Genomic DNA, 72,089 nt, shown 5'->3' on the forward strand with positions numbered 1-72,089 from the left:
CCCCACACAGGAAGTGGACATGATATTCTGTTAATCACCTCAGCTGTGTCTGAAATGAGTCAGAGTGAACAGGTGGAGTCAGTCAGGTGTCAGGATTTCCCATTAGATTCCTATATGGGTGTTTCTCTAGCTTCACTGGGTTCTGTCAACTGGGGGATTCTTGCCTACTATATTTTAGAATACTTGCTTAAGCTGTGTTCTCAAAAGCAATTAAACAAAAACCAGAAACTGGGAGCAGAGGAAAATCATATTGATTAGATTTAAAATCCTTTCTCAATAATGATCAGATATTTATATTTTGATATATTGATAAGAATTCATATTCATAGGATGCTGGAGTAGAAAGGTGACCAAACTCATTAGATACTTAGGCCAATTTTTTTAAATGAGATTTATCCATTTATCAGATTGTTTGGGATCCTAGGAAACAATCCAATGGAATAGTCTCAAGGCCTTACATAAAAATATTAAAGTAATAGAAAAATGATCTCTCATGGAAGAAAATTCTGACAAATAAAAGAAGCAGTAGTTTTAGTCTAAGCCTGAAAAAGGTAATACCAGAATGGCGGTAGTCTTATTTACTATGATTTAGTAGCTAGAATCCAATTCTCTGAAGCCAAATTCCTGATTGCAAGCCAGACCTATGTGTGATATTGGAGGAATCACTTAATCTTTATCTTTCTCAGTTTTCCAATTTTAAAATGTTAATTTTAATATACTATGAGCACAATAAAATATGTTACTATTAAAATGTTATTAAAGTAGTATCTGACACAGGTCAAGATCTATTCCTCACTGAAGTTCCAAAAGATGTTTTTAAAGGTACAGAATATAAATCTTTGAAATATTGTACAAGTTAGCTATTGCTGCTTAACAAACATCCCAAAACTTTAGTAGCTCAATACAACTATTTGTTGTTTCTTACATGTCTATAGATAGGCTAGAAATTCTGTTCATCTCTGCTGATATCTGCGGGGCTCTGCTGGAGTTCTTATTGGTCTGTGTTCAGCTGTTTAGTAGTCTAAGGACTGCTTGATCTTGGAGAGGCTATCAACATTAATAACTAAACTCTACCCTACTGGGTCTCTCATCCTTCTTTACATCTCCTGATATGGCAGTCTTCCAAGGGAGTAAGAAGAAACACATGAGTAGTTTTGGAGACTGTTGCTTATATGAAGCCTGCTGACATCATTTTGACTAAAGCAAATCATCCATTTATGCCCAGATTCAAGGAATGGGCAAGTAGACCTCAACTCTTTTCAGAGAAAAGACACAGGGTGTGGATATGAGAATGGTTCAAATACTCAGAGCAGCGGTGCTATCCATTTTCCACAGCCACGTATGTCTGATACCTGGGGTCATGTTAAGGAGTACAATTCATTGCAATGATTTAATACTGTATTTTAATATCTCTCAAATTTAATTGTACTTCTCAGCCATGAGCATTCATTTATCAACTCTCTTAAGTTTAGCACTTTAAGAAAATAGGAATGTAGAAAGCAAAGAAAAATGTGTGAAGGATTGGTAAGAGTTGTAAAACAAAGTAGTGTTTCACATTTTGCTCAGAAGTAAAAGGGTGAAATTACCTTAGGAGAAAGTAATTCCTTTCATATCACTTTTACACACCACTATAATAATATACATACCAGAATCACTAAACCCAATAAAAACATAACAGTCACTTAATCATTTACGAAGACGGGCTCTTTGCATTATCCCATCTCATTACATTTTTCAATATTGCTTTTAATAGTACCTTTGTGATTTAGAAAAATCTGACTTCTGGTGTCTCAGATGGTCAGAGAGCCACAATACTGTATTTGGTTTACCAATTACACCGATAAGTGGATAAATGGAAGTGTGGATGGATTTTTTGTGGGATTCTGAAATTGTTATTGAAGTCATTTATATTTGGGTTTACTCTGCTATAATATTTCTGATGTAAAATTCCAGGAGGTTGTGGTTTTGCTGGGTATTATTAAGATGTCTTTTATTTAGTTTCAATCTTTTCCCAGAAACTTTATGCACCGTTTTCTGCTTTACTTTTATTATTTTACATTTCATATTTTTTCAGTTATTCTGATTCCACTGTCTAATTATACCTTTCCCATTGTGCTCAAACTCACATTGCAGCATCCCCTCTCTATGGAATGTGTCAGACTTCACCATATTGACTGTGAAGCATTACGATTTGCACAAAAACCAGGAGGAATCCCTTGGATTCCTTTAAGCTGCACCTACAAACATATTGAGCAGAGTTATTTAGCAGCAGGTTTCAGCCTTTAACTCTCATTCAGAAGCAATAACACCACATTTAAAAGATAAAGGATGTAATTTCCAAAGACTTGCATGACTCCCAGTTCTATTGGCTTAGGATTCTCCTGAAGCTCTCCTGCGACTTTGAAATCAACTTTCCATAGAACTGAAGTAAGAATATAGACAAATGTGTATGTGCATGTATATATGTATTCACATGTATGACTTTGAGATAAGAGAGGAAATGTTAAGATAAAATTGAAGTCTATTAAAATCTTCTTTTTGAATTAACCCAAACTCCTTGGTTGAATGTAGAGCAATCTGGAAAAAGTCAGGGTTCAGTAACTAAATTAGATTTTTGCCCCTTTGGCGTCTTAGTATTTAAACTTAAGAAAGAAGAGTCTAGTTTCAAAACTAATGTTCCAAATGAAATCCTTTCTGTTCTCAATAAGTGTGCATTTTTACAAAACCACTGTTTTTAGTGTAATGTGCTCGGGTTTTGTACTCTATAACTTATTATTATGCCCATTGAAAAATACAGAAGATATTCTCATTTCTAAGCTCAGCTAGAATGTGTTTGAGATTATATTCAAACCTGGCACACACTTAGCTCGAACAGTTTCCTTTTTTCAACTGAATTCTCCTGGGAGAACTGGAAATGGCAATGGCTGCAGCAGCAGTTGGAGCTAATGTACTGATGGTTGCGGGAACTGTTACAACAGTGGGCCTCTCAGCTAGAACATTCAATTCAAAGACAATTCCTGAAGAAAAATGGGCACTGTAGGCAAGACAACTAAGGCAGGAGCTGGATTTTGTCCATTGTAAAACAAAGAAGGAAATATGCTAGTTAAATAGTGGTATGTCTTTCCTTCAGAAAACTTGACACAACTGTGTTAATGTGTAGGTGTATGTTTATACTTACAAAGAACACAAAAGAGCACTTATAAACATATGTCGAGAGTGAACACAAATTTATCTGTATAACTTTCTCTCTGAATCTTCTTGAGACTCTCCTCAACTTAAAAAAAAAGGGGGGCGGAGAGGGGGGATTTGAAGTGCTTTTCCCGTACAGTGATTGTGTGGATTCAGTGGATTTAACACCTAAATTTGAGAGACTCTCAAGTTTAACAATGTCTACCAGTGTCTGGTATAAAGTAAGTGCTTGGTAAATATTTTCTATTATAATTTTTATTATTAACATCACTATATGTACTAGAGAAGGAAATGGCAGCCCACTCCAGTATTCTTGCCTGGGAAATCCCAGAGACAGAAGAGCCTGGTGGGGTCTCAAGAGTCAGACAAAACTTAGTGACTAAACCAACACCACCACACACACATATATGTATATATTTGTGTGTGTGTGTGTCTGAATCATAAAATAAGATTTGATTCATAATTTTGTAAATAATCCAATTGTCCAGTTCCTTAAGTAGTAATATCAATTGAATATTTTTCAAAACAAAATTTTGTCTGACAAAACATCCCATGAAATACTTTCGTGTCTTGAAAAGCATGTAAATAAAGGAAAAATCTTTCCCATTCAGCCATAACAATAATACCTAATTCATTGGATTATGAGTGTTTGTTTTGCTTTTTAATCAGTCTTTATACTTCAAAGAAACAGAAAGCAATGTATTTTGACTCATTTTAAGTATGTTTCCATACTTGATATTGTTAGGCACCCTCATTCTCCTAAGTCCATTAATAAAATTAATTACAAAATTGGCTATTTCATGATTGATGAAGTTACTCTATTTTGAAAGTAGTGTTTCAACTCTAATTCAATAAATGATACAAACGTTTTGTAAGACAGTGAAAGAGAAAAAAGCTCAGTAATTGTTAGAAATGATGAGAGGATAACTGACTGGTCCACTACTACAGTGACAAAAACCACTGTTACTGAATCAAGCTTGAGTTTTTTGCCCGAAGCACAGCAAAGTCAATCCACTGACACCAGGTTGTGATAAAGGAAAGTACAGCTTTTATTTGCAGGGAGAACTGTCAGTTAATACACAAAAGACCCTATCCTGACATGAATCTTGATGCTTAGATAGGATCAAAGGGGCAGAGAGGAAAAAAACTTTTGCAAAAGAAAAGTGCTTGAGGAAAGACAGAAAAGCAAAATAAACAAACAAAAAAGGTATCCTTAAGGAACACTTGCAGTTCTGATATTATAAGTGGAGAAGAAATACTGAAAAGAGAATTAGAAGATTTGGACTACCAGATCATGGAGGTCTTAATAGTCAAGGAACAAGGGAGCAACTAGTTTAGTTTGGAGAAGGAAATGAGATAGTTGAAATTAGACAAAAGAGAGGCAGGAAATGACAGTGAGGCAGTTGGTGAAATATCATTAAATTTGAGGGAAGCAACAGTGACAGTCTGGCTTAGAATAAATAGATCCTGACCGGATCCCTGAAACAGAGGGTCAGTATAAGAAGACTTTCTGAGGTAGAAATGACTAGACAGGATGTATAAGTAAATTTATGAGTGTATGCTTGTGTATTGGCTATAAGGAAGAGACAACTGCCTATTTGAAAACCTGGGACAGCTGGAAGCTGGTAAGGGCAGTACTAGTTAAAGGAACAGGAAGCATGAAGGGACTTGGAGAAATGAGGTCATTTTTAGGTATGTGGGTCTTACAGTAAGTTTCAAGTATCAATGTGCAATTGTCAGAATATAGGTGGAAATATGGAGCTTAGAAAAGTCTGAATTAGAAGAAAAGCAGTAGTAGGAAGCTATAGTCCTGGATGAAATTACCTAGTAGACGAAAAAAGAAGCAGAAAATAGGGGTCTAGAGTTGAACACTATTGGACTCGTTATGTGACTTGAAAGAAGACGAAGAGAGGTCAGTAAACAGAGGCCAAGAAGAGGCACAGCAACCACAAAGAAGATAAGAGGAAAAGTCTTTTCAACCCCGAGTCAGCAAAGCCAACCTGGCAGAGGTTATTCCATGAAAGGATGGAGAAGGGCTCCACAGGTTTTACAAGGTTGCAAACCCCATTTTCCTTCCTCTAGAGCAGTGGTTCTCTGCCAGGAATGATTTTGCCCCTCCCTTTCCAGAACATTGAATACATTTTGGAAACATTTTGGATTGTCATAACTGATGGGTGCTAGTGGCACCTAGTACGGAGAGGCAAGGGAGACTGGTGAGTACCGTGAAGCACAGACTACAGCCACAAGAACAAAATGCTCTGCTCCCAGACATTAGAAGTGCCAATATTGAGACACCTTGCTCTAGGTTCTGTTGAGCACACTTGACCGTAAAAGTGAGTTTTCTAAACCTTTCCAAATTAGAAAGGGAGCATCCTTAGAATGCCAAAAAATGTATGGTACTTCATAATTTGAAAAGTGGACCCAAGACACATCTTTTTCTTTCTAGACTAAGTAGTAGCAACAGATCCTATATGTTTCCAACACTAAATGTCAGGTCTGCTTAAGTATCATGAATTGGGTTATATCTACCTTGTCTAATCCAATATGAATTTTCCAATGCACAGCTAGAAACCTGGACTGCTGTAGGTTTGTATGTCACAGGTTAACATTCACTTTAAATGCATTAAAAAGTTACTTTTAAGTACACCTTTAAACCTGTTCACTAAGGTTCGTGAATGAAATATCTAGTACTTAGGAAAATGCAAGTTGTTGTTTTTTTTCAATTTTTCCTCTCTAAGGCAGTTATATTTTTAGAGTAATTTTAAAAAAAAGTGGAAAAAAATAATCCATTGTGGGAGAACCTGACATTCTGATAAGGGTGATTTTTTTTCTCCAAAACACATATCTTAAAAATAATTTCTGACATGTGTGGTTTTTCTCTCAACAGTGACCAATTTTTTAAAGGACACAATATCACTCATTTCATCTTCACATGAAGCAAACTTCTTAAATTTACTACCTACACAGTCAAATATCTTTCAGAGAACGTTGATTTATTTATGTAAAAAGCAAGATAATACATCGTGGCACTGGGGAATTATTTCCCTTCTGCCCTGGGCCTTTGAATCATAGGCTACATCATGCTGCTCAGCTGTTGACTCTGGACACAGTCCAGAATAGCACAGTACTGTGGAAGATGCCAGAAAGATACACCGCCCCATAGCAAATGAAGTAAGAGTTATCTTCTCTGCAAACTCAAGAGGATAACAGAGTGATTTGTACTGCAGTTGATACGCAGAACATTCATCTTTAATTTTCAGTGCCGGTCAGGGGCGTTTCTAGTTCACAAGATGGCATACTGCTCTCCTAGGAAGTGAAAGGAAGAAAGACTCTTAGGGAACACTTGGGCCCATCTTCGCTGACTGAATTCTCACACTCTCTAAGCACACACTCGTGATTTCTTCAATTAGTGTGGCTTAGTCAGGCTTGCTGAGAGGGTCAAGGATTATAGCAAAGGAAAACAAAAACCAATTGCTTCTACCAAGGCACGTGGCTCTCATGTAATAAACGACTGTTCTGATTGCCCTTTAAGTGGCATGCCGATCGTGGAGACTACGCAGGTAATAAAATCGATGTATCAATGTGCTCTTCCCATTCTGGGCTGAGAGCTGTGTTGCACCGCCATTTCCAGAACTTGTTCATGGTTTCCACAGCCAGGATAGTTGTTGTTTGCTTTCTGAGCGTCCCAGGGCTAGGGAAGTTGCCAGGTACTGCAGCTGTGCCGAAGTATGGAGTCTCATTTTACAGGAGAGACTTTCCATGGAATTTTGTGGAAATTTCATAATGGAGAAATATTTGGCACTCTGGGAAGAAAGAATTTTGTTTTTAATTTTCTGAGCAGAGCACCCGCTTGACAACACAGTGTGCAGAGGAGTGCCACGGGGGAGTTCAAGGGTTCTAAGGCTCAGTCCTGTGAAGGGTCACTGTAGGCATTTTACTAAGACCTATCCTTCCCAGGTGGGGCTTTCCAGGTAGCGCAGCGGTAAAGAAACTGCCTGCCAGTGCAGGAGACACCGGAGTCAGGAGTTCAGTCCCTGGGTGGGGAAGATCTGCTGGAGGAGGAAATAGCAACCCACTCCAGTATTCATGCCTGGGAAACCCCATGGACAGAGGAGCCTGGCAGGCTGCAGTCCATAGGGTTGCAAAAATTTGGACAGGCTGAGCAAGTAAGCACATGCATCCGTCCCAGATGAAGTGATCTGAACAGGAATAGTGAATAAATTATTGAGTTCACTCTTCCTTAAGTCAAGTGAAAAGTGAAAAACTCAGTTACTGGATTACCAAATAAATCCAAGGAACAAACCAACCATGGGTGAGCCATACTGGTTTCATATCTGAAGGATGAATTCTAGCATTTATTTTGGACTTGGAAAACAAATAATTTAACATAAATTCAAACAAAAAATGAGGGAATTTTTGGAGGCATTTGTCAAGAATTAGTTGTATAAATACTCAGCTCAGAATACAATACTGTTGTGGGAAACTGCTACTTCGGTAGTGATTATCAAGTCTTATGAAGATTTTAAATGCTTACAGTTTCGTGATGTAAGAAAAGTTAACAGTTTTGAAGAGATTGCTCCTGAATTTTTGGAACCTGGTTTACTTTGTGGGACTCACCACCCCTTTTGATCTTTATTAGCTATGACATTAAACAGAAAAAATGCTTCTGTATCAGAAATATCTTCACATTTTCCCTGGATTTCATGCTCACAACATATAAAGCAATAAGTTTTTTCAGGCATTTGGTGCATAGCATATATTCAATAAATGGTTGTATTTATTATTTTTCCTTGTAAAACATTGAGAACAACAGTATAAACAAGCTAGTACTGAATAAAAGTTTTACTATGTTCATTACTAAATTCAATCCTACTATGACTCCCATACACACATACCTCTTCATTCCCCACTCTGAAGTAAATTTTAAAAATGACTTACTTTTGAAGGATAAAATTGATTACTCTTCAACTGACTGCTAAAGTTTGCATTCATCTGAAAATACACATAGGTATAATCTTATTTTTCTCATCTGTGAGGCAGCTGTCAGTGACAGACACTTGTTGTGACACTGCAATTTATAACAAGTATATAGATTTGGACTTCCCAGGTGGTGCTGGTGGTAAAGAATTCTCCTGCCAATGCAGGAGATGCAAGAGACTTGGGTTTGATCCCTAGGTTGGGAAGAGCCCATGGAGAAGGAAATGGCAACTCATGAACAGAGGAGCCTGGTGGGCTACAGTCCATAGGGTCACAAAGAGTTGGACACAACTGAGTGTCTGTACATGTGCATGCAAGTGCACATGCACAAACACACACACAATTTAGTTTTGCCCATGTTTCTGCAAAACCACCTAAAACTCTGGGAATATTCTCCATGTTAAGAGCTACAAATAAGTCTTTTTTTGTGCTAATCAGGTTGCTTTTGCATCTAAGGATGAGATTGGTTGGTAGGAAAACCATCCATGTGATTGGTAGATTGGACATTTTAGTCCCAGGAGTTCAGAGGAGTGGAGGTTAAATCAGTGATAAATAATTTAATCAATCATGCCTATGTAAGGAAGTCTCCATGAAAACCTAAAAGGATGGGGTTCTGAAAGTTTCCTGGTTGGAGAACCAGAATGCTTCCATGGCTACCAACCAGGCCCCAAAATCCATGAGGACAGAAGCTCCTATGTTCAGGACTTTGCCCTGTATATCTCTTCATCTGGCTATTGATGTGCACCCTTTAATATGCTTTGTAATACACTGATAATCCAGTGAATAAATGGGTTTTCTGAGTTCTGTGAGCCACTCTTCAAACTGATAAACACAAAGAGGAAGTCATGGGAACCTCTGATTTAGAGCCAGTCAGTCAAAAACACAAGTGAAAACCAGGGCTTTCAATTGGCATGTGAAGTGGAGGACAATCTTGTGGGACCGAGCTTTAAACTGTGTAATCTGATGCTGTCTCAGGGTAGATAGTGTTAGAACTGAATTGAATTGTAAGACACCCAATTGATGTAGGACAATTGCTTGGTGGTATGGGAAAACCACATACATATACATATAAGAGATTGATATCAGAATATCGGACTTGTGTGTGTGTGTGTACAGTCATTAAGTCACGTCTGACTCATGTGACTAAATGGACTGTAGCACCCCATGCTCCTCTGTCCATGGAATATTGGAGTGAGTTGCCATTTTCTCCTCCAGGGGATCTTCCTAAGCTCAATAAAGAACACTTTAAATGGGGATGGGAAAGTTATCAAGGAAGACTTCAGGGAGGAGGTGATGCCTGTGATGAGTGTTAAAGCTAAGCAGGAGTTTTAAACGGCAGATTAGGCATTCTAAGCAGAGAGGTAGTTAAGCGGGAAGGAAATAGCCTATGAGGACTGGGTAGGGATGATTTGTTTCCAGAAGGGAGAGTTGTGGAGACAGAAGCCAAATCATAAGAAGCTTTATATACATTGTTAAGGAGCTTAAATTTTAGGGAATTTTATTTTTCAGGCTATCAGTTCAGTTCAGTTCAGTCGCTCAGTCGTCTGACTCTTTGCGACCCCATGAATTGCAGCATGCCAGGCCTCCCTGTCCATCACAAACTCCCAGAGTTTACTCAAACTCATGCCCATCGAGTCGGTGATGCCATCCAGCCATCTCATCCTCTGTCATCCCCTTCTCCTCCTGCCCTCAATCCCTCCCAGCATCAGGGTCTTTTCCAATGAGTCAACTCTTTGCATGAGGTGGCCAAAGTATTGGAGTTTCAGCTTCAACAAAACCCCAATACTTTCAGGCTATAGAAGACATCAAAAACTTTTAAACAAGGGATTGATTTGTTTTTAATAGCAGGGATAAGCTTGCAGTTCAGCCCAGAAAGCTTGTGTAAGCCATAGTATGCCTGAAGCCTAGGACTGGTGATGGTACATCAATCAAGGCTAGCCAACAGACATCATGATTTCAACAAATCTCATCATCCCCCAAAGGCCTTAATAAGTTTCTGTCATCAGAGCCATCCCAGCAGCTGTGTTGTGTAAACATTGTGTCTATGGCAAAATGTTTTGGAGTTAAACCTCAATCCCTCCTACTCTCCAATAGGATGGAGGTATTTGAATGACCCTTCTTCAGTAGGATGGAGGTATTTAAACGACCCTTCTCCTCTTCCCCAGCTCATTTTTGATAGTAGAAGTGGGAGTAGTTCCAGCAGCTTAAGACAGGGCTACAGTCAATCAGGGGCTAGTATATTTGGATGGTTCCAAATAAGTGTGTTGGAAATGAGTCTTGAGAAGGAGGCTTTTCATCAGTGGCTTCCTTGTGCTTTCAAAAATTAAGAAAAAATGTTATGTGTCAACTCTCTTATGTACCAGTACTGCCTGAAGCACCCTCAAAGGGTTTTTTCTAAGATGACATATGCCTGTGTATGTACATGCATATTTCTACTTTTCCTAGTAATACTGGGGAGTTGAAAAGAAAGTAAAGGCACATTGTTTTCCTTTTTTTGCCCCTTTTCTATTTTCTGTCTTTTAACCTTCCCTTAACCTTATAGTATTATATTCCAAGAGCTAATAATATGTGTATGTGTGAGAGAGAGACAGAGACACAGAAACAGAGACAGAGAGAGACCGAGAGACAGAGAAGTTTCAGTTTTCTGGTGGATGGTAGGGTCCATGGAAAGAAATGGGCCTGAGCAGAGGGAGTTGCTAAAAAGATACCTGAAGACTGGGTGATGTGGATGTGTAGAGATGATGGGGGAGTAGTGGATGTGTTGGTGTGGTCCAATTCAAATTCCTTTTTAAGCCCTTTGTCATGACAATTAACCCCAAATTAAGAACTGTATGTTTTGTTTTTTTAAAAATTTCCAGTTCTAGCACAGAGCTTATCGCATAGTTGCACTCAGTAAATAAAAAATGAATGAATAGGCTTACTTTGCACTATGACTTGAATGTTTGTTTGCCCCAAAATTAATATGCTGAAACGCTAATCTCAAAAGATGATGGTATACTGATATGACATCTTTAATTAATGCTTAGATCTTGGGGATGGAGCCCTCATGAATGGGATTAATGTCCTTATAAAAAAGACTTCAGAGATCCCTCATCCCTTTCCTCATGTGAGAGTGCCAGCAATGAACCAGGAAGAGAGCTCTTACCAGAACACAACCATGCATGCACTAAGTCACTTCAGTCATGTCCAACTCTTTGTGACCCCATGCATTTTAGCCCACCAGGCTCCTCTGTCCATGGTATTCTCCAGGCAAGAATACTGAGTGGGTTGTCAAGCCCTCCTTCAGGGGAACTTTCTGATGCAGGGACTGAACATGTGTCTCTTATGTCTCCTGCGTTGACAGGTGGGTTCTTTACCACTAGGGCCACCTGGGAAGCCTGAACAAAACCATGCTGGTAGCTTAATCATGAACTTCCCCAACCTTCAGAATTGTGAGAAATAAATTTCTGTGTTTATGGCTACCCAGTTGGTGGTATATTTTTATTTCAGCCCAAACAGGCTACGACACCTTGTTTTGAAATGAGAAGCCAATGGGAAGACGAGAGGGCCAGATGAAGGGAATTCATAGTCAATAGTTGCTTTAAAAGGGATGAGAGAGCAGATGAACTGGTGATTCCCCAGGGTACCCCCCCCCACCCCCAGATTCCTTCCTGCCTTTCTTCACCCTGCTCTGTAACCTTGGAAACTAGCTTCTGTGGACTCCATTGCCAGGTTTGTTGTTATTGTTGTATTGGGCTTCCGGTTGAGCTCAATCAACTGGGGATGAATGGTGGATGTATAGGCAGGATATGAGGGACTAGAAGAGAAATGTTGGTTATTTATTTTCCCACTGGATATCTGGGGTGGGTCATTTTCAATGGCTCCATCTCTCCTTGAACCCCAGTAACAATGTCCCTTCTTTTCATTCCTTCATGCCAAAGAATAGCAAGTCTTCCCAATGTTCAAGTGTATTACAGTGCCTCAAACATCTCTGGCAGGTTCTCTTAATCCTGGTCTTTTTATTAAACTGTTCTCACTTAAAGCACTTTGAATATACTGTATGTTTCATGATGGAGACCCAACTGATGGGACAGAAAAGTCTAAGTCATGAAGAAAATGAGAGGCCAACATGTGACAGATCTTCAGAAAAAAACTTCAAACTCAGGTGGAAAATACTTCAATATGCCTACAGTTTAAAAAAGAAAAAGAAAGAAAAATCAACATAATTGAACAGGATGAACTGCTTTCCTAAGGAATAGGAGCAAGCCTGTCCATTTACATGAGTAGAAATATTTTCCCAGCTGTCTGGCATTATGCTCCTATTTTTAATTTCATGAGCCTAAAGACAAGCAAAAGGAGTATACAGTCAGGGAAACAGGGTGAGCGGGCAGTTGGAATCAGTATTGCAACAACTCTTTACTGCAGCCACCCCCAGCTCTCATTCTGAAAGCTTTGTGTGAAGTACAGGACCAGAGGAAATACAATCAATGCAAACAAATCCCAGAAGAAAATGAATGCTTCCTGATGATTAGCAAACTTGAAAAAAAAATGAACAGAGAAACTTTAATAGCTGAAAATTGGCTTAATGCAAAATATTAACAGACCGCAAAATACATATTCTGATAGAATTAAAGCACTCTTCAAAAACTTTCTGTACTTGGCTTCCAGTCAGTGCTCAGTTCTCCCTGAGTGAGATATTTGGTGAAATCATTAACATCAGAAGCAACTTTAAGAGTTGAAGTTCTCTTACCACGGAGACATAGCTACTGAGCTCAAAACTTGGAGATGAGGAAAATTTTCTCTTTGCTTTGGATATAAAGAGTAGTGAAATTTGGTGAATGAAATATATCCCTAATTCAATATTTCAAGAGATTGTTATTATTAATATCTGTAAAAAACAAAGTGAAGGGCTATCTCCTCCCATTATTCAAAACACACACACTACACATGCACCTGCAACCTCATTTCTCAAATATGCAAAATGAGGTCATATTTAATGTAAATTTTGGTCGTGGCAATTTAAAATAGTGTGATATAAAATATGAATGGGTTTTCAAATTTGATGCAAAATTTGAAACCATGAAAGTTTCATTTTATGTTTATTCCTATGGGAAAAATAATTTTGAAGTGTGTGAGTTTCAAATTATGTAAAGCTTCAAGAAAACATTCTTCCCATAAAATATGGCTGCATCTGTCTTCCTTGGAAGGACTAACTTATATGATCTTTTATTAGAGATAGTGATAGGCAAGTTGTATAAAGTTTAAAATATTTATCAGCAGGTTCCAAAGTACAAAGAACTACAAGAATTGCAGGAGCTGTCTGCATTCAGTTTCATAGATTGCAAGGGTTGAAATTCACTCAGTCAGTTAAACTAAACTAAACAAAGTCATGTTGAATGGTTGAAATAAATTAGATAGATATGTTTCAGCACACAAAAGGTAAAGATTTTGTTCTGGATTTGTAAGGATTTTTTTCCTGGATGAATGCTAACATTTGGCTCAGTTTTTTGGAGTATAAGGCTACTAACATAAAACTTAAAATTGAAAGCAGTTGGGTGGGACTGTCAGCTTTCTCAATTCAAGGACAACAGTTGTTTTCAGATCACAACATGAACCATGGCTCTAGCCAGGTATTTTCAAAGTATGTGCCACTAAGTCAAGGTCATTCTTTGAAGGTTTGAATAGCAGGTCAATAACCAATTTGAGCAAGTTCTGAATGTACAAATCAGTTTATTCCAAAATCATATTTGCCAATTTTTGTCTTTAGAAGTTAATTCTCATTTTCCTGAAGAAGTACTGCTTTTATTTTATGAAACCCTCCCAGTGGTGCAGAAAGGATTGTTTAACCCATAACAGGCCCAATATTAATTGAACTATGACTCATTTCTAAGGTTTCATGCTGGCCTGCAAATAGTAATATGAGTCCATTAAGGAAACTACCTCATTATTCTCACTTGTAGTACATGTAACAGGATGTTAAATTGGAAGTTTCTGCTGAGGAACCAAGACCCCATAAGAGTCTATATTACAAAGGAGATGCTGGGCCATAGGCGGAATTTAAAAATACAAAACCTTGAGCTGCCTCAGGAAGTGTCTCATGTCTACTGAGGGATAAAAATGATCAGGAAAGTAGATATTAGAGAGAGTGCATGTAGAGCGTTACTTTAGAGAATAGTTAATGTGATGTGAGCTGCATTCTATTTCTTTGCTCTTTGTGCTTTGGTGAGCCAATTTCTGATTCTTTCTGCATGCCCAATGAGAAGGCCATAGAGAAGAAAAGACTATGTTTCTTCAGTTAAGGCTTGGGAAGATGAGTTCTGGATTTATGACCAGGAAAATAAAGCATCTTGTGGTATAGAGAAGAGTCTGTGAAGGAACTGTACCCCCATCCAAGGAACAGATGGGGATTCCCAAAGGGAATGTTGACTTAGTTCAGTTCAGTTCAGTTGCTCAGTTGTGTCTGACTCTTTGTGACCCCATCGACTCCAGCGCACCAGGCTTCCTGGTCCATCGCCAACTCCCAGAGCCTACTCGAACTCATGTCCATCCTATTGGTGATATTGGTGATGCCATCCAACAATCTCATCCTCTGTCATCCCCTTCTTCTCCTGCCTTCAATCTTTCCCAGCATCAGGGTCTTTTCCAATGAGTCAGTTCTTCACATCAGGTGGCCAACATATTGGAGTTTCAGCTTCAGCATCTGTCCTTCCAGTGAATATTCAGGACTGATTTCCTTTAGGATGGACTGGTGGGATCTCCTTGCGGTACAAGTGACTCTCAAGAGTCTTCTCGAACACCACAGATCAAAAGCATCAATTCTTCGGCACTCAGCTTTCTTTATAGTTCAACTCTCACATCCAAACATGACTACTGGAAAACCCATAGCTTTAACTAGATGGACCTTTGTTGACAAAGTAATGTCTCTGCTTTTTAATATGCTGTCTAGGTTGGTCATAGCTTTTCTTCCAAGGAGTGTCTTTTAATTTCATGACTGCAGTCACCATCTGCAGTGATTTTGGAGCCCCCAAAAAACAAAGTCTCTCACTGTTTCCATTGTTTCCCCAACTATTTGCCATGAACTGATGGGACCAGATGCCATGATTTTAGTTTTCTGAATGTTGGGTTTTAAGCCAACTTTTTCACTTTCCTCTTTCACTTTCATCAAGAAGCTCTTTAGTTCTTCTTTGCTTTCTTCCATAAGGGTGGTGTCAGCTGCATATCTGAGGTTATTGATATTTCTCTCAGCAACTAGGATTTCAGCTTGTACTTCAGTCGGCCTGGCATTTCGCATGATGTATTTTGCATACAAATTAAATAAGCAGGGTGACAATATACAGCCTTGACGTACTCCTTTCCCGATTTGGAACCAGTCTGTTGTTCCATATCCAGTTCTAAGTGTTGCTTTTTGACCTGCATACAGATTTCTCAGGAGGCAGGTCAGGTGGCCTGGTATTTCCATCTCTTGAAGAATTTTCCACAGTTTGTGTGATCCACACAGTCAAAGGCTTTGGCTTAGTCAATAAAGCAAAAGTAGATATTTTTCTGGAACTCTTGCTTTTTCGATGATCCAGAGAATGTTGGCAATTTGATCTCTGGTTCCTCTGCCTTTTCTAAATCCAGCTTGAACATCTGGAATTTCACGGTTCACCTACTGCTGAAGCCTGGCTTGGAGAATTTTGAGCATTATTTTGACTTAAAGTTATTTTTAAAATAACTTTAAAATATTGACTTAAAGTTTAAAATGTTGACTTAAAGTTATTTTAAAAGCCATACCATCTAATGGGGCAAGATACCAGAGAAAAGAGATTCAGATAAAAAATGCTGTGAATTATACTGCTGGCATGAAGATAATTGGCAGAGATCAAGAGCAGCCAGCTTAAGAGGAGGCATTGACCGAAATGAAGATGCCAAATTTCAAGGCCCCCAGTAGGAAGGCTCTGAGGAATCTAGAACGTACAGATTATAGTACCAGCTTCTAACATCTTCAGGCTTCCACTGGTGATAACAACTTTTATCTACCCCTGACTTCTTCCTTCTCCAACAGTGTATTCTGCAACTGAATTCCATGTTCTTTTAATCCCTAAGTTGCAAACACTCATGGTCCTATTTTATGTCTTCATTGCTAAGTCAAGAACACACTGCTGTATCTTTGACTGACCACATGTCTCTCAGATCTGCTGTTCATCTGTTTACTTACAGGGCATAGGCACCAGTTCAACAGACATAAACATACACATGTAAGAACTCCATGAATGGAGAAAATAACAGACATGCTACCTAGAAGGCCTGAGAAGAATGGGTAGGGGAACAGGATTGAGCATTTTAGTTGACCAGAAACCATAAAATTGAATTTGCCTATTAGACTTTTAGCAGCCCATAATAAAATTGAGTACCTCCTATGACTCAGACATTCTGCTGATATATAATCACTAATTGAAACACTTACTCTATCCCATAGGTATTATGATACCCATTTTCAGATAAGAAAAGTAAAATTTGAAACTATGAAGTAACATAAGTCTCACAGTAAGTGACTGAATATATATTCAAACTCAAGTTTTTTCAATCACCCACTTCTCTGAATCTGAGAACTGAGGTGTTAGATGTGTATTAATCTGCATGTGTGCAGCTCTCCACATTACTATACTTATACTAGCATATTTATATTTATACTGGCATATTTTGGGTTTATGAGGTGAGAGAAACATCAAGGCTAAACAATGAAAATTGAAAGTACATTGAATCAAGACAAACTAGAGTTGGGAAATAAAGAAAGCAATGGTTAGTTAATAATAGAAGAGGAATATGCCATTATTCTCAGGAAGTACTCTTTCTGAAATGAAAACTGCAATGTGATCTCTTTAAAACAAATGGTAGTTTCTAGGGTGGGATCCCCCAAAGTTACTTTTTTTTCTATTTTTAAAAATTTTTCCTTTTAAGGTTTTGTTTCATTTTTTTAAATTTTAGTTTCAGTCTAATTGATTTATAATGTTCTGTTAGTTTCTACTGTTCAGCAAAGAGAATCAATTATATACATATATCCATTTTTTAAAAATTCTATTCCCATATAGATTATTACAGAGCATTGAGTAGAATTCCCTGTGCTATACAGTAGGTTCCTATTAGTTATCTATTCTATATCTAGTAGTGTGTGTGAAAGTGAAAGTCGCTCAGTCACGTCCGACTCTTTGTGACCTCATGGACTATATTGTCCATGGAATTCCCCAGGCCAGAATACTGGAGTAGGTAGCCTTTCCCTTCTCCAGATGATCTTCCCAACCCAGGGATCCAACCCAGGTCTACCTCATTGCAGGTAGATTCTTTACTAGCTGAGCTACAAGGGAAGCCCAAAAATACTGGAGTGGGTAGCCTCTCCCTTCTCCCAACCCAGGAATCGAACTAGGGTCTCCTGCATTGCAGGTGGATTCTTCACCAACTGAGCTATCAGGGAATCTTCTGCTTCATTCTCCCACCTTTCCTCTTGGTAACTATGCTTGTTTTCAACATCTGTGACTCTATTTCTGTTTTATAGATAGGTCTATTTGTACCATTTTTTAAAAATTCTGCATATATGTAATATCATATATTTGTCTTCCTCTTTCTTATTTTTAAAAGAAACTTTCAAATCTAGACTTACATTTACAGAAAAGTTTCAAAGATAGTGCTCTCCATAACCCCACACCCAGTTTCTCCTGTTATTCATTGGCATGGCATATTTATCACAGTTAATGAACCAATGCATGCGTGCATGCTAAGTCGCTTCAGTTGTGTCTGATTCTTTGTGACCCCATGCACTGCAGCCTGCCAGGCTCCTACATACATGAAATTTTCCAGATAAGAATACTGGAGTGGGTTGCCATTCCCTTCTTCAGGAATGAGCCAATATTGATACATTCTTATGGACTCAAGTCCATACTTTTTTCAAATTTCTTAGCTTTTGTCTGTTTTTTTGTTCTTTTTTTTTTTTTTTTTCAATCCAAGACCCCATCCAGGATACCATGTTACATTTATCCATCATGTTTCTTGGCTCACCTGGACTGTATCGGTTTTCTCAGTTCAGTTCAGTTCAGTTGCTCAGTCGTGTCTGACTCTTTGCGACCCCATGAATCACAGCACGCCAGGCCTTCCTGTCCATCACCAACTCCCGGAGTTTACTCAAACTCATGTCCATTGAGTCGGTGATGCCATCCAGCCATCTCATCCTCTGTCGTCCCCTTCTCCTCCTGCCCCCCAATCCCTCCCAGCATCACGGTCTTTTCCAGTCAGCTCTTCACATGAGGTGGACAAAATATTGGAGTTTCAGCTTCAGCATCAGTCCTTCCAATGAACACCCAGGACTGATCTCCTTTAGGATGGACTGGTTGGATCTCCTTGAGTTTCTTAGACTCGTCTTATTTTAAAAGGGACATAGGTTAAATCTTTTGCAGAATGACTCTCAATTCATATTTGTCCTGTGTTTTTCTCATGAATGTGAGTTTGGGAACCAAAGTTATTTTTAAAGCAAATATATATTGATGATGGCAGGAGTAGAGAAATTATATTGACTTGAAGCTGGAAAACCTGAATGTCTCTTCCACCATTGCTTGTACCACCTTAGGAAAATTATTTAGTTTCTGACAGTCTCCTAAACAGAATTGTATCAGGTATGATTTTTAATCTGGAATCTCAGCTATCAAAAATCATACAAACTCTTTTTGCTTTATAAGACACAAATTAATTTCTACTTTAGGCCCCTAAAGAACCAAAGTTTTGGGGATTATTTGTCCATGAAGAAGTTTACTGGGGACACTCGGTCCCCTCATTTTTCATGGCCATCAGTCTACCAGAGTTCCCTCTTTCCTGCCCACCAAGACTCTTCACCCTGCATGTTCTTCTGTCACTTGACTGTCACACTCAGAGTGTAGGCAGACATCTGCTGCTTCCCTTTGTTATTCGGGATTTCATCTCTTCCAGGGTCTCCTAGCCATTCTGTCTCTAAGAGCTTTGCTGCCTTCCTAAGGCTCTACGTGGCAGGGCATTTTCAGGTTCTTTCTGCTCTGGGATATTCCCAATCTCTCTGTGGTCTTGTCACCTCCCTGAGGATTCTGCCTAGAACACAGTGCACAGGGCACTTTTCTCTAGGATTCACAAGTATCACCCATCTTTCATCACTCCCCAGTCCATTACCCTCTCCTCCAAAACTAGGGGTGTACATTTTCCTCTGGAGGGGAAATTTCTCCCTCTCTCTTTTTACAGCTTTTTCCTCAAAAACACCTTTGTATGGTGATATTTGCCTTTGAATCAAAAGGAAACATTTTAAATTGGATTTGAATCTTTGAAACCAGGATGTTTCCAAATATTTCTATTATTATTGTTGCTACTATATCATTATTATTATTCTTACTACTGTATTGTTGTTATTGTCTACATGTAATACCACTTCTCTAGGGCAAAATTTCCAGATTGAATGTATAGACAGAAATAAAGGTGGGGTTAAGGATAACTAAGAGAAAAAAGAAAATAGGGGAAAAATCTAATATAATATTCATTTTAGTACCTAATTTACATCTATGCTATAAATATAAAATAATTTCTGTAAGTCACTGTGTATATCCACTTTGATTTCCAAGTAAATTATAAACTATACACTGCATAACTTGCAAAAACCTTTCCTTTTGCAAAAACAATGGTTTCTTCAATGACCCAAACCTTCACAACAATGGCTATAACATTGCATAGAGGGATAATGATGTCAAAGTCCCATCCAGGCAAAAAAAAAAAAAAGAAAGCAAAATGGAAAGTTCTCTTGAATTACCTTCTTAGTAAGTTAGTGCCAAAATGCATAAGCTAGGCAATTTAATGGACTTACTTTAAAGAAGTACCAGTCCTCAAATGAGACTTTTTCTCACAAGTGAGTAGAAGGGTTTTTTTGACCAAATGATTTTAGTATTAATATATACCAACTGACAACTTATGCTCATATAGCTCAATCTGTGAGACATGACTACACACATTTACAAAGCAAACACTATTGAAAAAAAAAAAAAACTCTTCAAGCTGAGATGGTGCAAATGGCTTTCTAAACTATGAAACTATCAAAGAGGAAGATATTTTGAAGATATGAGAAACAGTGGTATAGTTTGATGGCCAGGAGTGTGCAGATATTATAAATAATGGCCAGAATAAGGTGAATGTGAAACATTGGCGTTCCATTGTCAATCTCTCATGTCTGTGTCCACTGTCTCCACATAGTAAATCTGCATAGTGTTTAACCCCAAGCAAGCAGGAAGCTCATTCTGGACTAAACTTATCCTACCAGAGAGACAAATTTTTGAGCTCTTGCATAATTTCTATTCTTATTACCAAGAGGACCCTGTCTAGGAGTCCACTATGCCAGCAAATGAGACATTCTGCTTAGGTGGTTAATTTTAGTATTCTTCCTCTCAGATTTTTCTGGTGAGCATTAATATGAAATGCAAAGATTTTCACATTTGTATTCACTTCCACGTGTCCATCCACTTGCCACTTACTCAGATCTTGTCTTCAATCTTCCAATATTTTTCCTTCTAGGATCCTGACCAACTAGACAAAACATTCATCACTGCTAATGATTCTATGTGTATTTTTATCTCGAGCTACTTCCGCTTCTACACAAATAGTTAATTAGGTAAATCATCAAGAGTTCTGTCTACTGAGAAAATATCTTCTTACTACTTTCAAAGCTGCTCCTACTTAGGGATGTAATGCCATAACAATTCATTTTCAGCTTTTATTAACACACCAAGTGAACTTATCCTGGGACTATTTTGTCCTCTGGAAGTCAGTTAAAAAGGTTGCACTTCATATGGTCGTAGGTATGAGCTGGGTAAAAAGCACTGGAGCCACATGGGGCCGATGTGGGGTCTGGGCCACCTGTTCATGCACCATTGTTTGTGCCTCTGGCCTCTTTTATGCCGATCCTAGCTGTAACACTTACCTCTTATGATGGATGGCTATTGAGCCCTTCAAACCTTATTGCTTTTTGGCCTGACAGAATCCAATTCCCAATGTATGGCTCTGACCGTGTGATCACACGATGTCTCAAGATCAGTCACTCAGTGGCTTCTGAGACAGTATAGACCAGGAGCTATTTTTGAATGGTGCACAGTTCTCTCTTACAGATAGCATGTTCCTTCTCAAAACTTCTGGGCCTCTTTAAATGTTGATTTTCTTACTGGGACTTGGTGAAACTATGGCAAAGTAATTTTCTCATCATAGGTACTTCCAGGACACAAGTTCTGCCAGATTATAGGGCCCCAAGCGGTAACTTGCTCTCTAATGTGGGCTTGCTGAAGAGTTCTTTCCTGTTCTGGACTGAATTCAAATGTGGCTGTCCTCCGTGTCGACAAATAAGAGAGTACTTCCTGTGGGATTGGGCTGTGGCCAGAATCCAAAAAGTCCTACCAAGCATTTTGTTTCCTTCTGGTAGAAGTTGCAAGATTGTCACTTGGTTTTTATTTTGGAGAGTAGGTCCAGACACACCCCAATCAACCGAAGTCATTAAGTTTTAATCTTTGTTAGGTTCCTCTCCCACCTTCTTGAGTGCATGAGTTGTATGAAGGATTCCAATGTATTTGGTCCTTCTTGTTATCCAGTCTGATTAAGCTGGTACCATTGATAAAGTCGGCTACATATAAAGTTGGCTTGGCCCCAGAGCAAAAACAAGAATATGTACTATTGCCTGTCCCTGGTAAATGTGAACTGCTTTTGATCCTCCTTTCACAGTGCTGGCAACAAATTCATATCAATGGTCACAGATCAATGGTTACTCTGTGCTCCAGAGGCATCAATTGTCCCCAGCAAAAATATTCTGTTCAGTGCAGCAGTTTCAGCTGAGGTTGCTACTTGGCTATGTTTGCAGTAGTCAACTTACTTCTCTTATTTTTAAATCACTTTGTAAAGAGACAGACTTGAATTAAATGACAGTGCAGTGGGGATTACCACTCCTGTATCTTTTAAGTCATGAAAGATAGTATTAATTTAGAAATATTTATGTTTAATTTACATTTACTTTGCATTTGTTTGTCATCCGCAGCACTATTGACATTTTGGACCCATGATTCTTTGTTGCGGGGCTGCCCTGTGGGATGTTTAGCAGCATCCTTGGTTCCTCCCTACTAGAAGCCAGTGACACTCCCCTTTCCCCAAGTTGTGACAATCAAAAAGTGTCCCCAGACGTTGCCAATGTCTCTGATAGAGAACCACTGATTTAAAATCATGTTCAGGTGTGGTTTTGGCTAAAACGCTTGTACATACATATTATTTTGAAAGTGTGTGCATGACATTGGAAACTGTCATTTATTTAATTGTAAATACTGAAGGAATAAGAAGTTAGGAGAGATCATAGGGAGTGGCCAGATGATTTTTTTTTCCAGTGGGGGAAATTAACCACAATACTTAGTTTTCGTTATTATAGGCAACATGACTCATAGTTTACTTGTTTTTTTGTTTTGTCCATGAAAGAAAAAAATAAATCCTAAGAGGATCAAAATTGCTAAGAGGAAAACCTTGATAATAGAAAAAAAATTGGCTTTTTTAAAATTATTATTATTGGATTGTTGTTGTTGTTCAGTTGCTAAGTTGTGTCTGACTCTTTGCGACCTCGTGGACAGCAGCATGCTAGGCTCCTCTGTCCTCCACTATCTCCCAGAATTTGTTCAAATATAACCAGAAAACATATGTTCTGAAATTAAATATATATGACAGGCACAATATTAAACAGATGCAAGGATGATAAGCCATGGCTCCTGCCCTTAAGAATGTTACAGTTGAGAGCAATAATTCTCAATTTGCTATACATAAGAATCACTGCAAAAGTTTTGTAAACTACTGGTGCTCATATACACCCCCAGACCAATTAAATCAGAATCATGGTTTAGAAGAGAGTCTAGGCATCAGTATTTTTTGATTTATAATTGACACTGCATAGATTTAAGATATACAGCATAGTGATTTGATTTACATACATCATGAATGATTATCATAAGTTTATTGAACATCCACCACCTAACACAGATACAAAATTAAAGAAATAGAAAAATAAGTTTTCCTTATAATAAAAATTATTCAAATTTACTCTCCTGATGACTTTCATATATAACATAGAGCAGTGTTAATTGTAATTTACATCACTAGTATTTATTTATTTCGTAACTGGAATCTTATACCTATTGACTGCCTTCATCCAATCCCCCTACCCCCAGTCCTCACATCTGGTAACCACAAATCTGTTCTCTGTTTCTTTAAGTTTTTTGTCTGTTTGTTTTTGAAGTATAATTGACCTACAGCACTCTGTTAGTTCCAGTTACACAATATAATGATTCCATATTTTTATACTTTTCAAGATGATCTCTACCATAAATCTAGTTATGCTGTGTCACCAAACAAGGACATAAAACAGTTACTGATTGTATTCCCCACAATGTACAGTTCACAATTGTCCATTTATTTTGAAACTTAGAGCTTGTACCTCTTAATCTGTCTCACCTATTTCTTTCTTTCCTCCATTCCCCTACCCTTCCTGGCTTTTCTCTGTATATCTATAACTCTGTTTCTATTTTGTTATGTATGTTCCTTTGTTCCCAGTTTTAAACCCACATGTAAGTGAAATAATACAATATTTATCTTTCTTTCTCTGACTGACCCCACCTAACATAATACCCGCTAGGTCTACCCATGTTGTTGCAAATAACAAGATTTCATTCTTCTTCTTATGACTTATATTTCATATATATATGAATATTTCATATTCATTCAATATATATGAATACTATTTCATATATATATATATGGCTTCCCTGGTGGCTCAGACAGTAAGGAATCTGCCTGCAATGCAGGAGAGACCCAGGTTTGATCCCTGGGTTGGGAAGATCTCCTGGACAAGGAAATGGCAGCCCACCCCAGTGTTCTTACCTGGAGAATTCCATGGACAGAGGAGCCTGGAGTGCTTCAGTCCATGGGTCGCAAAGTGTCAGACACAACGGAACAACTAACACCACATCTATTTATGCATTCATCTATTGATGGGCTTGCTTCCATATCTTGGCTGTTATAACTAATGTGGCAATGAAATCTTTTCTAATTAGTGTTTTTGCTTTGTTAGGATAAATAACCAAGTGTGGCATTGCTGGGGAATATAATGGTTTTATTTTTAATTTTTTGGTGAATGTCCATACTATTTTCCACAGAGGCTATACCAATTTTCATTCCTACAAATAGTGCACAAGTGTTCCCTTTTCTCCACATTCTTGCCAACATTTGTTTTTTGTTGTCTTTAGGTTAAGCTTGGTGGTTCAGATGGTAAAGAATCTGCCTGTGAGGTAGGAGATGCAGGTTCAACCCCTAGGTTGGGAAGATACCCTGGAGAAGGAAAGACAACCCACTCCAGTATTATTGCCTGGGAAATCCCATGGACAGAGGAACCTAGTGGGCTACAGTCCATGGATTTGCAAAGAGTTGGACATGACTGAGTGACTAACATTTTCACTTACATTTTGTAGGTATCAGTATTTTTTAAAGTTTTCTGACTGGTTACAGATTAGGCTGAAAGATAAATTTATGTAAAATAAGTAGACTTGAGAGTGATAATTATTATACAGTGGAAGTACATATCCAGTGATATTAAGGCATTGAGGAATAAACACATAAATGTAAATTCATAGAATTTTCATGAAGCTGAACAGTATTCCTACTACAAAAATGGCAGAAATTCAAATATATATTTTATATTAAGATAAACAAAAGTGAGGATGAGTAACTTTAAAAGGCTGTTAAAGGATAGCCTTCGTGAACTGAGGAGAAATGAAAAAATGCAAGAAATAGCTTTTCCTGCCAAGTTGCCCTGAAGTTTATAGAGTCATTTATACTATACAAGAAAATTTTTTATATTTTTATTAAATTTTCTAGAAAGTTGTTAAATAACAAAGGAGAAAATGAAAGTTAAATAAAGTAATACAGATTATATAGTTATCATATACTATAAGTCATTCAAATTACTGGTCTGGGAATACATATTAATTAATCATTATAAAACCATGCAAATGTCAGATATTCCAATGAGTAATAATTAGATAATCATACCTGGATATAAAATGTAAATGTAAAATGGATAATCATACCTGCTCTCAATTTTTTCTGGCCAAATTAATTTAGTCTGTGCTCTATGGTATGAAAATCAATTTGCCAAATGAGAATTTATTCAGATAATATAGCATATCCAGGAGGTCCACCTGGGAAATATTTGGTTTGGCTGATTTTCTTTTTCTCTTTTTTGGGGATCAGTTTTGAATGAATTTTACATTCTGTTCTGGCAACTGTGTTAAGAAATTTTTTCCTCTCCTTTGAATAAACTATAATTCAAGCTCTTGAATTTTCATGATATAGAATAAATTCTATGGCTATAACATAGTGCCCACAAAGAGTGAGAATATTGTTTGTGCTCAATACCTTTGCCCCAGACACTCAGTATAGCTTAGAGAATTTATATTTGAAAAAGGATGGCAGAGGCATTTACTAACTAATCATTTCTCTTTTAATTTCTCAGCTTTATGAGAAGTCAGTTTGGAACCAGAAATCCATAGCCTACATAGTATGGACATCATTAGCCTACTTGCCTAGAATAAAACATCCAAATCAAATGGTCACATGAAGTTTGTTCTTGCATCTTTTACAAAAAGCGCTATTAGGGGAATTTTCCTTCATGTTGTTCAACGTCACTCACATAAAGATCATTAATAAATTACTTTCTGAGTTCAGTTTTGAGAAAAACAAGGTTTCTATTGTCACAGACTAGTGCCTATTTTCTATCAAGTACAATATTATAAATGTCAAATTACTCATCTCCTTTCATTACAAAACCATAACCATCTATAATACTCTAGGTTTGTGACATTTTGGGTTTCCTTTTCAATTTTTTAAAAATGCTTTTATTTCTAGAAAGATTTGAACTAAATTTAATGTTTAGTTACAGTAATTATATTAGCCTAAGCCTTTGGAATATTCAATTTCCCCAATATCTTGTCATTTTATATTTTGTTTCTCTAGATTTATCACTGTATTGTATATCTATTTTATTTTAAATTGCACCAAATAATTTGTCAAGATAGGCAAGGTAGAAATAATTTTAAAAGAACGTGTTCAGAAGAGTTATATTAATTTAAAAATTAAATAACCACATGCATTATTTGGATTTACTCTGGTTCCAATTCATATTTCGTCTTTTATTTTTTTTTTTATTTATTTTTTTTTATTAGTTGGAGGCTAATTACTTCACAACATTTCAGTGGGTTTTGTCATACATTGATGTGAATCAGCCATAGATTTACACGTATTCCCCATCCTGATCCCCCCTCCCACCTCCCTCTCCACCCGATTCCTCTGGGTCTTCCCAGTGCACCAGGCCCGAGCACTTGTCTCATGCATCCCACCTGGGCTGGTGATCTGTTTCACTATAGATAGTATACATGCTGTTCTTTCGAAACATCCCACCCTCACCTTCTCCCACAGAGTCCAAAAGTCTGTTCTGTATTTCTGTGTCTCTTTTTCTGTTTTGCATATAGGGTTATCATTACCATCTTTCTAAATTCCATATATATGTGTTAGTATGCTGTAATGTTCTTTATCTTTCTGGCTTACTTCACTCTGTATAATGGGCTCCAGTTTCATCCATCTCATTAGGACTGATTCAAATGAATTCTTTTTAATGGCTGAGTAATATTCCATGGTGTATATGTACCACAGCTTCCTTATCCATTCGTCTGCTGATGATGGGCATCTAGGTTGCTTCCATGTCCTGGCTATTATAAACAGTGCTGTGATGAACATTGGGGTGCACGTGTCTCTTTCAGATCTGGTTTCCTCGGTGTGTATGCCCAGAAGTGGGATTGCTGGGTCATATGGCAGTTCTATTTCCAGTTTTTTAAGAAATCTCCACACTGTTTTCCATAGTGGCTGTACTAGTTTGCATTCCCACCAACAAAGACAACATATTTTGTCTTTTAAAATATGATTTTTAAAAGTAATTTCACTTTCACTGAAGAATGCATTTTAAATGTTAAAGTATGTTATTGGTTTTATTCAAATTATATACATCCATGAAAAGTATGTCTGTTTAGAATTTAAAGTTGATATCTAGGATTTCAGAAACCGTAAGTTCTGTCTAAAGACAAAACACCTAAAAGTAAATGCCCAGACTCATGAGCATTAGGTTGATTTATTTGAACGTTGAAGATTATGACAAATGTCATAGATATAATTTGTAAAATAACTGCTATTCTATTTTGTTGACAATAATGTATTTTATTGGAACATTTGTAAACTAACTTTACAAATTACATTCACTTAATAACATCTGCTTTAATAAATCAATGAGATAATATGCACATGTACAATAATTCAATTTCATAATTGTGTTTTAGAAATGCTTGGCTCTTGAAGAGACACACATGCTTTTCTAAGTTAGGTTTCTATCTATACAGGTTGACGGGATTCTCTAAGCAAGAATACTGGAGTGGGTTGCCATGCCATTCTCCAGGAGATTTTCTTGATCCAGGGATCAAATCTGCATCTCTTAAGTCTCCCGCCACCTGGATATATTTCCAAAATTTAAATATTATCTAGTTCAATTTCAATAATAATGTTATAAAATATCTAGTAAACATTTTTCCCACCTGTGAAAACAAAAGTTCTAGCAATACTAGGGTTGTAGCTTGTGCTTTTTTAAAATAAATCATTTTTTCTGTCATATTCTTTCCTAACATTTTTGTTTTCATTATTTGTTTGTCTTATGAAATATATAAAGAGTGGCACTTACGTGATAGTAGAATGGATGCCAGCTGTGTTTTAGTGATCATTTTAGTGGAATTTTTAAAAATAGCTATTTCTCCTAGATAAGCAATTGAATCTCATGACATAAATATATGAACACATCTAATGATGTAGGTTTACATCATGTCACACTTTGCATGCCGAAATAATGAAGAGTCACAACACAAGCAGCCTAATTTTTATGGATCTAGGGTACATTCCATCACTTAGTTCTTTCCAAAGAAATTTAGATTTATAAAAATGGCAACTTGGAAACAGTTTTTCTCTTGAATCATGATCAACACGTGAGAAAACCTACCAGTTTATGTATTCTGAGATGTAGTATAGAGATATATTAGAAATGACTTTTGATTTGTGCCCCAATTCAGCACATAAGGAAATCTTTCTCTAGAACTGTACTGTTCAATATGGTAGCCACTAGCACCATATGGTTACTTAAATTAAAATTAAATAAAATTAAAAATCTGAGTTCTTCAATTGTACAAGCTGCATTCCAAGTACTAAATAGCCTTTTGTGGCTAGTGGCTACTGTACTGGATCACAAAGAATACTTTGATCATCTTCCATCATTACAGACATTTCTGCATTGCCCATGAAAAACCTAGAACATCATCTCACCAACTGCATTCCAGTTGGACAGTGCTACTCTATGTAATTAATAAAAAAAGTATACATGTGGAACATGTTCCCACTCCCGCATTGATATGGATTTGTTCTAACATCACAAAATATGTTGTCTTATATAATCTAAAGCTTTATCATTAGGGAAGGAAACATAAATAAGAAAACATAAAGGAAGATAAATTAAGAAATTTCCTGGAAAATAGGAAATCAATAAATTGTTCTCCAAAAAATTGTGACCTTCCTTTTAAAAATTATAATTGTTGATATTATGTATAACTTTTCATTTCTATAAAAAGCTTTTATAGTTTCTTTTTACTGCTTTGTTAATGATTTTATGTACAAATGTTCCCATAAAATTATATCTCCTAAATTAATCTACAATCTTTGATTTTTCTATATAATAATGTGAGACACACTAGGACACTAGTCTATTTTTCTGCCTTAATAAGTCTAGTATTCTGAAAATAACACATCACTTTTGATAACAGAAACTCCTGCAATGCTTCAGTGTCATTGCTATAAAATTTTGATATGTAGCACTGCTACTATTTACAAATGTAAGGCATAAGGGAAAATAGGTATTGAACATTTGGTCTAATTCTATTTATAATAACCTCATAAATCATTATTCAGTCAATACTTGAACTTTTCCAGTAAAGTAGAATCCCACAATTAGTTTATATGGGCTTCATTTAATCAACCTATTCATTTGCAGATTCTAGAAAATTCCAGGTGAATTCATCATATTTCTTGCCCTCAAGAAACTTATGGTTTAGTGGAAGGCTTCAGACAAGTGAGCAGGCAATTACAATAAAGTATGAGAAGTACAGCCAAATGGTGAACTATTGATGTTAATGAGAAGAAAAGTAATTAATAATTATTATAATTGCTGTGCTGTCTAAGTTGCTTTGGTCGTGTCCAACTCTTTGCGACCCTGTGGACTGTAGCCCACCAGGCTCCTCTGTCCTTGGGATTCTCCAGACAAGAATACTGGAGTGTGCTGTCATGCCTTCCTCCAGGGGATCTTCCAACCCAGGGATCAAACCTGTGCTTCTTATGTCTCTTGCATTGGCAGGTGGGTTCTTTGACATTAGGGCCACTTATTGACTTTTTATTATGTAATTGGGGCTTTGACACACTGGGGCACTTTCCATAAGGAGTTTAACCCATTTTCACTGCCACCTAAATGAGACTAGTCTGAGTGGTCTAAATTCCCCAGTGAATATTGAATTGCTGAGAAGTTTAAGAAAAGACAAGCTAAATATCTCATTCCATGGATCCCTTGGGTGAACCTTCCCAGTTTGTGGAGGTAAATGCACTAACAAGCTAGGGCAACTTGTGTGATGATGAATTAAATCCTTCTAACACTGCAGCTGAAATGTGTCAGGCAGATACTTTATAATAAGGATGTCAATGGAAAGTAATTTTTTGAAAAGGGTATGTGTTACAGTCATTGTGAATACCAGCAAATGAACATCTCACAGAGAATATTGTGTCAGACAGTATCTTCATATTTATAGGGGACCTCCTATATTTAAGGGGAACTTAAAGGTTGCTGGGCAGGTGAAGTAAAATTGACAAAAGGATTTGATCTAGCTGGCCCATTCATCATTCACACAGTGGAAACTAAATACAGGGGCTTCTATCTCAGCAGCTGAGAGTTACCTGTACAGTTGCTCCAGAAACATACACCAGCTGGCAAAAGAGCAGTCAACATCTCCTGTTGGGTCCTGTATCATCAGTTCTGCAAAATGAGGTTATTCTATAGAAGATGCAACACACATAGCACTTTACTTAAAAGCAAATTGGTAGAGGCTCACTGGGAGACCTTTTAAAAAGTGACATCTGTTGTTTCTGAGCTTGAAGAAGTTACTTTCCAAAAGATGCTACCTCTATATTTCCAAAGTCATTAAAGGAGAATTATAATTGTCATTTCACACTTACAATTGCTGCAGATACTGGCAATACAGAAAGAGAGCCTTTGGTACCCATATGGAAGATTAGGATAAATGAAAGTCTGACACCCAGAAGGACAGGTGGCTTGAGAAAGACTTAAAGAAGGTAAAAGTGTGAACCTTGTGAGAACTAGTGGAACAACATAGGGGTAGAATAGGGCGCTAAGGCAGGAGATTCACATGTGACAAGTTAGAGACATGAGCAACACAGATGTTGAGTGGTAATACAACACAGATCATTTCAAGCTGGGGAGACCATCGTAAGTACCACAGCTTTGCTCTGAGTAAGCAGGACAGAAATTTAAGGGCTTTGAGCAGGGGATGTTATGATTAGACCTCCATGTTTACATAGTTCGTACTGAATAGCTCATGGAGGCTAGACTGTAGTGGGACCAGAGTTAACTGAGAGATTTTATTAAGAAGTTGTAGCAGGAATTTTGGCAAGATGTTGTGACTTTGTCTGGGGTTGTAGAAATGAGAAGAGGTCAGAAACTGGATTTATTTTAATTTTGAGCTAATAGAATTTCCTGAGGAATTAGATATTAAGTGTGAGGAAGATACTTCCTTTGACCTGGCAGCAGTGTAAATGGAGTTGCAAATAACTGAAATAGGAAAAGTGAGGATGGAGTAGGCATTGGGAAGATCAGGACTGTAGCTTCAGACATGTAAATTTGGGGATGTCTACTGAGCATCCAAGCAGAGATGGATATATGTATCTGGACTTTGAAAAGATACCTGGATGAGAGGGGTAATGTGATGGTCATCAGCATAAAGATAACATGAAAAGCCATGAGACTGGATGAGGTAACCGAAGTGGGTACAGACAGAGAAGCAAAGTGAAGTGGGATGAAGACTGAGTTGTGGGGAACTCCAACATTAAAGATTAGAAGAAGAGAGAATGACAAAGGAGACTAAGGAGTGACCAGTAAATGAGAGGAAATAGAAGTGGAGTATTCTAAACACAAGTGAGGGAGGGTATTGATAAAACATGTGTGCTCAATTGTGTCAAATGCTGACGACACTTGGAGTAAGATGGGGAATAAGAAAGCTTGGATATTAGTAGAGAACATAAGTAGAGAGTCAAAAGGAATGTTTGAACTGCACACTTAGGCAACTGAATGTCTAGTGTTTCAATTCAATGAGTTAAAACTTGAATCCCCATGTTATTCAGGCTCTATGGTACCCCAAAGGGGTGTCCAGTGGGGACCCATGTTGGGACAGGTGGAGAAAAGGGTGAGAAGAATAGCAATAACAGCAGAAGTGGTAGTAGGTGCCTTGGTTCCTTGATCAAGGAAAACTTCCAATGGGGCAGCATCAAGACTGGGAGCCTATGCCTGTAACACCTCACAGATATCAGAGATCTGGCCTGAGCACACACAAGTGCTAGCAGACTCAGTACCAAGGCACTAAACATTGTCCATGCATTACTGGAAAATAAAAGTGTACACTTGGACATTGCAATTGAAAATATCAGAGGGATATTAGAACTTTTCAGAGTTTGAAAATCCCTGGCTTTAAAACCTACTGCAACATTTCAAAGCACATATGCATAGAGCATAGAAATTAAATTTAAAACAGCTGCATGTACAGAAAAAAACACCATTTTCATATGAAATTTTAGGTCGATCAGTTATAAATAAAAAAGGCAATTTTGAAATTACTTGTTTCCTTGCAATCGAAGGTATAGCTATACCATATAGAAACAAATCATGAAGTCACTTTTGTGTCTTGTACAATCACCAATAGTTACAGGAAATGTCAGTAGAAGCCTTAAAATGCTCTTTGTAAATTTATAGTTACATGTATATATTAATTACACTATATTTATATATTAAAATTATAACAACATACAAAACTGATTTACATGAAGAGTTAAACATCTCTAGAAAAATTGTTCCTCAAGAATTATCAGCTCAAGATAATACTAAAAATTTTATTTCAAAATAATTTATCAGAAATGTATTACAGTATTTTCACAGTCTATAAAATACTCTGAAAAGTTCTAGTAACAACTGCATCAGCAAAAAGATCCTTTTAATCAAAAATTACTTGCACTCTTACTTTGCCAAGAATGACTAATATCACCTTAAATTATGTTGCTGAAAATGAGTTGTTAATGTCTAAATTCTGATGGCCAAATTATGAATATTCAGAAAAGTGAGCCATAAAATTGTATCAATCAAGATATCACTTAATTAAGCATTATTATTATATTATGTTATACATAATTACAAATAATTATACCAAAATATTTTCTTTTGCAATTTTTATGTTTGTCATTATTCATGTATTACATACTGTTGTTATTATGTTGTATAAGTACTAAAATATTTTAGAAGGAAAATATTTGCTTTAGTACCTCTAACTACTTTTTTCCCCACATCTTAAGGCAGTGACCACATTGTTGCTTGACATAGGACCTCACAAACTAGATAGCCAGCTCTGTTAAGTTGATTTGCTATGATGCACTATTTTAGAGAATAGAAAGTTTATGATAAAAAAAAAAAGGAAAAAATAGTCAAGGTAGAAAGAGTACGGAGAGGTTTGGGAATAAGTGTAAGGAAAAGGGTAGCTGAAGTATGGAGACTCTTCACATCAGGCAGTGCCCAGAGACACTGAGAATTGTACTTAAGATCAATCAATTGGACCAGTGAAAAGGTGTCAGCCTGAGTAGACCCTGCAAATCCCTCGATGACAGAAGTGGTGAGTCACCTCTGCCTCTTTTGTGTTAGGTATATGCTGGTCGGTTTCAACCTGACTTTACGCTGTTTCTCAGCTAGCTGCCAGCCCCAGTTCCTCGGGAATCGTTGACTTCATTCGGATACATTAATAAGAATTTACTCCTTCTGCAGTATTAACATTGAGTTGCCCATATGACAGGCATCTTGTGCCTTCATTCCTTGTGACCATTGCTTTAGGGCTTGCTCAAATATTTGAAACCAATCTTTAAATTCTCTGTTCTTGGTTTGCTATTAAATACAGCACGTCTGCCCTTGCCTCACACAGCCAAGTGTCTGAAAGGCTGATGGTCCATGCTATAATTGTGTCTCCAAGGGTCCTGTTAGAATGTTTACAAGCACATTCTATTCTAAATTTTAAAATAAAACATTTCAAAGGGATTAAAAAAAAAAAAAACAAGATCTTTTGTTTGGAATCACACATACACACACACACACACACACACACACACTCTCTCTTTTCTACGATAAGCATGAAATAATCCAGAAGAAACCTATATGCAAGCTCTGATATGGGGAGTCAGTAGAGAGAAAGGTCTGGGAAAACATGTTTTTGAAAAGTGGCAAGAAATTCAGCAATTAGCAATTAAACAAGATTTTCTTTCCATAAACAGCTTCAGAATTTAAATTATTTTCAGGTAGCAGTCATACCGAGCCAAGAATTTCAAAGAAAATTTAGAGAAGGTGAGCTGGAAGAAAGAAGAGATGCTGGAGACCTGCTTAATCAGATAAAACAAACAAATATTAAAGAAATACTTAGTAGAACTAATAAGAGTATCAAATTTAAATCTACAGTTCCCTCCCCTCTGTGTAAAGATGTCTTTAATATGGTAATGGATGTCAAAGGGTGGGGAGAGAGGAGCAATCACATTCAATATGAGATAAGAGGACTCCATCATTTCTGCATATGAAGCTTTAGACCTGCATTTTATTTCAAGTTTGGTGAACAGCAATCAGTTCCCATTTGTGATTAGTCTCTGTCTTTTCACTGAAGAGAGGGTTGAGACAGAGTTTTAAAGGTTATTCTACACCAGACAAAAGGAGTACATGAAAAATAAAAGGCTTTTCAAATGATCTAAAGTGCACTTGAATCTGCCACTTTGATATCATTAGCAAATTGTGATTGATTAAGTATCACAGTTAAATCTCTTACAAGCCTTTTGGAATAAAAGGGGGTATAGCAAGTGTGGATATTCCCAGTATGTGGCATTATTTTCTAAATGTAGAGTGACATTTTTTTCAGGTTGCATAATCCTATCTTTTACTCCTGAAATTATAAAGTTAGAATCCTGAGGGTATTTGTTCCTGAATCAGCGTTCAAGCAGATGACTGTCTTGCTATTTCAAACTCGGGATTCTTAACAGCCTTGGGTTAGTGCTGAAGTTCCACTTCCTTGATAAAACAGAATCTGAGCCAAATATAATTTATTTGATTGTTCTTATAGTCACTTTTTTAGTTATAAGTGTTTACCTATCATAAGTTTAGTCCATGTCAACTAAACAGTTTGAGGAAACTTGTTTCCAGGGCAAGAAGATGCTGTTTGCTTTAATGTTGGTTTAAACAAAAAACAGAAAATTCACTAAATCACCAAAATTCTCTTAAATATAATTATATACCTGTGAAATCAAGGTGGCTTGATATACAAGGTAGTCTTTAATCCACATCTTTTTTCTGATGGTTTTGGGGGTGAGAGAGTATTTTGTTGTTTTACTTACTAAGTTCTATCTGACTCTTTAGTCACTCCATGGACTCTAACCCTCCAGGCTTCTCTGTCCGTGGGATTATCCAGGCAAGAATACTGGAGTGGGTTGCCATTTCCTTCTCCAGGGGAATCTTTCTGACCCAGGGATCCAACCCACATCTCCTTCATTGGTAGGCAGATTCTTTACCACTGAGCCACCAAGAAAGCCCAAAGGAAGTATTGAGTCAGTTCAGTTCACTCACTCAGTCATGTTCGACTCTTTGCAACCCCATGGCCTGCAGCACACCAGGCTTCCCTGTCCGTCACCAACTCCCAGGGCTTACTCAAACTGATGTGCATCGACTTGGTAGAACTATTAAGGGAAACAAAATAAAGGACGTTGTGTTACAGACTGCCACAAGAATATGGAATTCACAGATCACTTTTTAAATATGTGAAAGTGGAAGCAGTAGGTTGCACATTTAAACAATATGGAAGGAAGATTAAGAAACTGGAGTCCAGCTGTAGTTCTGCTGATTGCTGGCTATTTCACATGAATCTTTCATTCCACTTCTCAGAAACTGAATTTGCTGCTTTGTGCTACCTTCCTGGATTTGAATAGAGGACCCAGAATGAGATTTTTCAGTATCCTATTTACTGTGACCCATTCAAAGCTATTAGTAGGATGGTAAATAATAGTTGCTTCTCTATGAAGGCATTTGGTAAGATCTGACTTTTGAAATTGGATGTGACCCCATGATTGGCTCTAGCCCCTGTGAAATATGAGTGGCAGTGACATCGATCATTTCTAGGGAAAATCATGAACCAATATGTGATTTGTCCCTGACATGATAACCATGGAAAGTCATGTCAAGAGAGAGCATTTGTAGTCTGAGTACCTGTGTAAATAGTAATGTTCTAAACTCACTGCTGATCCACAATGGATATTCTGCATAAAATGGTAAATCAACATTCAATATGTTAATAGAAACCACTGCAAAGTTAGAATAAATTATAACTGCAACATATTATATTTGTCCTGATTGGTACAACATCTTTCTTACCCAAATAATTTCTTACATGAAATAATATACCCATGCATTTAGTTTATTTTACAGCATAAAAACTTTTAAAATATTTTAAAATATACTCTTAATTAAAATTATTAATAAAAATCAGTATTCAACCTTGATACAATAAACTAGCTAAGAGGATTTTTGTGTCTTTTATGTCCTTTGTGGTGATTACAGTTGTGTCAAATCTTTTTACTTAGGTTTCAATGTGATTGTAATTCACCATCCTGATAGTTAAGCAATAATCTCTAAAATTTATAGCTTTCACAGGCCACTCCTTATTCTTGGAAGCCTTATATTAATGTCTTCTTTCTAAAATTCTACTCAACTTATTTTCAAAAACATTCACAACAAGTCTATGTGGCTTAGTAAGGGCATATAACTTTGTTTTACTTGAAGTGCCTGAGAAAGTTAGATTTCTCATCCAACCATTCACAGACATCCCCTTTCCCACTATTATTTCTCCCAAGCTACTGTTCCTCTCTGGTGATCTCCTTCCTACTACATCTCCATCTTGCTGAAACCCCACAATCCCTATCTGTGGAGGAAAGAATGGCAGAATTTCAAATTCTCTGCATAGCAAATTTGATACCTATTTCTCATTTATTTATTCAAGACATTGCCACCAAATGCCTACTGAATACTTGGTGAAAGTGAAAGTTCAGTCATGTTCGGCTCTTTTGGACCCCACACAGTCCATGGAATTCTCCAGGCCAGAACACTGGAGTGGGTAGCCTTTCCCTTCCCCAGGGGATCTTCCCACCCCAGGGATTGAACCCAGGTCTCCCGCATTGCGGGCAGATTCTTTACCAGCTTAGCTACCAGGGAAGCCCGTGTTCTCACAGATACTGTAAATAGAGAGCAGGATGTGATCCTGGTCCTTAAATCTCAATCTCAACACTTTGATGAGAGGTTTAGATGCTATAGGAGTACATAAGAGAGTCTTTACACTTGGCTTTGCCTGGAGGCTTCCAGGCTGTGAGGTCTAATCTGTGAATGCATCAGAGTTTTTGAAGGGATTCAGGAGAGAATGGAGAACAGAGGACAGGGTCTGGACAGAGGGAATATATAACAAAGCTCCTAGTTAAAATATCATTGGTTTTTCCAAGAATATAAGTGACATAGTGGGCCTGAGGAAAAATTCTTGTTAAAGGGCAAATAATGGACTAGCTGGATTGTGAGAATTAGATTTAAAAGTAGACACCACTAGTCTAATAATAAAAAATAATTATGTTATGTTTAAGAATGTGTCTTTCCCCTTAGGGCATTTCCCAGCCAATGGAAGAATTTTTATATGGCAGGGATCAGGTCTGTGTTTTTGCCAGTTGACTTTGGCGACAGTATGGAGATTTTCCTAGATGCTGAAATATCAGTCAAGAGTTTATTATATAAAAATAAAAGACAGATGATGGCAGTCTGAATTAGGTAGTGATAAGATGGAGAAAGGGGCTTCCTAGGTGGCTCAGTGGTAAAGAATCTGCCTGCAATGTAGGAGACGTGGATTCGATCCCTGGGTCTGGGAGATCTCTTGGAGGAAGAGTACAATACCACTTTATATCAAAGACTTGAGCTTCCTCAGATTTTGGTATACAAGGAGGTCCTGGAAACAATCTTCCTTCCGCAGATAACAAGGAAAGACTTTACAACAATCCACATCATTTTGATTAAGGCAGGTGTTTTAATTTACATCTTACAGATGAGAAAACTGATGCTGAATTGTTAGGTGACCTGCTATATTTTATCATGACTAAGCAGAGGAGTTCTGACCCAAATCCACATTCTCCAGTTCTTAATCACTTACACAGAGTTATTGCAGGTTCCAGACCACCACATTAAAGGGAGTATCACTATAAAGTGAACCACATGAATTTTTGACTTCCTTGTGCTTATAAAAGTTATGTTTATAATATATTATAGTCTATTAAGTATGCAAAAGCACTGTCTAGAAAAACAATGTGCATACCTATTATAAACTAACACTGTAGGAAAAACTGATGCCAATATAGTTGCTTGACAGTAAGTTGCCACAAACTTTCAGTTTGTAAAATATGCCTGTTCTTTTTACATATATTATATATATGTAAATATATATATATATATATATATATATATATATATATTTTAACTGCAAACAACTGTAATCATAGGGTGTGTAATTTTTAGTGTCTGCCTTCTTTGGCTTGATATTATGTCTGTGTGTTGTTGTGACAGTAATTAAAAAAAAACTTTTTTGACTCTTTGATATTTTAGTATATAAATACACTGTAGGTTACTTGAATATTTGCAGGTTGATGGGCATTTGGATTATTTCCTGTTTTATGTGTAATGGATAAAGCTGTGATGAATGTTCTTCTGTGTATATTTTGGCACAAGTATGTGCACATTATTGGGTTACAGGATTATATGTATGCTCATTTTAATAGATACTCTCAAATATTCTCACAAAGTGAGAAAATTAATTTGTAGTTATAGTTTTTAGTTTAGTAAAGTAATATTCAGGTCTTTTGACAATTTTTGAATTAAGCTGTCTGTCTTTTTAACCTTAATTTCTAAGAGTTCTTTATGTACTCTTAATAAGAGTCCACTCTTGTATACACGCATTGCAAAGTTCCTCTCTCACTGTATGACTTGTCTTTCACTTTCTTAATATTGTCTTAAAATGAACAGAAGTTTTAAATTTTAATGATCCATATTACAAATCTTTTTCCGTATGGTTAGTGCTTTTTGTTCTGTTTAACATATCTTTTCCTGTCTCAAGTTCATGAAGGCCTTCGCCTGTATTATCTTTAGTGAATTACCTTTCAATTTTAGATTATGATCCACTTGGAATTAGTCTTTGAATATACAGTGAGGTATAGGTCAAATTTCTTTTTTTCTATTTGAATATACAGTTGACCCAATGCTACTTACTGAAGATTTCTTTTTTCCCTAGATTGCAAGACTACCTTCATCATATAACAATTGACTGTATGTATGTGACCCCTCTATTTTGTTCTATTTGTATATGCTATTGACCTATTTGTTTCAGTCTCTCTAGATTTATTATAACTTCAAACATGCTTCATATATATTCTCTGATTTTATCTTCTTCAGTGTTGTCTATTCTATTCTTGATCTATTGCATTTTTGCATCCATTTAAAATAATCATTTTGAGACTGTGCAATAATTTAAACAATTATATAATAAATATTTATTGCACTATCATTAACTCCTTTTAGTTTACTTTAATGAGAATTTTAAAGATTTAAAACTCACACAAATAGTACATTACTGTTATCTTGACACTCATCAAAATATCCAGTTTCTGATTCTTTTTTTTTCCCTTATGTATAAAATATGTGGGCTGTTTTTTACTTATAGTACTAAATTGCTTGTGACACTAAAATATTGTTTTCATTAGTGTTTTGCATACTCAGCATCAGACCTATTCTTATCTCTCCAACCTCTCATTCCTTGTGTTCTTTTATTTGTACCATTCGCTTATATCCTGTTGGAATATGTTTTTTTATCAACTTTTTGGGAAAATAGTTTTTTAAAGGTTAAAATATGCTATATGTGGCACTTCCCATCTAGACAAGATTAAATAGACTCTTCTTTCCTCTCCCTCTTCACTTATACCGCTATAAATGCTAGAAATAATGTAACAGGCAACCAAAGGAGGACTGAATGGTGGAAAGAAAGAAAACTGACTAGAAACTCTAGGATAATAGGAATAACAAAGTGGCAGGGCATCTTATAAACCACCACTCAAAAGAATAAGAAGACCATCTCACCTCACTTCCAAACCACCAACATAACCACAGAAGGTGGCCTAGGTAGGCTCATTTCTTCAGGACAAGTTGATTGAATCACTCAATCAATCACTGTATCACTCAAGCAGCAAAGCAATATAGATTGATCAGGAACCTGGGTGACTATGCTCTCCTTCTCCACTGAACATGAAAGCCCCCCTCCCCACTAAGAGACAATGTGTGGCTGGGTGGAACCAGAAAGGTGTAACTTCCCAAGAAATGGCTTGCTATGGGAAATAATTTTGTCTGTTCAGATAATAGAATTACTTTCCCCAGCAAGAGATAAATGACAGCCAAAACTTGGGAACTTCTTGACTCCTTTACCCTGCATGAGGAGGGACCAGTGGGGATCATAATAGGTAAATTAGATTAACCAAAACATCACCATAGATAATCTGTAAAATAAATTTCCTTTTGAAGCATAGTTCACAAATGTAGAATAGGATCAGTATGCTAAATGTAAACATATGCTTGTCGGGTAAAATAAAATATTTAAACGGTACCCATAATAACTTTTAGTGATAGCCAAAATGGTCAATACCAAAATAGACTGATTATATTCTTTGCAGCCAAAGATGGAGAAGCTCTATACAGTCAGCAAAAACAGGACCAGGAGCTGACTGTGGCTCAGATCATGAATTTCTTATTGCAAAATTTAGACTTAAATTGAAGAAAGTAGAGAAAACCACTAGACCATTCAGGTATGACCTAAATCAAATCCCTTATGATTATACAGTGGAAGTGACAAATAGATTCAAGGGATTATATCTGAAAGACAGAGTGCCTGAAGAATCATGGATGGAGGTTCATGACATTGTACAAGACAGTGATCAAGATCACCGCCAAGAAAAAGAAATGCAAGAAGGCAAAATGGTTGTCTGAGGAAGCCTTACAAATAGCTGAGAAAAGAAGAGAAGCAAAAGGCTAAGGAGTAAAGGAAAGATGTACCCATCTGAATGCAGAGTTCCAAAGAACAGCAAGGAGAGATAAGAAAACCTTCCTCAGTGATCAATGCAAAGAAATAGAGGAAAACAATAGAATGGGAAAGACTAGAGACCTCTTCAAAAAAATTAGAGATACCAAGGGAACATTTCATGCAAAGATGGGCACAACAAAGTACAGAAATGGTATGGACCTAACAGAAGCAGAAGATATTAAAAAGAGATGGCAAGAATACACAGAAGAAATATACAAAAAAGATCCTCATTACCCAGATAACCACGATAATGTGATCACTCACCTAGAGCCAGACATCCTGGAATGAGAAGTCAAGTGGGTCTTAGGAAGCATCACTGTAAACAAAGTTAGCGGTGATGGAATTCCAGTTGAGCTATTTCAAATCCTAAAGGATGATGCTGTGAAAGTGCCAGCAAACTCAACATGCCAGCAAATTTGGAAAACTCAGCAGTGGCCACAGGACTGGAAAAGGTCAGTTTTCATTCCAATCCCTAAGAAAGTCAATGCCAAAGAATGTTCAAACTACTGCACAATTGCACTCATCTCACACATTAGCAAAGTAATGCTCAAAATTCTTCAAGCCAGGCTTCAACATTAAGTGAACCATGAAATTCCAGATGTTCAAGCTGGATTTAGAAAAGGCAGAGAAACCAGAGATCAAATTGCCAAGTAAACATTTTGCTTAATGTGTTTAATAGTAGAATGAAAATATCATAAAATAGAATCAGTGAGCTTGAGAATAAATCAGTAGAATTTACAATCTTGTCAATAAAAAGAAAATAGAACAACAAAAGAAAACTGTTACAGACTTGTAGCACAAAAACATAAGGTACATTTGCATCATTGGAGATCCAGAAGGAGAGGAGAAAGAGAGTGGAACTGATGAAGTATCTGAAGAAATAATGCTAAGAACAACCCAGATTTGTTGGGAGACATAAATCTACATATTTAAGAGGCTAAAAAAATTCCAAATAGGATAAATCCAAATAAATTTACAACAAGACACATTGTAATTAAACACCTAAAAATTAAAGACAAAAATATTTTAAGTAACCTGATAGAAAAACCACATTACTTATGGCCATTTCAAAATTATAGATTTCTCACTTGAAAATTTAAAATCAAGACAAAGCAGTGCATTATTCAAATACTGTAGGAAAAGTACTGTCAACTAAAAAATTCTCTACCTAGAGAAACTGTCTTTTAAGATGGAAAAATAAAGGTCTTAGACAAAGCAAACTAAAAGAATTTGTAATTAGCAGAAATACCCTTAAAAATGGCTGAGAGAATTTCTTCTAATAGGAAATGATAGAATCTTGCAATATCAGGAAGAACAAAGCCCCAAAAGAGCCAAAATACAGGGGTCTACAATAGGCTATTCTTCTTTTCATGAGTTTTATAAATCATAATTGATGATTGAATAAAAATATAACACCATCTGATACTAAAGCTGATCACATTTCGAAGTGGGGAAAGTAGAGACATAAATGAAAGTAAGATTTCAACAGTTCACTCAAAGCAGTGAAATGTTGATACAAATAGACTGTGATTAGCCTCAAATTCATATTGTAACCGTTAGAGCATCTACTAAGAAAACTAATGAAAGAGATATACTCAATAAATAAATCTAAATGGAGTAATAAAAAAAAATTCAATTATCTCACAGGGAAACAAGAAAAACCAAACCAAGCAATAAGTAAAAAGGAATCAAACAGAAAACATATAATAAAATGGTAGATTTAAACTCTACCATATCAGTAATAACTTTAAATGTAAATAGTCTAAGCACACTAAGTAAAAGGCATAAATCAGTGAGTCAATAAGAAAATATGATCAAACTATACACTGTTTAAAAGAAACATTTCAAATTTGGAAACATAGATGGTTGAAAATAAAGTGATGGGGAAGATATAAACAAAGAAAATATTAATTTTTTAAAAAGCAGGAGAGACTGTATTACTGTCACACAAAGTGGACTTCAAGAAAATCACTGGAGACGAAGAGGGGTATTACAAAATGATGAAATGATTAAACTACCAGGAAAACATAGTGATTTAAATGTGTATGCAAGGAAGTCTCAATATGCATGAACCAAACTCTGATAGACCTGAAAGGATAAATATGCAAATCCTCAATTGTAGCTGGAGACAAAAATTCTTCTCTCAGCAGCTGCTATGAACTGCTTCACAGAAAATCAGCAAAGATATAAAAGATCTAAGCAATGCAATCAACCAATAGAATCTAATTGACATTTATATCCATCTTTCTATCTCACTTCAACCAACAATAGTAGGCTATACATTTTTTTTCAAGTATCCATATCCTAGGCTATAAAGCAAACCCCAACACATCTAAACAAATGAAAATAATATACAATATGCTTTCTGAATATAAAGGAATTATACACATACAATAATACACTAAAAGAAAGGCAAGAGGAACATCTCTAGACACATGGCATAATAGCCAAGACGGGGGAAAAACCCAAAACAAATGGACTTCAACAAGTGAATGTCAACCAAACAAACTGTAGTTCATCCATTACATGGAATAGTACTCAGCAATAAAAATAAACAAACTATTGATACACACAACAGCTTGAATGACTGACTCTCCAGCAAATTTTGCTGAGTGAAAAAATAATCAATAACAACATTTACATACTATATGATTCCATCAATAAATGATTACATACTGTATGATTCCATTAATAATTTTTGAATTGACTAAATTTTAGAATTGGATGAGAGATTAGTAGTTTTCAGGGCTTAGGAGTGAAGTGAGTCTGAGAGAAGGAAGTGGGTATTGTTATTAAAGGGCAGTATGAAAAATGGCTATGGTGATGGGACTCTTCAGTACCTTGATCATGGTGGTGGATACATGAACTTATAAAAGTGACAAAGTTGTATAGAACTAAATACCACCCCACATATACACACACACAAACAGGTCCAAATAAAACATAGGCTATCTGAAAATGATCAGTGCCTTGTATCAATGTAAGTATCCTGTATGTGATATTGTTTTATAGTTATGCAAGTCACCATTGGAAAAAATGGATAAATGGTATGTGGAATCTCACGACATTATTTCTCACAACTGTTTGTGAATTTACAATTATCCCAAATTAAAAGTTCACTTTAATACATACCATGCTTCAAGGTACTAAGCATCAAGAATATATCCACTTTTGAATACAGTTTAATTTATATATAACATTTTTAAAGTATAATTTTTAATGGTATTAAACACAAAAGTCTTAAAAGAATCTACTAAAGTAATAGTTGAAAAACAAAATGCTAACAGTCCTTTCATTTTCCGTACAGTACGATTTCCCTCTGATATTTTTTCACCACACAAAATATATTTGTATAACACTGCAGAAGTAAATCTTCAGCTTCTAAATAGAAACAAAACTTGTTACTCCTTTTACTGTAATATAACCTTTGAATGTAATTATCATAAAAAATTTCGTCTTCTTATTTATTCAGTTCCCATGGACAGGATAACACTTTTTAACCTATTGTAATGAGAATAATAATATTGTCTGAGTTTATATTTTTAATTTTATGGCACCAATTTGGTATGACTATTCCATTTCAAAATTAAACTAGCACCTGTTTGTGACTTAGTAATAGGCACCCCATAGCAAATTTTAACTATATATAACTTTGCTCTACATAAAACTAACAAATACACATACATTCATTTGGTTAAGTATATTTAAAGTTAACTATCTCTCTCAAATTTATAAACAGGCAGAGTGAGTTTGTCAGTTTAGGGAAACTAGCAGAGGAGTGTGGTATTGTAGCAATACTGAAATTTTGTTTTAAAATTCTTTGCTAGTAGAATGAAGGTGTAAGAATTGGCAGCTTCAACTCTTGCAGTATGTTATCACCATGCTGTCAGAACAAGCACCCTTATGCCAACTCTGACGAAACTGGGTGTGTTACAAATCAAGTAGGAACCATGGGTTCCTTATGCCAACAGCACATTTTAACTCTTACTTTATTACATTTCTTGGATGCTACAGGATAGTATCTTTAAAGCTTTTTGCTGCTCGTGTGTGAAATCTCAAATAATCTAGCCAAGTGTAGTGAAAATTCAGGGCTGTTCCATGACGTTGGTTTACTGAATGCTGGTCTATGAACATCTGAATGCACAAATCCTTATCTATCAATATGGTCAATGATACCTCACCATCACCTTGACAAAGTTTCTTCTCCCACTCTGTACATTATTTTTAAGAGGTTTGCTAAAACATGCCATGTCACGTAAAATTTTCTTTCTCTAGGATATCTTCTGTGAATTCAAAGTACATGTGAATTACTCTACATGAAATGTATGATTATTATGCAGTAGAAAGGAAACGTTACATCTGAATTTTGGAACTTGTTTCTTTTAAAGAAATTCATAAAAGTAACAATTTAGGGATATTAGAAGAAAATGCTAAGGTCTATTGACAACACAAGTTTTCACAAGAATCTGATCTAAATTGAAAATCACATTGAACTTTCAGAGAGGGGAGAAAGGTCAATCATCTTATAGTAAGAACACAGCACAGGACAAGAGGAACATATGTCAAAAACATACTTTATTTACCTTGCATTAGAATGTCTTCCTCTGAAAAGGTTAAATACTCCAGGAGAGGGATAGGATTTTTTTCATGTTATCTAATCCAGGCAAAAGTGAATAGAGATTTGCTTTTTTCAGCGTTTATTGATATTAATTGCTTTATTGAACTAGCTGTGGGAACAGGGATTTCCCAATGCCAGCATAAAGGATCATTATTTATAAGCTAACTGATCCCACAAATTCTACACTTAGCTCAACATTTCCGTTGGAAATACTGAAAGAATCTTTAAAAAAAAAATGTTGTCATATTTCAGCCTTCCTATGGTATGCTAAATTACATAAGCTAAATGATAAAACATTTTCCAGGAAAGGAGAATTTTAGAGTCTCACATACTAGGCTTCAAATCAAGCTCTGAAATGCAGCTTATTATTACATTTTTCTTCCATTTATTTTTAATTCTTCCCCTTTGGCTCTGTCTTACAGGTGTCCCTAGTTACAACCATCAGTAAAAACAAAACACATGTGTAGGCTATAAATCTGTATTTGTGCTAATTCATAGGAGAAAAATATCTTCAGTTCTTCCTTCCAATTTCCTTTCCTCTCACTGCTTAGAAGCTCTCTATAGGGTTCTGTGCTTACCATTACAGAAACTAAATTCTATCCCACATGATAAGTTAACAGGAAAGTTCCTGCATGTTATTTCTCTTTGCAACTAAAGAAGTCAATGTGGAAATTCCCAGGTTAATTTAGAACATGAAAGGGTTTAAAAAGGGAATCAATATTTGGTAAAAGGAGGAAGCTGCCAACTCAGACTTTTGCAGAAACTACACAAGATTCCCTGATGGCTCAGGTGGTAAAGAATCCGCTTGCAATGCAGGAGACCTGGGTTTGATCCCTGGATTGGGAAGATCCCCTGGAGAAGGGAAAGGCTACCCACTCCAGTATTCTGACCTGGAGGATGCCATGGACTATATAGTCCATAGGGTCACGAACAGCCAGTCAGGACTGAGTGACTTTCACTTTCACACAAGGTTCAGTCAGTCAGACAGATATCAAGTATTAGCACTAGCCGTTCACTTTGGGGAAAGTTCATAAGTTTGAAAGTCTTTGAATATGAAATAGTTAATAAGTTTCCCAGGCACCAGAAGGGAGGCTCTTATATATTTTTTCAGATATTCATTTATAAAAATGCCAGAGGCAATGCTAAAGCCAAGGTAGAATCGGTTATTTGCTTGTAAAGTCTAATTTGAGTGCTTAATAGATCAGCTGTTTTAAATCACATCACGTTGAAATATGATATGCAGATTGTCAGCTTGGAGAGTTTTCTTCCTCCTTCACTTTTGTTTTGATAAAATAATAATTGAGTCTCTAGCATGGTTCTTTAGTCTTGAGATAACATCAACAGCTAGAAACAAGCATCAGGTTGTGGTATATTATATTTTGATAAATCATTGTTTTGTGTTTGTATTTTATTTTTCAAATCACTTCTTTCTTTGGTAATAGATGAACATATTCTTTCATGAGGGGAAAAAGTATTTTTATGAATACAAGGATGTATCTGAATAGTCATCTAGAAACTAGAGACATGAATTTATATGTGCTTGCAGGGTGTCTTAGATTTGATTATGAAGTTATTCCATGAGTAGGTCTTGCCAAGACTATCACAGAATCAATGGACTGGACTTATTAGGTCATCATCTCTTACTAACAGTATAGAGTTCTCAAAAGCTTTATTAGGTGCAATTTTAAGTGGCTCAGACAAGAGGTTTCAATCATTTCTTTTAGAGATGATTCCATTGCTTTAGAGATTTTTATTGGCAAAAAATGATTTCTGATGCCTAGCCAATGTGTCATTTTTCTCTTAGAACACTTGCAATCAATCCAGCCCTATATCTCCTACCAACCACACATTATTGGATTTTTTTGTTGTTGTTATCGTTTTTTAGTTTTCACACTCTTTTCACCCATTAAATTTTGCCCACATGATCAAATACCCACGTAAGAAAAAAAAAAAAATCAAAATTGGACAAGTTCGCATGAAGAGGGATTAGAGTTGAAGTAAACCATAGAAAGAGAATATTTAGTTTGGCTTAAATCACTGCTATAATCACTTAAACATGAACGATAACCCATTTGGAAAACATCAGAAACTGTTTTATATCTCAGACATATCATTAGGCCCCCCATAACATTCCAGGAACCTGCCCTCTTCAACCCTAACCAGCCCCCAGAGAGACTATCTCTATAACAGCACTCTCAATAGAGATTTCAAACATTATTTCATTTTCTAATTCACAAAGATAAGATGGCATGGTGAGAGTGTTGTCTTGAGCTCCTTTTCTTTCTGGGTAGGAGACTTTAAGAAACTATTGCAAGCCAATAGGGAGGCTTTCCATAGCGTGTAGGAAAAAGCTCCTTGTGAGCCAGGAGCCCCACAGTGGTCCTTTTTTCAGCCTATAAACAATATAGCTATGAGTTTCAGTGGGTTAAGCATCAGACTGGAAATTTGTAATAACACAAAGTCTGATTCCAGATCTATAATTTACTAGCTTGTTGAGTGACAATGGGCACATACTTCACTGACGTATATTTCTAATGTTTGGTCTTGAAATATGTACTTGTTACGCATTTGTTCATAGTAGAATATATCCTGTCCCAAAATAAAGAAAAGAAAAGAAAAACTAAGTAGATGCTCTGTAAACATAAGAAACACACACTATAATTATCTGGGATAAGCTATATATGACACCTCTACAAAGGGAAAAAGAGTTAGTGGACACTAGAACTAGAAAATATTAAAATGTATTATTTAACTTTAATACTTAAAACTGTAGATTTCTGTAAAATCAAAAAATGACCAACATACCAAATTTGTAACTCATAAAAAGATTTTTAAAAGAATTTGGAATATGATTGAACTGATATCATTATTCAATAGTTTCTAGCAAGAATTCTTAATAAATGATACTGAAACATTAGTTAAATGTTTATAGGTAACAAAAACTTCTCTTTATCTAATGTTAAAATTATTTCCATATTGCTTGAAATGTTCATTTAAAACATTAAATAAAAGCAGTTTAGATGAATATGAAATCAGTGATATGGAGAATCTTTTTAAATTTCTGGAATGGAGGAACTCACAAACAAGAAATTAAGAAACTTTATAACATTAAATGAAATTTCTAAATATAATAAAGTTCTCTAGAGTAATATATTAAATTTTTAAAATAAATAAAAACTTAGCAAAATTTTACAAATTATAAAATAGACCTATGGTGTTATTCTCATTTTATAAAGAGTTTGTTGAATAAAATAAAAAAGACCATTCCCCAATAAAATATTGAACATAATAAATGAGATTCACAAAATAAGAAATAGGGTTAACTAATGTATTAGTTCAAAAATTATTCTTGTCTTCAATCCAAACTTTTAAATCAAATACATTTTTAAAACAAAAATATATTTTTCTAGGAAAGACCTCTCCTAAACTACTGGTAGGCATATATATTTTCATAGACTTTACAGGAAGGTAAAAATAGTTGGAAATGTTGATTAAAAATATGAAAATTGTTATGCCTAAATTTTTGTATCTTTTGCCACATTAATTCTACTCCCAGAAGTTTATCTTAAAAATTGTCAGAAGCACAAATATTCAAGCATGAACATGTTTATTGCAGTATTATTTACAGTACCAAACTACTGGAAAAATCTATCTGAATATCTTCTAAAAGAGTGTTCTAGGCTCATGCTTAGGAATCCATGGTAGAATAGTATGAACTTAACTAAAATATGCTAAAATGGAAGAAAAGTTATGTGAAAGCTATTGAATTATAATATAGCCTAATAAGATTTTACATAATAATATGCTTTGGTCTTAAACAGTTATGTAGATATATACAATTAAAAAAAAAAAAACTTGAGAGAAATAAATCAAAGTATCACCCAGTAGTAATCTTTTTAAGCGTAGGACTCAGGGCCATTCTTTTCTTTTTCTTTCTATATTTTTTAAATGTCCATAATCAGAATTCAGAACGTGTATAATCATGGAGAAAAACATTTATTTTTGACATGGTTTTTAAGGAGTCCTTATACTTACGGACTGTTTCATACTTACACTATTTCATTGACTATGCCAAAGCCTTTGACTGTGTGGATCACAATAAACTATGGAAAGCTCTTAAACAGATGAGAATACCAGACCCTCTTACCTGTCTCCTGAGAAACCTGTATGCGGGTCTAGAAGCAATGACTAGAACTCTGTATGGAACAGTTGATTGGTTCAAGATTGAGAAAGGAGTATGACAGGTCTGTCTGTTGTCACCTGTTTGTTTAACCTATACACTGATCACATCATGGGAAATGCCAGGCTGGATGAGTGACTAGTGGGAATCAAGATAGGCGGGAGAAACTTCAACAACCTCAGATATGCAGATGATACCAATCTAATGGCAGAAAGTGAAAAGGAACTAAAAAACCTCTCCATGAGGGTGAAGAGGAAGAGTGAAAGAGCCAGCTTAAAACTAAATATTAAAAAAACTAAGATCATGGCATCTGTCTCATTACTTCATGGCAAATAGAAGGGGAAAAGGTGGAAGTAGTGACAGATTTCCTCTTCTTGGGCTCTAAAATCTTCGCAAATGGTGACTGCAGCCATGAAAGTAGAAGACATTTGCTTCTTGGCAGGAAAGTTATGACAAATCTAGACAGTGTGTTGAAAAGCAGAGACATTACTCTGCTGACCAAGGTCTGTACAGTCAAGGATATAGTCTTCCCAGTGGTCATGTATGGTTGTCAGAGTTGGACTGTAAAGAAGGCAGAGCACCAAAGAACTGATGTCCTTGAACTGTAGTGCTGGAGAAGACTCTCAAAAGTCTCTTGGACATCAAGGAGATCAAACCAGTCAATCTTCTGGGAACTCAACCCTGAATACTCTTTGGAAGGGCTGATGCTGAAGCTGAAGCTCCAGTATTTTGATCATGTGTTGAGAAGAAGGAATCATTGGAAAAGTCCAAGATCCTGGGAAATATTTAGGGCAGAAGGAGAAGAGGGTGTCAGAGGATGAGATGGCTGGATGGCATCACTGGTGCAATGGACATGAACTTGGGCAAAATTCAGGAGATGGTGAGGGACAGGGAGGCCTGGTGTGCTGCAGTCCATGGGGTTTCAAAGAGTTGGATATGACTCTTACAAAAACAAATTCTTATGGCCACATGATATTGAAGTGAGTTGCATATAAAAACTGAAAATACAAATGACACAGTATACTCAATTAATTGACATTAATAAAATGTCTTGCCTTCACACAAGTGAAATCTGATTTTTGGTTAACATCACATTTTCCACTTTAAGCAAACATAACCATACTGAGAAAGAAAATGTTTAAATTGCCATGGTGTGTAATTGCTAATTTTTATGTGCTTGCATTCATAGATAATTCTGGAAAAATAAACTGTGTTGTCAAATCTCAAGATGATACCATTGGTGGATATTTCCCCAGGCATGGGATGATTAGTTAAGACATCTTCTAAGGCCTCGATGAAACAGTCTTTCATTAAGATCAAAACCATCTTCTTTTAATAGGAAAAAAAAAAAAGGTGGAAAATGAAAGAAAACAGAGCTAGTTCAATTCAAAGGGACCAGGGCTAAGAACTGAGTCAACGTGGGTGGCCAGAGAGGAAGAACAATTTTTTTTTATCAACCTCAGCTAATTATTGGCTTCCCTGATAGCTTAGTTGGTAAAGAATCTGCCTGCAATACAGGATACCTGGGTTCAATCCCTGTGTTGGGAAGATCCCCTGGAGAAGGGAAAAGCTACCCACTCCAGTATTCTGGCCTGGAGAATTCCATAGACTGTATAGTCCATGGGGTTGCAAACAGTCAGACATGATTCAGCATCTTTCACCCCAAAACTCAACCCAGGGATTGAACCCAGGTCTTGGGCATTGCAGGTAGATTCTTTACCATCTGAACCAGCAGGGAAGCCCCTACTCCAAAACAGAGTTTAAGTTAAACCATGTGCAGAAAGTTGCTTCACTGCAGATGACTTAGCTGGTCTTTGCAAATGTGTTCAGTTTGGTTTCTGACCAGAAAAAGACTCCCTTTCTCCTACTCTCACACAGCATGCTGCACAAACACCCAATTCTATGACTTTTTGTTTCCTGTATAGTGACTTTCCATGCCTGCCTACCTTACTCACCATCTTGTGATTCCACCCCCAGGCTTCCTCCACATCTTTTGCAGATGCTAATTCCTGCTCCATATGTTCAGGGACAGACCCCACCCTCTCTGCCTAGAGAGGACACTCCTGAGACTGCCTGAGGTGCAAACTATCTCTCAATATAAGATTGAAGAACAGAGGAAGGATACTATTTTTTATCAAGTCAGAAGTTTAAAATGAGCATCACAAACACGTAAGGAGGGTTTTCAAAGAAAGCTTCCAAATAGAACTTAGGCTTACAGCCCTGGGCCCAGGCTCTCCTAAAAAGTCAAGTTTGACTTAGCGGCCACTTTCTTTCGTTTCCTGCCAACTCTGGCCCCCATCTGTAGCATTATCTGGGACTCTATCATCATAAGGTCTCCTTACCTTGTGGTTAGAGAATTGTGAGAACAGTTAGCTGATGAAGTTTAATCATCTCCCTGTATATGAGTGCAGGAGGAGAAGGCAATGATAGAGGATAAGATGGTTGGATGGCATCAGTGACTCAATAGACATGAGTCTGAGCAAGATCCGGGAGACAGTGAAGGACAGGGAAGCCTGGCATGCTGATGTCCATGGGGTTGCAAAGAGTCAGACACAACTGAGTGACTGAACAACAAACAACAACTGTATATTTACACTTAAAGAAAGTCTTCTTGAACACCAACATGAATGTAAGATGGGAAATATGAAGGTAAACTATTAGATTGATAAGCAGTGCTTCTGGACAAGCATACTACTAGTAATTTTGCTGAACTAAACATCAGGTGTTTTCTTGGGACCTAATATACTCTTCTTCCTGTCCTAGTTCTAAGGGTACATTGTCATGTTTAATTTTCCACATTATTGTAAATGGAGGTTTACTGTCCACATCAGCATAGAGAACTCAGTGTAGGGCTATAGCATATCTCAATAAATTAAATGAACAGATACTTCATGTAGATAATATATTTTTTCCCACATTTAGTTTATCAAAGGACTTTTTAATGGCATATATAAACAATCAGATTAAATAAAAACTGGTGGTCTGAAAAAGATGCTCAGGAAATGATTCATTCTGCATCTAATCTCCCACTTGATATAGAAAAAAAAAGTATTATAAATCATGGGATTTCCATCTAGATCTGTTACTATCAAGCTATTTGACAACTCAATTCCTTTGGTTTAAATATAAGGGGACGACAGAGGATGAGATGGTGGGATGGCATCACCGACTCAATGGACATGAGTTTGAACAAGTTCTGGGAGTTGGTGATTGACAGGAAAGCCTGGTGTGCTGCAGTCCATGGGGTCACATAGTCAGACACAACTGAGCAGCTGAACTGAGCTGAACTGATGTTTTGTTTTGTTTTTTAATTTTTAAATTACTTTTATATACTCCTGAATCTGGCAGGTTCTCAAAATGAAACTCATACGATATTCAAAATCTGATATGTACGGAAGAGTTTCTTTGAAAACAGACTATTTGCAAAGGTTCACTGAAGTGGTCCCCAACATGTTTGGCACCAGGGACCAGAAAAATTGTGGAAGACAATTTTTCCATGTACTCACTTGGGCCTGGCGGGGGTGGGGAAGATACGGGTAGTGGTTTCAGGATGATTCAAGGGCATTACATTCATTGTGTATGGTATTTCTATTATTATATCAGCTCTATATTGAATCAGGATGATTCAAGCACATTACATTCATTATGCATGGTATTTCTATTATTATATCAGCTCTATCATCAGGTGATAGATCCTGGAATGTTGGGGACCCATTATAGGAGAAGCAGGAAAGATTGTCTGGGCAGGTGTTGGCACCAGCCCTATGCTGGTGACAGGTGAAGAAACTCATAAGGAAGGATCTATAGTATAAACAGCCAATACTAATGACTCTTGATTAGCAATAATTTTTTTCCTTAGCAAAATAACCGATTGAAGCACTCTCAAAGTCTCAAATCCATTTTATTTTTTTTTTTTTTTTTTTTTTTTTTTTTTTTTTTTTTTTTTTTTTATTAGTTGGAGGCTAATTACTTCACAACATTTCAGTGGGTTTTGTCATACATTGATATGAATCAGCCATAGATTTACACTTATTCCCCATCCCGATCCCCCCTCCCACCTCCCTCTTCACCCGACTCCTCTGGGTCTTCCCAGTGCACCAGGCCCGAGCACTTGTCTCATGCATCCCACCTGGGCTGGTGATCTGTTTCACCATAGATAGTATACATGCTGTTCTTTTGAAACATCCCACCCTCACATTCTCCCACAGAGTTCAAAAGTCTGTTCTGTATTTCTGTGTCTCTTTTTCTGTTTTGCATATAGGGTTATCATTACCATCTTTCTAAATTCCATATATATGTGTTAGTATGCTGTAATGTTCTTTATCTTTCTGGCTTACTTCACTCTGTATAATGGGCTCCAGTTTCATCCATCTCATTAGGACTGATTCAAATGAATTCTTTTTGACGGCTGAGTAATATTCCATGGTGTATATGTACCACAGCTTCCTTATCCATTCATCTGCTGATGGGCATCTAGGTTGCTTCCATGTCCTGGCTATTATAAACAGTGCTGCGATGAACATTGGGGTGCACGTGTCTCTTTCAGATCTGGTTTCCTCAGTGTGTATGCCCAGAAGTGGGATTGCTGGGTCATATGGCAGTTCTATTTCCAGTTTTTTAAGAAATCTCCACACTGTTTTCCATAGCGGCTGTACTAGTTTGCATTCCCACCAACAGTGTAAGAGGGTTCCCTTTTCTCCACACCCTCTCCAGCATTTATTGCTTGTAGACTTTTGGATAGCAGCCATCCTGACTGGGGGGTGTAATGGTACCTCATTGTGGTTTTGATTTGCATTTCTCTAATAATGAGTGATGTTGAGCATCTTTTCATGTGTTTGTTAGCCATCTGTATGTCTTCTTTGGAGAAATGTCTGTTTAGTTCTTTGGCCCATTTTTTGATTGGGTCATTTATTTTTCTGGAATTGAGCTGCAGGAGTTGCTTGTATATTTTTTTTTTTTTTCCTTTGTCTGTTTCTTCATTTGCTATTATTTTCTCCCAATCTGAGGGCTGTCTTTTCACCTTACTTATAGTTTCCTTTGTAGTGCAAAAGCTTTTAAGTTTCATTAGGTCCCATTTGTTTAGTTTTGCTTTTATTTCCAATATTCTGGGAGGTGGGTCATAGAGGATCTTGCTGTGATTTATGTCGGAGAGTGTTTTGCCTATGTTCTCCTCTAGGAGTTTTATAGTTTCTGGTCTTACATTTAGATCTTTAATCCATTTTGAGTTTATTTTTGTGTATGGTGTTAGAAAGTGTTCTAGTTTCATTCTTTTACAAGTGGTTGACCAGTTTTCCCAGCACCACTTGTTAAAGAGGTTGTCTTTTTTCCATTGTATATCCTTGCCTCCTTTGTCAAAGATAAGGTGTCCATAGGTTCGTGGATTTATCTCTGGGCTTTCTATTCTGTTCCATTGATCTATATTTCTGTCTTTGTGCCAGTACCATACTGTCTTGATGACTGTGGCTTTGTAGTAGAGTCTGAAGTCAGGCAGGTTGATTCCTCCAGTTCCATTCTTCTTTCTCAAGATTACTTTGGCTATTCGAGGTTTTTTGTATTTCCATACAAATTGTGAAATTCTTTGGTCTAGTTCTGTGAAAAATACCGTTGGTAGCTTGATAGGGATTGCATTGAATCTATAGATTGCTTTGGGTAGAATAGCCATTTTGACAATATTGATTCTTCCAATCCATGAACACGGTATGTTTCTCCATCTGTTTGTGTCCTCTTTGATTTCTTTCATCAGTGTTTTATAGTTTTCTATGTATAGGTCTTTTGTTTCTTTAGGTAGATATACTCCTAAGTATTTTATTCTTTTTGTTGCAATGGTGAATGGTATTGTTTCCTTAATTTCTCTTTCTGTTTTCTCATTGTTAGTGTATAGGAATGCAAGGGATTTCTGTGTGTTAATTTTATATCCTGCAACTTTACTATATTCATTGATTAGCTCTAGTAATTTTCTGGTAGAGTCTTTAGGGTTTTCTATGTAGAGGATCATGTCATCTGCAAACAGTGAGAGTTTCACTTCTTCCTATCTGGATTCCTTTTACTTCTTTTTCTGCTCTGATTGCTGTGGCCAGAACTTCCAACACTATGTTGAACAGTAGTGGTGACAGTGGGCACCCTTGTCTTGTTCCTGATTTCAGGGGGAATGCTTTCAATTTTTCACCATTGAGGGTGATGCTTGCTGTGGGTTTGTCATATATGGCTTTTATAATGTTGAGGTATGTTCCTTCTATTCCTGCTTTTTGGAGAGTTTTAATCATAAATGAGTGTTGAATTTTGTCAAAGGCTTTCTCTGCATCTATTGAGATAATCATATGGTTTTTATCTTTCAATTTGTTAATGTGGTGTATTACATTGATTGATTTGCGGATATTAAAGAATCCTTGCATTCCTGGGATAAAGCCCACTTGGTCATGGTGTATGATTTTTTTAATATGTTGTTGGATTCTGTTTGCTAGAATTTTGTTAAGGATTTTTGCATCTATGTTCATCAGTGATATTGGCCTGTAGTTTTCTTTTTTGTGGCATCTTTGTCAGGTTTTGGAATTAGGGTGATGGTGGCCTCATAGAATGAGTTTGGAAGTTTACCTTCTGCAATTTTCTGGAAGAGTTTGAGTAAGATAGGTGTTAGCTCTTCTCTAAATTTTTGGTAGAATTCAGCTGTGAAGCCATCTGGTCCTGGGCTTTTGTTTGCTGGAAGATTTTTGATTACACTTTCGATTTCCTTGCCTGTGATGGGTCTGTTAAGATCTTCTATTTCTTCCTGGTTCAGTTTTGGAAAGTTATACTTTTCTAAGAATTTGTCCATTTCATCCAAGTTGTCCATTTTATTGGCATAGAGCTGCTGGTAGTAGTCTCTTATGATCCTTTGTATTTCAGTGTTGTCTGTTGTGATCTCTCCATTTTCATTTCTAATTTTGTTAATTTGGTTCTTCTCTCTTTGTTTCTTAATGAGTCTTGCTAATGGTTTGTCAATTTTGTTTATTTTTTCAAAAAACCAGCTTTTAGCTTTGTTGATTTTTGCTATGGTCTCTTTAGTTTCTTTTGCATTTATTTCTGCCCTGATTTTTAAGATTTCTTTCCTTCTGCTAACCCTGGGGTTCTTCATTTCTTCCTTCTCTAATTGCTTTAGGTGTAGAGTTAGGTTATTTATTTGGCTTTTTTCTTGTTTCTTGATGTAAGCCTGTAATGCTATGAACCTTCCCCTTAGCACTGCTTTTACAGTGTCCCATAGGTTTTGGGTTGTTGTGTTTTCATTTTCATTCATTTCTATACATATTTTGATTTCTTTTTTGATTTCTTCTATGATTTGTTGGTTATTCAGAAGTGTGTTATTTAGCCTCCATATGTTTGAATTTTTAACAATTTTTTTCCTGTAATTGAGATCTAATCTTACTGCACTGTGGTCAGAAAAGATGACTGGAATGATTTCAATTTTTTTGAATTTTCCAAGACCAGATTTATGGCCCAGGATGTGATCTATTCTGGAGAAGGTTCCGTGTGCACTTGAGAAAAAGGTGAAGTTGATTGTTTTGGGGTGAAATGTCCTATAGATATCAATTAGGTCTAGCTGGTCCATTGTGTCATTTAAAGTTTGTGTTTCCTTGTTAATTTTCTGTGTAGTTGATCTATCATAGTTGTGAGTGGGGTATTAAAGTCTCCCACTATTATTGTGTTTACTATTAATTTCCTCTTTCATACTCGTTAGTGTTTGCCGTACATATTGGCGGTGCTCCTATGTTGGGTGCATATATATTTATAATTGTTATATCTTCTTCTTGGATTGATCCTTTGATCATTATGTAGTGTCCTTCTTTGTCTCTTTTCACAGCTTTTATTTGAAAGTCTATTTTATCTGATATGAGTATTGCGACTCCTGCTTTCTTTTGGTCTCCGTTTGCATGAAATATTTTTTTCCAGCCCTTCACTTTCAGTCTGTATGTGTCTCTTGTTTTGAGGTGGGTCTCTTGTAGACAGCATATATAGGGGTCTTGTTTTTGTATCCATTCAGCCAATCTTTGCCTTTTGGTTGGGGCATTCAACCCATTTACATTTAAGGTAATTATTGATAGGTGTGGTCCCGTTGCCATTTACTTTGTTGTTTTGGGTTCACGTTTATACAACCTTTCTGCATTTCCTGTCTAGAGAAGATCCTTTAGCATTTGTTGAAGAGCTGGTTTGGTGGTGCTGAATTCTCTCAGCTTTTGCTTATCTGTAAAGCTTTTGAGTTCTCCTTCATATCTGAATGAGATCCTTGCTGGATACAGTAATCTAGGTTGTAGGTTATTCTCTTTCATTACTTTCAGGACGTCCTGCCATTCCCTTCTGGCCTGGAGGGTTTCTATTGATAGATCAGCTGTTATCCTTATGGGAATCCCTTTGTGTGTTATTTGTTGTTTTTCCCTTGCTGCTTTTAATATTTGTTCTTTGTGTTGAATCTGTTAGTTTGATTAATATGTTGTCTTGGGTGTTTCGGCCTTGGGTTTATCCTGTTTGGGAACTCTCTGGGTTTCCTGGACTTGGGTGGCTTATTTCCTTCCCATTTTAGGGAAGTTTTTCAGCTTATTATCCTCCTCGAGTATTTTCTCATGGCCTTGTCTTTTTGTCTTTCTTCTTCGGAAACTCCTATTATTCGAATGTTGGGGCGTTTCACATTGTCCCAGAGGTCCATGAGGTTGTCCTCATTTCTTTTGATCCTTTTTTCTTTTTTCCTCTCTGCTTCATTTATTTCCACCATTTTATCTTCTATCTCACTTATCCTATCTTCTGCCTCCGTTATTCTACTCTTGGTTCCCTCCAAAGTGTTTTTGATCTCATTCATTGCATTATTCATTTTTAATTGACTCTTTTTTTTTTTTTCTAGGTCTTTATTAAACAATTCTTGTATCTTTTCAATCTTTGTTTCCAAGCTATTTATCTGTAACTCCATTTTGTTTTCAAGATTTTGGATCATTTTTATTATCATTATTCTAAATTCTTTTTCTTTTTTTTTCCCTATCTCCTCCTCTTTTGTTTGACTTGGTGGGCATTTTTCTTGTTCCTTTACCTGTTGGGTATTTCTTTGCCTTTTCATCTTGTTTAGATTGCTGTGTCTGGAGTGGACTTTCTGTATCCTGGAGGTCTGTGGTTCCTTTTTATTGTGGAGGATTTACCCAGTGGGTGGGGTTGGACGTTTGGCTTGTCAAGGTTTCCTGGTTAGGGAAGCTTGCATCAGTGTACTGGTGCGTGGAACTTGATTTCTTCTCTTTGGAGAGCAATGGAGTGCCCAGTAATGAGTTTTGAGTTGGGTCTATGTGTTAGGTGTGACCTTGGGTAGCCTGTATGTTGACATTCAGGGCTATGTTCCTGTGTTGCTGGAGAATTTGCTTGGTATGTCTTGCTCTAAAACTTATTGGCTCTTGGGTGGTGGTTGGTTTCAGTGTAGGTATGGAGGCTTTTGGACGGTCACTTATCACTTAAAGTTCCATGTAGTCAGGAGTTTTCTGGTGTTCTCAGGTTTTGGGCTTAAGTTTCCTGCCTCTGGATTTCAGTTTTATTCTTCCTGTAGTCTCAGGACTTCTCCAACTATACAGCTCTGATAATTAAACTTCTAGGTTAATGGCGAAAAGATTCTCCCCCGTTAGGGACACCCAGAGAGGTTCACAGAGTTACATGAACAGGAGAAAAGGGAGGAGGGAGATAGAGATGAGTAGGAGGAGAAAAAGGGGGACTCAAGAGGAGAGAGACAGATCTACGCAGCTGTCTGTTCCCAGAGTGTTCTCGTATCTCAGGCACCTACAAGGATTCACAGAATTGGATGGGGAAGAGAAGGGGAAAAGAGGAAATAGAGGTGTTCTGAGGTAGAAAACAGAGAGTCAAGATTGGGAGGGAATAATCTTCGGTTTTAAGATAGGGCTTCTCTTTTTTTTTTTTTTTTGTAAGGTTATAGTGTAGTGAAGATGAAAATGAAGAGTAGTAGAGGAGTACTAGAGGACTTTAAAAGAAATAAGAGAAAAAGAAAAATAGAAAATAGAAGAGAAAAAGGAAAGAAGAAAAAAGAGAAAAAGAAAAAGAAAAAAAAAGAAAAAGAAAGAAAAAAAAATTTTTCCCCCTAATTAAAAAAATCGTAAAAATCTATGAAAATGAAAGTTAAGGAGTAATGGGGGAGTAATAGGGAATTTTAAAGGAAAATAAAAAAGAAAAAATAAAAAAGAAAAATATAAAAAAAAAAAAAATTTTTTTTTTCCTTACTTAGAAAAAACAGAAAAATAAAAAAAAAAGTAAAAATATGTCTAGGAATTTCTCTGGAGCTGTTGCGGTCAGTGTGGGTTTGGCTCAGTTTCAGATAGCTCCTCGTTCCAGCTTGCACTTCTCGATATCTCCAGGGCCCTTCCGGTGAAGTCGGTGTTTTCTTCAGGGATTTTAATCTGTTGCATCAGTCCCTTCTGAAGCGGTTCCCTTTGTTTATTTGGCTTCTGTTTGCCGGTCTCTTCAGAGGCTCATTTCCGCCCTGACACAGGCGGCCGGAGGCGGACTCATTCAGGTAGCTAGTTCTGTTGCGCTGCTGGGAGGGGCTGACGCTGCGGGGCGGGGCTGGCGCTGCGGGGCGGGGCTGACGCTGCGGGGAGGGGCTGGCCCTGCGGGGGCGGGGCTGACGCTGCGGGGAGGGGCTGGCCCTGCGGGGGCGGGCTGGCGCTGCCGGAAGGGGCTGACGCTGCTTTCTCCGTCTGCGCTGCTCAGGCTCCCGGCTGTTCTATATGGAGCGCGCCCCGCGCTGCGCGAGGTTCCAGCCCTCGGGTGTTACACAAAAGCGCGGAAGGAAAAGCTGCGCCTGCTCTCTGTGCCTTCCCCGTCAGAGCGGTCCAGGCAGCCAGGGGCTTGGTGGGCGCGCTATCCCCAGGTGTGGCGCACCCACTCCCTTCCGCGGACCCAGTCTCAGTTTCCGCTGGCGCCAGGTGGGTGCGCGCGCCTTCCGCCCTCCGCGTCCCCAGCCCCAGTCCCCGCCCCGCGCCGGTCGGGTGCCTGCGCCCTGTGTCTCGCCGCGACCTTCCCCTCCCCCCTGCCTCCTGCCTCCGGCGGGGCTGGGCGGGTCCGCAGCCTGCGAGCTCTTCTCGGGACTTTCCCCGTCCCTTTGTTCTGCGAACGGCCGGCAGTGTGTTCCGGCCGGTCAATTTTCTCTCTCTCCTTTGGTCTCCCACAGTTCAAGTTGGCACCTCACAGAAGCTCCCTCCGATTGTCCTCAGGGCACTCAGGCCCGGACCCTACCCCAAGCAAGGCCGCCTAAGACTCCCTTCCCGGGACGGGTCTCCGTCCTTAGCTCTTTTGTCTCACTTTTTATCTTTTATATTTTGTCCTACCTCCTTTCGAAGACAATGGTCTGCTTTTCTGGGCGCCTGATGACCTCAGCTAGCGATCAGATGTTGTTTTGTGAAGTTTGCTCTGCATTCGGTTATTCTTTTGATGAATTTGTAGGAGAGAAAGTGGTCTCCCGGTCCTACTCCTCCGCCATCTTGGCTCCTCCCTCAAATCCATTTTAAAAAGTAGCTCTCTGCAACTGAAGGTGGATAAATGTAAAACTGGAATCATTGGATGTCACTGAAAATATTCTGGTCCAAATTAAGGCAACAGATTTGCATTTCTACTCTACCTGGACCATCTCATACAGGGTCCTAGAATAAACTGTATAATACTGTGGTTGTCCCAATGCATTGCTTAAATCACTTTTGATATCTTAGGCTAGTTTGGGGTAAGCTTTTGCTTAAGAGTAATTATGAATTATATGCTCAGTTGCTCAGTCGTGTCGAACTCTTTGAGATCCCATGGTTCCTCTGTCCATAGGATTTTTTTCCAGGTGAGAATACAGAAGTGGGTTGCCACCTCCTCCTCCAGGGGATCTTCCCAGCCCAGAGATTGAACTCGCGTCTTATACTGGCAGGTGGATTCTTTACCACTGAGCCACCTGGGAAAGCCAATTATGACTTGATGAACTATATAAATTCCATAACTTTAAACCTGTGTTAATCTATATTTAGCATGAATGTGGGGGAGATACTCATGTCGTGTAGGGTACTGAAACTGGAATACAGTTATTATTGAATGTCTTTTGCTCAAAAGGTTTCTAAGTGGGAATGGATACAATAACATAATGGCTTACTTTCACTTTTTTAAAATAGATGGGGGTTTTGAATAGTAATAATTGACTATTTTAAAATGTTTGGAATATATTTCAAGCATTTCCAGACTCATTTTAACAGGAAATCTTGTAGAACAACTGAACACTAACCAGAGCTCACCAGCTTCATTTGCTTCCATTCTGTTGCCCTTAAGGAACATTTCCAAAATTTTGGTGCTTAACCTTCTCTGTTTTTTTTGGTTTCTTGTTTGTTTGTTTGTTCTTTGATTCAAAAGAACTGCAACACCAGTTTTTACGTGCAAAGCTTTTCAAGACACTTTAGTCACCAAGTCCTGATGGAAGCATGATCTGTAAGGATGCCTATACAGGGGAACTGAAGAACTAGATGATCTTTAAGATTCAGTCATCCCTAATATTGCAGCACTCTTCTGACTTTTTCCCTCTGTTTGGCCATCTGCCCAGTTTTTTAAAAGCCTTTATTACAGTTATAAACAGAATCCACAAATAGAGTGAAGATAGGAAACTCAAGACCTTGAGTGACTGAAGTTCCTGCTCTAGATGTTCACATTCTGTTGAGTCTGTGAAATGTATAAAAAGGCTACTCCGTGCTTTCCTTCTCCACGCTATGAAAAGAATAAGTAGCTTCATTAACTAGGAATCTTCTAAATCAGGCCTTCTCAAACCCTGGCATGAATACAGATCCCCTTAGGATCCTGTGAAATTCAGATTCTGGTTTAGTAGATCGAGGGGAAGGCCGAGCCCGAGATTCTGTGTCTCTAACGACCTCCCAGGTGATGCCAAAGCTGCCAGTTCTGGGCCAGACCTTGAGAGTAACATGGTTCTCAACTCCTATATTTGTATCCAGATTTAAAGAGATCTTGGCTTTCTCAATGTGAATCACTGTCTGTACATGCTTCCAGTTTCTGATTTCTAAAAATAAAATTGGACAGAGAACTGGAAGGGGTATTTTAGATTCCCGAAAATTGGATTAAATTAAGGTCAGAAAAGCTCTTTAAAAATGCAGTTCAGAAGGTTATAAATTCCAGATCCTTTTCCAAACCACCCCTTCTCAAACTGAAGTCAGTTCCTTTATGGGATGATCTCTAGTGTTTACCTCTCCTCTCCCTCTTACTAAAAAGTACCTTTTGTCCCCCTACAACTGCCAAATTATTCCATCCCCTTAACTCTCAGTCTCTTCCCTGCTTATGTATATCCGACAAAGGTGCCCTTTCACATACGCAGACACAGTGGATGAATTGTACTTTAAATAGGAAAGAATCTTTATCATTCAGAGTAACAGGAAATCCCAGAACCAGGGCAATATGTATGTGATATCTGAACACACAATCGGACCCTTTGAATAGTTTTACATTGTAGGAGCAACAAACACAGCGGAGTCCACAAAAGCTGTCTTTTTCAGAGTAGTCACAATGCAAATGAGCCATGATGAAGGAGAAAATCTGGTTAAAATCACTCACTAGCTGGCTACACATACCCCACTTTTTATATCCTCAATTTCAACTTTTCAATTTAATGGCTGGCATCTGTTAGAAAAGAAAAATGTAACGGTTAATGCCATGGAATTAAACCCGTAGGCCCCCAAATTTATTAGAGGCTTCCGCCACCACCCCTCAAAATGTAATACAGTGATTAAAATGCCTAACTTTGTTTTTAAACAGAATCTGGGAGTATAACTTGGGAAAGATAATCTCTGAAGTCTCTGTATTGCTCTGGGAATAACTGAGGATCAGAAAATGATCTCTATTTTGGGGGCTATTTACTGATGAAAATAGCATTGTCTTGTGGAAAATACTACCACCACCTACTGGCATATATTATACATAAATTTGAAAAAGCTTTTAAATCAATTGAACAGTGCCAAATAGGGGTATGGAAGAAGAGAATAATCATTGTCATTTTACTGCAATTTAAATTTCAAATTTAATCAAATAATTTTATTTGCTTTTTGATAATATCATAACCTTTAATTCTATCACCTAAATATGTAAACTAGAAAAAAGAAAAGAGCAAAAACAAGGTCTAGGATCTTTAAATAGAAAGAAGGTATATTTATATTGTTGAAATGACACTAACCTTTTCCTTCACCTGTTGCTAAGTTCATTTTTGTTTTTGTTGGAGATTTATTCTATCAAAACTAAAAGGAAAAGAAAGGTTTGGGTCAACGTAGCAATTCGAAAAGACATTCACACACGTGGTTTGCAAAATTCTTTACAACCAACAAAAATATTTTAAGCAGAATATAAAGATACATACAAATCCCCTTACAATTTCAGCAGCTATTTTGATAAACGAAAACAGCCAAAAGATTATACATACAATAAGTTCTTAGAAATTTTTATTCCACAGGTAACTCTCATTAGCTTTTTGATTAGCATTAAGTCATTTGCTCTTCTTTACAATTTCCCTTGGGAAAGAATTAAATCTTCATGTCATTTCTTCAGTGGTTATTTTGAATTTATCCTCAGACGATCTAGTCTTCAGTACTACAAATTTCCTACCTCCAGAGAAACTACTTCTTGCATAGAATCTATTTTCTTGTTCAGTGGTTTAATATTTTGCATCAATGAGCTAGATTCATGAAAAGGATATAGAATTAAAGACATGGGTTTTCTTTCCAAAACTTTACTCTGATATACCTATTTGTTAAACACACAGAACGGACACTATATATTACTTTAGCGATATTTATAATGGCATCTGTATGTACACATAGATGCAGGGATATATTTAAATAAGTATACCTAATGATAAAATATTTATATGTTGTCATTAAATTCAAGAAACTTTTTTAGATGGTGAATATATATTTTAAAGAAATAGAGAAAAACTTTAATAAATAATTGCAGTTACATATGGAAAGTAGATATTACTTCTGTTATTTTATTCTCATGGATGTGAAAATGTTTTTCAATGATATGGTGTCTCATTCCTTATTATCTTATTTAAATTATAATCAGCTCTTTGCCAACTTAGTGATTATTCAATGACCTTTTGAAAAAAAATTATATTGTTTGCCCAAATATTGTGTGATATGACCCTGATAATTAGAATCTATTGTGAATTATTGAATTACTGGCACTGTTGAATTGTTCCTTTGATATTAATAGGTCGTGTGTGTGTGTGTGTGTGTGTGTGTGTGTGTATGTTTGTGTGTGTGTTCATTGCTCAGCATCTGACTGTTTGCAACCCTATGGGCTAAAGCCTGCCAGGCTCCTCTGTCCTTGGGGTTTTCCCGGAAAGAATACTGAAGTGGGTGCCATTTCCTTTGCCAGGAGGTCTTCCTGACTCAGGGATTGACCCTCCACATCTCCTGTGCCGCCTGTGTTGCAGGCGGATTCTTTATCACTGAGTCACCAGGGAAGCCTTTTGACAGCTCAATTCTTGCTTATTTGCCTACTCTCTCACTTTTTGATATCTAATGCTGTTTCCCCTCCATTTATTTACTCAAGAGAAGAGTCATTAAATCCCTACCATGTGCCAAGAACTGGCTTGGAACAGCTGACTCTATGGTGAGTGGTATGAAGCACACAAGTCCTTTCACCAGCTGGCATTTAAAATAGAGGGATGGAGAAGTACAATAAGCAAGTAAAGCAAGAAATAAAAGGGCACATTATTATAAGTGAAATGAAATGTGATAGAGCAATTAGGTAAGCATCTTAGCTGTGGCCAGAAAAGGCCTCTTCAGCAGTATGGTCATTGAGCTGGAAGACAGACAGGAGCCCAATCACAGAGTGAAATCTTACATGATTGATGAAGATTACCTGTTTGAGGCACATAGATTAGTTATCAAAAGGTATTAAAAACTTATCTATCTTTCTTCTATTTTATGCAATGGACTTAGGATGAATCTATTACAGTTACAAAATTCAACAAGATTTGAATTAGTATTTTCAACAAGAGTTGAGCTAGTACTTCCATCAAAGTTTGAAGGACAGTGTTATGGCTAAATTGTGTCTCCCCGACAATTTACACATTGAATCCCTACCCCCAGTGTCACAAAATGTGACAATATTTGTAACAAGTAGATAAATAAATGCTGGCGATTTAACGCACAACATATTGCTTATGGTCAACAATACTGCTTTATAAACTTCAAAGTTGCTAAGGGACAAGATTTTAATTGTTCTCTTCACAAGAAAAAATATGAAAAGTGAAGAGATAGAGCTATTGGCTATGTTATAATGGAATCATACTGCAATATATAAATGCATTAAATCAATACATTCTACACTTTTAACTTATACAATGTGTGTTAGTCACTCAGTTGTGTCCAACTCTTTGCAACCCCTATAGACTGTAGCCTGCTAGGCTCCTCTGTCCATGGAATTTTCCAGGCAAGAATACTGGAGTGGGTTGACATTTCCTACTCCAGGGTATCTTCCCAACCCAGGGATCGAACTTGCATCTCTTACATCTACCTGCATTGGCAGTCAGGTTCTTTACCAGTAGTGCCACCCGGGAAGCCCCAAGTTGTACTTAAAAATTGGTTAAATTTTATATTATGTATATTTCAGGCACATTCTTTATGGTCTGAGCTACCAGGGAACTTGCACAATGCTACATGCCAATTATATCTCAATATTTTGTTTAATTTTGAAAAGAAAATAATGACATTTGGAGACAGGATCTTTAAGGAGATAAAGTAAAATAAGGTCATGTGTTGTTGTTGTTCAGTCACTGAATCGTGTCCAACTCTTTGCAACCCCTATAGACTGTAGCCTGCTAGGCTCCTCTGTCCATGGAATTTTCCAGGCAAGAATACTGGAGTGGGTTGACATTTCCTACTCCAGGGTATCTTCCCAACCCAGGGATCGAACTTGCATCTCTTACATCTACCTGCATTGGCAGTCAGGTTCTTTACCAGTAGTGCCATCCGGGAAGCCCCAAGTTGTACTTAAAAATTGGTTAAATTTTATATTATGTATATTTCAGGCACATTCTTTATGGTCTGAGCTACCAGGGAACTTGCACAATGCTACATGCCAATTATATCTCAATATTTTGTTTAATTTTGAAAAGAAAATAATGACATTTGGAGACAGGATCTTTAAGGAGATAAAGTAAAATAAGGTCATGTGTTGTTGTTGTTCAGTCACTGAATCGTGTCCAACTCTTTGCAACCCCATGGACTGCAGCAAACCAGGCCTCCCTGTCCTTCACTATCCCCTAAAGTTTGCTCAAACTTGGGTTCATTAAGTCAGTGATGCCATCCAACCATCTCATCCTCTGTCGTGCCCTTCTCCTCCTGCCTTTAATCTTTCCCAGCATTGGGGTCTTTTCCAGAGAGTCAGTTCTTTGCATCAGGTGGCAAGAGTATTTGAGTTTCGGCTCCAGCATCAGTCCTTCCAATGAATATTTAGGGTTGAATTTCTTTAGCATTGACTGGTTTGATCTCCTTGCAGTCCAAGGGACTCTAGAGTCTTTTCCAGAACAATTTGAAAGCATCAGTCTTTCGGCACTCGGCCTTCTGTATGGTCCAACTCTTACATCCATACATGACTACTGGAAAAACCATAGCTTTGGCTATAGGGGCTGTGAAGTGAAGTGAAAGTTGCTCAGTCATATCTGACTCTTTGTGACCACATGGACTATATAGTCCATGAAATTCTCCAGGCCAGAATACTGGAGTGGATAGCCTTTCCCTGCTCCAGGAGATCGTTCCAATCCAGGAATCAACCAGGGTCTCCTGCATTGCAGGCGGATTCTTTACCAACTGAGCTATCAGCGAAGTCCTATAGAGAATGTGGGGAGAGAGCAAATTAGCCAAGAGGGCCTGTTCAGGCTCTCTCACCCCAGGTTTTGTAAATAATGACTATGTAACAGCTGAGATCTTTTACAGAACTGCACATGCGCATCACAAGGAACTCGCTTGGTCACCAGCTCCTCTGTGCTGTGGAGCTATGTGAACTCCACCTAAAAAGCGGCAGCATTACTATTGCATCTCGGCTGTGTCTGTTGGATCAGCCACAAGAGGAGACAATATAGCCTGTCTGCTGCTATGGCTGCTGCGCCAGCCAGGAGAGGATAAACCTGTCTTCAGTTCCTACGGCTCCTCAAGTGTTTCTCCAGCTCCCTCGCTTGTGCATTGTCTACCCTGGATTCAGCAAACAGTGAGCAAAGTCAGATAAAACAAGACAATTGGCATCAGGAACAGGATCAGCGATACACAAATCTATGTCAGTAAAGTGATGCCTCTGCTTTTTAATATGCTGTCTAGGTGTGTCATAGCTTTTCTTCCAAGGAGCAAGCAGCTTTTAATTTCATGGCTGAAGTCACCACCTGCGATGATTTTGAAGTCCAAGAAAATAAAATCTGTCACTGTTTCCACATTTTCCCCATCTATTTGCCGTGAAGTGATGGGATAGGATGACATGATCTTTGTTTTATGAATGTTGAGTTTTAAACCAGTTTTTTCACTCTCTTCTTCCACCATTATCAAGAGGCTCTTTAGTTCCTCTTCACTTTCAGCCATTAGGGTGGTATGCACAGATACGTGCATATCTGCGGTTGTTGATATTTCTACAGGCAATTTGATTCCAACCTGTGAGTCTTCCAGCCTGGCATTTTGCATGATGTACTTTGCACATAAGTTAAATATGCAGGGTGACAATACACACCCTTGACATACTCCTTTTCGAATTTTGAACTAGTCTACTGTTTCATGCCGATTCTAACTGTTGCTTCTTTTCCTGCATACAGGGTTCTCAGGCAACAGGTAAGGTGGTCTGATATTCCTATCTCTTCCACAGTTTGTTGTGACCCACACAGTCTAAGGCTATAGCATAGTCAATGAAGCTGAAGCAGATTTTTTTTTTAATACCCTTGCTTTTTCTATGATCCAAAGAATATTGGCAATTTGATCTCTGGTTCCTCTACCTTTCTTAATCCTTCCTGTACAATGGAGAGTTTTTGGTTTATGTACTATTGAGGCCTAGCTTGAAGGATTTTGAACATTATTTTGCTAGCATATGAAATGAGCGCAATGTGAAATGTGATGTGAGATCATGTGGACAAGCTCTAATCCAATATGACTGGTGTCTGTGAATGAAGAGACCCTTAGGACACAGATACACACAGTGGGTAGCATAGTGGTAAAGAATTCACCTGCTGATGCAGGAGATGCGGGTTCCATCCCTGCTCAGGAAGATCACCTGAAGGAGGAAATGGCAACCTGTTCCAGTATTCTTGCCTGGAAAATTCCATGGACAGAGGAGCCTGGCGGGCTATAGTCCATAGGGCTGCAAAGAGTTGGACACAACTGAGCATACACAGAGAGGGAAGACCATGTCAAGATACTGGATAAAGACAAAGAAGGCCATCCACAAGAAAAGGAGACAGGCCTTAGAAGATATCAACCCTGTCAACACCTTGATCTCAGATCTAGCCTCAGGATTGTGAGACAATACATTCCTATTGTTTAAGTACTCTGATCTGTGGTACTTTGTATTGGTTGTTGTTGTTGTTGGGTTGCTAAGTCATGTCCTATTCTTTTGCGACCTCAAGGACTGCAGCCCATCAGGCTCCTCTGTCCATGGGATTTTCCAGGCAAGAATACTGGAGTGGATTGCCATTTCCTTCTTCAGAGGATCTTTCCAACCCAGGAATCAAACTCGTCTCCTACATTGGCAGGTGGATTCTTTACCACTGAGCCAGCAGGAAAGCTGTAATGGTAGTCTTAAAAAACTAAGATACATAGGTTTGCAAAGCATTAATGGTGGAATTAAAAAGTTACATTAAAAGGGGGTGTAGTTTATGTAGAAGAAAGTCAAGGAAGAAAAAAATGGTGCCATATAAAAATTATGATGAGTTAAGTTAGGTGGAAGTGTAAAGTAAATGGGAGGGGATAGAGAAGACAAATTTTGAAAACTACATTGGCAATTTATGATAGAAAATATTGATGATCAAACAAAGAAAATGATTTTAAATATTTTTCTGAAATTAAAAAGAGCTCTTATTTCCCCTGAAAGTAAATCTTACACAGGTCTCTGACAGATAGCACAGGTAAAACTAGAACTACTATGGCAGGGGGAGGGAGTGGCATCAAGAACCACATGCCCCTTAATTTCTCTTGACAACACTATATGTCCAAGGAACCTCAGAGATCAATGCAATATTTCAAAAACCATTGGAATAAAGAGTTTGACTCTATCAGTGTACATTTGGAGCCACTATAGTAGTTTGTGGTAAGTTGCATTATTGTGCTCAATTTCTTGCTCCCACCCTGTCCAGTACAGGGATGATACATTTTTTATTCACCACCAGCTGATGGGTTGTACCCTGTCAATGGAGGAAGGGAGTTGCACATCCCTTTGACATCAATGCTGGATCTATTTCCAATGTAATGTGAGCAGGAATAACATGCAGCACATCTAGGCAGAAACTTTAAGAGCCTTCACACATCTCTGCCAGCTCTCTTGCTTTTTTTCTCTGCCATAAGAATATTATGTCACAAATGGCGGATGCTTCCTCAGCCTGTGTCTGATATAGGAAGACCCACTGAGAACCAGACAACCATCATGTGTGAAATGCACAAGAAATACGTACCTAAGCCACTGGAATTTGGGGACAGTTTATGATTACATCAAAGCTGATGGATAGAGTATTTATAAGGGAAACCAAGTGAATCAAACAAATCAAAACAAGGGAATATTTTTGTTCAAACCTGTGTTTAGCAGGTTCTAAATGGCAACCCACTCCAGTGTTCTTGCCTGGAGAATCCCAGGGACGGTGGAGCCTGTGGGCTGCCGTCTCTGGGGTCACACAGAGTCGGACACGACTGAAGCGACTTAGCAGCAGCAGCAGCAGCAGCAAATTGGACTACAGAGTAATAAACATAGAGTTAATTATCATCGTGCATATATACATTGATAGATGTGATAAACTATTAGAATGGTCTATCATTCCCCACTCTCTGCATTCCTTTTCACGTAACCTCATATTCACCTGCAAAATCAGCTGGGGTCTGCACACCCATGAATAAAGATGGGTGGACTTTGAATCTGTCACTTTTAGGGAGTAGGTATATGCTCAACAGCAACTTGGGATATTTGATTTAATTCATTTAAATTTCTTACCTCAGGAATTTTAACTAAAAGACTTTGAGAGAATTTTTATGATTCGCTAAAAAGTCAGACTGTCAAGGCTAGGGCAAAGCATTGTAAAGACTTATGCACGGTGAAATGAAAATAAAGAATTTGTGGGCACCAACTGAGAGAGAGACAAGAAAGGGAAAACCTAGAGGAAACAGTGGTGTTCCTTGTTACCAGCCCCTACCTACAGTGAGCCTGAGACAGGCTGGGACCTTGGACCCTTTACTGCAGTGCTTTTACCTGGATAAATGTCTCCTCAGGCAAGAGCATACAAAGAAAATATAAGAGACTAAAATAACCACATGCATGCCCAACTGGGGCAAATCATCAACAACAACATACAAAAGGGTCCAAACCCAACTGCCATTTCTGAGGTGAGAGAAGGAAAAGCAGGGTGCTGCCTATGATCCCAGTACACTGCACCACGGAGTGGGTGGGCAGACGGCCTAAGCCACCTCTCCAGCTTAATCCACCAATCCACCCCATCCCACCTAAGGGACCACCTCAACCTCCTAGGGCAGCAAGCAAGGGGACCTGTTATTTGTTTTTGCTCCCTTATGCCTGAATTTCTAGTCTGGCCTCTTATCAATTTACATTGATTAAAGAGTTCAAGAATCTAGGTCTGTAACAAGGAAGAGTGTCTATGCTCCCCCAAAGTGAATAATCTATTAAGCAATTATTTGCCATAATACACTTGGCACTACATGAAATACAAAAATAGGACCATAAACTTACTTTTTTTGAATGTCTCACTTTTTATGGGTTTGATTGTGCAAAAACTGTCATTTCTTTGCCTGAATTAATGGGCTATCTTTGTGTTCTTATGAATTTATAAGAAAGTCTAATTACTGATTGAGAAACACATTAAACTATTTTAGAGAAAAAAGAACCCTGGACTTCCTAAAGGGTTGTGTGTGTGTGTGTGTGATTCTTTCTTTAATCCATATAGTCTCCAAAAAGTGATATGGTAAAAGGAAAATGTTATGAACTAATTTTTATTATTTTGGTGTTCAAAATTGCAATCCAGCCTCCCAGATTTCAAAACAACCAGATGAATATATTAAGATGAGGTGGAGGAATTAAGACAAAGGTTAAGAGAAAGTTGATGCCTGCAGTAAGATTAAGGTAGAGAAGAGTTGTGATGCCTTTTCTAAAAATGGATCATAAATATGGCTCTGAGGGTTTTGGTCGCAAATGTGAAAAAGGGAAATACAGTTAGTGTTGGTTAGGTAAAAGAACA

At 37.3% G+C, this 72,089-nt stretch overlaps 1 long non-coding RNA gene across 1 annotated transcript; it reads right to left on the bottom strand.

Moving 5' to 3' along the window:
* Positions 1-35,215: 35,215 nt before the first annotated feature.
* LOC122453699 lies at positions 35,216-36,851 on the bottom strand. The gene is made up of 3 exons (XR_006273139.1): positions 36,752-36,851; positions 36,651-36,656; positions 35,216-35,281 (listed from the first exon to the last, which is right to left on the bottom strand). It is a non-coding gene; the product is annotated as an uncharacterized LOC122453699 (long non-coding RNA).
* Positions 36,852-72,089: the final 35,238 nt, after the last annotated feature.

The sequence above is a fragment of the Cervus canadensis genome, chromosome 15 (genome assembly GCF_019320065.1).
Source record: "Cervus canadensis isolate Bull #8, Minnesota chromosome 15, ASM1932006v1, whole genome shotgun sequence".
NCBI lineage: Eukaryota > Metazoa > Chordata > Mammalia > Artiodactyla > Cervidae > Cervus > Cervus canadensis.